The 72,089-nt window shown below is 36.9% G+C and overlaps 2 protein-coding genes and 2 long non-coding RNA genes across 8 annotated transcripts; 2 read left to right on the top strand and 2 right to left on the bottom strand.

Moving 5' to 3' along the window:
- Window positions 1-25,889: 25,889 nt before the first annotated feature.
- On the bottom strand, window positions 25,890-27,976 carry LOC120595011 (uncharacterized). The gene is made up of 2 exons (XR_005650757.1): window positions 27,822-27,976; window positions 25,890-27,670 (listed from the first exon to the last, which is right to left on the bottom strand). It is a non-coding gene; the product is annotated as an uncharacterized LOC120595011 (long non-coding RNA).
- Window positions 27,977-28,121: 145 nt separating this feature from the next.
- PNRC1 (proline rich nuclear receptor coactivator 1) lies at window positions 28,122-31,979 on the top strand. The gene is made up of 2 exons (XM_039853298.1): window positions 28,122-28,808; window positions 30,887-31,979. The coding sequence occupies exons 1-2, from the start codon at window positions 28,269-28,271 to the stop codon at window positions 31,328-31,330; spliced, it is 984 nt and encodes a 327-aa protein (XP_039709232.1). The 5' UTR covers window positions 28,122-28,268; the 3' UTR covers window positions 31,331-31,979.
- Window positions 31,980-39,749: 7,770 nt separating this feature from the next.
- SRSF12 (serine and arginine rich splicing factor 12) lies at window positions 39,750-55,425 on the bottom strand. Of its 5 annotated transcripts, none has more exons than XM_039853300.1 (5): window positions 55,244-55,415; window positions 48,324-48,428; window positions 46,989-47,092; window positions 46,690-46,831; window positions 39,750-42,025 (listed from the first exon to the last, which is right to left on the bottom strand). In XM_039853300.1, the coding sequence occupies exons 1-5, from the start codon at window positions 55,306-55,308 to the stop codon at window positions 41,656-41,658; spliced, it is 786 nt and encodes a 261-aa protein (XP_039709234.1). In that variant the 5' UTR covers window positions 55,309-55,415; the 3' UTR covers window positions 39,750-41,655. The 5 variants fall into 5 exon arrangements, with proteins under 5 accessions (XP_039709234.1, XP_039709235.1, XP_039709236.1 ...); XM_039853301.1 differs by lacking the exon at window positions 48,324-48,428 and adding an exon at window positions 47,855-48,201 and having other exon boundaries at window positions 46,989-47,112; window positions 55,244-55,398; XM_039853303.1 differs by lacking the exon at window positions 39,750-42,025 and adding an exon at window positions 45,991-46,046 and having other exon boundaries at window positions 55,244-55,425.
- Window positions 55,426-55,746: 321 nt separating this feature from the next.
- LOC120594869 (uncharacterized) lies at window positions 55,747-65,766 on the top strand. The gene is made up of 3 exons (XR_005650728.1): window positions 55,747-55,952; window positions 58,922-58,953; window positions 63,864-65,766. It is a non-coding gene; the product is annotated as an uncharacterized LOC120594869 (long non-coding RNA).
- Window positions 65,767-72,089: the final 6,323 nt, after the last annotated feature.

The raw sequence follows: 72,089 nt of genomic DNA, 5'->3' as shown, positions 1-72,089 counted from the left end.
ATGAGAGGCAATAGTTGTTTCCCTTCATTTAAACTACCTTCAAAAAAAGGTTTATTTATATATACATATATATATATATATACACACACACACATGTATATGTATGTATATATATAATTTATAGTAAATTTATGTATATATATATAAAATTTATAGTAAAGAGCAAAACCCTAGGTAAGTACCATGTTGGAAAGTCCCCTGGGTTTAGGAGGGGAAGATAACAGCTAGATTATGGCAGACTCATTGCCTAGAATAGTCCGAAAGGGCAAGGGGGATTACCTAAAACAATGCTAGTCTAAGACAACTCCAGCAAGACTCTATCTGCAAGATGGAGGAGGCACTTGGAGCCAGGAAACCTGTTTGTCTGCTTTGTTTGGGACTCCACAAAGTAATGAATTAGGAGAGCCTGAGGCATAGGAAGATTATTAGAAACAGGGTCCCACTGAGAATCTGAACCAGGTGCAAGGGTTGGTGGAGCCAGTTTTAACAGCCTGTGAGCCAGAGTTCAAAGCCAGGCTCTAGTCCCTGCATCCCAGGCTACAGAATATCAGGCATAGGACACATGTCTTTATAGGGAGTCAGTCACAATGGGAACTGGGTGGCTCTCAGGAACCATTTCCTGACTGCCTAGTGAGATAGGTCACTTTAATAGACCAGGCCACAGCTTTTCTGTGACGTAGACAATATGGCAATATCATAATCAGCACAGCAGGTAGGAGGACTGCAGGGGAGGGGCTGATATCATATAGCATAGCAATAACAAGTTTTAAGGAACTCTCTCCACACAGTCTAGCTCATTTATTTATAACCTGATGGACTCGCTTGCCTAAGGATTGTTATTATCCCTGAATATCTAGAAAACATTTCTAAATTGACATTTATAACTTGTTATGAATTTTCGCAGCTCTTTCCTAAGCCCACAGTTAGGATATAATTGAGCACATCAGCTCCCCAGAATGGAAGCTCCTCAAAATAATATTCTTTAAATGGTTCAACATTTCTAAATGAAAAATATATTAAATGATATTTTCTCAATAAAAATCATTTACTTAAGATCAATTTGGTTTTTCATTTCCACTAGCCAACGTAAAGTTAAATGTCTTGGGGAAAAATCTGCACAATAATATCCATTTTTCTATGGGTTTTAATCTCTCTGTAGTCTCCCTTTGTAATTTTTTTTGAACTGGATAATTTCATGTAAGGCATATTAAAGAGATTAAAATGTAAAAAGAAAATAAATCATTTGCTTCTGGTTAACTAAGGCCATCCCTTCTATTCAGTCCAGAAGTTCAGTTGATGAAGCTGCTTATATATGCAATTCCAAAGCATTCCAAAGACAAGTCCAAATAGTGAGGAGATTTTTGTTATTCTTCTCTTTAAATTCCACACAAGGAGACTGTTTACTTTAACAAAGCCAGGCAGATTTTACAGATGTAAAATTGTGAGAAGCTGTATGTGGAAAACTTGAGTTCACAGACATCATATTCTAATGTATTTATTCAGCAATGATTTGCACCTCTTAGAGGCACTTCTGGGCAGCTGCCTGGCTGGTTTGACCCTTAATCCAAATCGGCCTGCAGTTTTTACATTTTCGGTAGACACAGCTTCTTGGAATAATAGATTCAATGTTTTAATGCATGCTATATAGAGAGGTATTTTTTTTTGCAGGAGGGGGCGGGGTTGGGGAGAAATACTGTCAGGTTTCAAGGAATGTTACCTATTTCTATTTTTTCAGGATTTGAGAAAATAATCTATGATTATTCTTCATTAGTTTAAGACTTGAACATTTTTTTACAAATGGAATCTTTTTTATTTTTACCACCCTACATAATTCTCCCTGCCCTTGATCATTTTTAATGTCCTTCTCCAGATCTTTTCTAGCTCTATTATATCTTTGAGATGCAAGTACTAGAATCCTATGAAATATTCATCATTTAAAATATTCCAGGGCCAGGCACTCCTTCAATTACAATCACTTCTCTTTTTCTACAACAATTCTCAGACCTGTTTTCAGTCATTTTCCTTGATACATCTCCCAGACCAGTGCTTGCCAGAGGCTGAACATTATTTGAGAATTCATGGCTGGTCCCTCCATTTCACCATGAGCTAAATCCAACCAAAACAAAAATCACACCTGAAACCACAATCTTTCCTTCATCAGATACTTTTTAGAGCTTAAGAATGTGCCAGGCATTGTGCTAGGTAGGTATGCAGAGGTAGGAACAGGGGATGGTCTCAAATATTTATAAGAAGCAGCAGCCCCTAAGAAACATACAATCTAATGGGAGAAACATGTGAATTAAAAAAATGATATGGCTATGTGTAAATGCTATGGGATTCAGCCAATTTTTAAGAAGTTGTATTTGTTTCCTCTTACTGCTCTAACAAATTACCACACACTTAGTGGCTTAATTCAATACAAATGTATTCTCTTATAGTTCTGAAAGTCAGAAGTCAGAAATGACTTAAGGGTTAAAATCACAGTGTTGATAGGGCTGATGGGTCTTTCTGGAGGTTCCAGAGGAGAATCCACTTCTTCCCCTTTCCTGCTTTTAGAGGTTGCCAGCATTCTTTGGCTCATGGCTACATCACTCCACTCTCTGCTTCCATCATCACATTGCCTTCTCCTCCTCCCTCGGACTGCCCTACCTTCCTCTTATGAAGATCCTTATGATTATTTTGGACCCACCTGGATAATTCAGGATACTCTCCCATCTCAAGATCCTTAATTTAATCACATCTGCAAAGTCCTTTTACTATGTAAATGACATATTCATAGGTTCCAGGGATTAGGGTAGACATCTTTGGGGAGCCATCTCTGAACCTACCACAGAAGTCAAGAGAGCAATGACTTAAAAATGACACTTGAATTTTAAATGGTAGCAATAGCTAATATTTATTGGCCCTTTGCTCTGTGCCAGGCACCCTGCTAAGTATGCTATGTATACTTCCTCATTCAAGCTTTATACTAACCCTTGGAGGTGTTATTATTTCCATTTTACAGATGATAAAAGTGAAGCTCAAGAGGTTAAATAGCTTGCCCACCATCCTAGCTAACAAGCAGAAAAATCAGGATTCAAATAAAGGTCTCCGATCTAGAGCCTTTGCTCCAAAGCACAATGTTGTACTGATAAAAGGCGAAATGGAAGAGAAGGGCATTTCAGGACAAGAAAACAGTATATTAAAAGGCCCAGCAGCCTGAAAGAGCACAGAGCCTGCACATTATAACTGGGATGTGTGTGTGAGGGGAAGAACGATGGAAGATAAAGATAGGAAAGGAGATATGGATTTGATGGTGATGGACTCCATGGAAGGGGGTGGGGGGATTTCTGGAAATAATGGTGAATCATTAAAAGATTTTAGAAAGGAGAATAACCTATTCAGATGGTTGTTTGATCAGAAAGACAACTGGCTGGAGGCAGCATTTCAGAAGTAAATTAGAAGCAACTAAGAGACCTGCTGTAAAGTTATTTTAAAGATCCGGTTAAGAGATGATGGAAGCTTGAACTAAAGCCTGGAGTGGAGAGGAGAGCCACATTGAAGAGTCATGGAAGAGGAAGAATCAACTGGACCTTGCTGACAATATCAATATGGGTGCGAGGGAAGTAAAGAGGGAAGAGTTAAGGATGTTGCAAGCTTCTAGCATGGCTATTAGGCGTCAGTAACTGAGATGAGTAATAGAAATTTCACAAATCAGACTGTATGGAAAGCCCTCTGTTTTGATTGATAAAGTAATCAAGGGCTTTCCATTCTTTGAGAAACTGAACTCTGATGATACACAGAGACAATCCCCACAGTGGTCAACCTCCGTTACTCAAGTCCAACAGCCCAGTCATAATATCCTTACATCCTCGTCACCTTGTTACCACAACCTGATGGAACTAAAAACAGTGGAGTCAACAGACTGAACGACCCACAAACTGTAACATATTTAAAACCTTTCTCCATGACCAAACAGACATTTAAGAGGACTTCAAAAAAGAATAAAGCCTTTTCTCTCTCCCCAGGAAGGGTTTAGGCTAACTGAGGATATAGACAAACACTATATAAAATAAAGAGCAAAAATACAAGAGAGTTTATAAGTAAGTGCCAAATTATGAAATACATTCCATTCAGAGGAAAGCGATATAACTTTTCTTCTCCTAGAATAGCCAGGAAAGATATTAATTTTTATTGAGCATCTGCTGCCAAACCACCACCCTGAGAAGTATTGTTTCATTTTCCGGAAAAGTAAAGGAACTCCCCTAAGTCACGCAGTTGCTTAAGAGGCAGAGCCAGGGCATGAACTCAGAAGATTCTGTCTCAGAGCTGGTGCTCAGGAAGGCACAGCAGAAGCCAAGACTGAAAGGCCCATGGGGTCCGGACAGGGCCATGGATGCAGCAGGAAGTGGGAAGAATCATGTGAGGAAAAGCAGGGAGGTCGGACTTGGCTCAAGTTGTTAACTATTCCAAAAGAGAGACATTCTGACTTGAGACTTTCAGTTTGCCTACCACTGCTGGGTGTTTTAAACATTTGTTTGGCAATAAACATAAAAAGTTTAGTAACACAGTTGTAAGCCCAGAATACTCAGTGACTGCTCACTATCGTGAATACTTATTACAAAACAACAGCTGTGAGAGGATCATGAGGCAGTAGGCCCCACCTTAGTACACTTGTGTTCCACCTAAGGGTTTTCCAAAGTCCATAGAAACCAGGCCAGCTGAGCACTCGAATCGCTGCTTCAGTAACACTCCAGATATGTAGTTTTATTGGTGAGAACGATGACTAACTAGCAGGCTGATTTACATGCAAGTTCCTACTTGGCTTCTTTCCTGTCAGCAAAATGTACAATTATCTTCTAGCTATCTTCCTACTTCAGTATTAAAAATTGTTACACTCCTGGCAGTAAAGCACATCCAGCCAAGTGACAAACAAAGAAAGGTTAAAAAGAAGCATACAGGGGAGCAAGAAGCTGATTATGTGGTAGGCGAAAGAGAGGAAGAAGGGCAGAAGGAAGTGGCTTAGGTTTCTCAGCAGAGAAAAAGAAATTCCAAGGGTTAGTGAAGGTTGTATTTTCTGAGGGCCTTCTGTAGATAAGGCTCTAGTTGGGATGCCGTAAGTGCCAGTCCAGCAGGGAGTCTGGGTTTCAGCCTTACATGAGGTTGCTTTGACCCTCTCTGCATTTTGCTGACATTCTGTTTAAGATATAAAAATTTCTCACAGTTGATGTAAAGTACCAACTACTTTACCCTGACTTCTTCCCTTTCAGATAAGTTCTTCCTGAGTTTTTGGAGTCTTGTGTAAGTTGGGCCCCATTAGCTATTTCCCTGTCAAAACCAGATCTTGAGGAAGGCAATAGAGATGAAGATGCAGCTGAGGTAGCTACGGGGCAATTGGGCAGCTGAAGATGATGGGGATAACAATGTTGACACCAAGAAGCAGAGAAGACTGATAAGGACAACTAGACAGAAAAAAAAACTGTGAAAAAGAAAAAAAAGGCCGCTGTGACCTATTCACCCTTCCCTTTCCGTCTCCTTTCGAGTGGAGTCCAGCCAGCCTGCCCACCGCAGGCAGGGCCAGCTGCAGATGACATGCACTCTCCACCATCCAACCGAAACCACCTGTGAATTTGCAACAGAGGAAGAAAAAAGAACAAAAACTTTCAAGGCTCTGATTTTTTTTCTTAAAAATGCCTTAAAGGGGGAAGTTTTGTTGTATTTGTTGCTTACATTTTACATTTTTGTACATATTGTTAGGGGTCAGTTATTTTTAATGATCGCACATGACCAAACCAACCTTCGGAGACTTCTCTGTCCTATTTCTGACTACTTGTGTGACCATGTTCATTATAATCACAAAGGAGAAAAAGAAACATTAAAAAAAAAAAAAAAGTAAAAACAAAACAAAACCAAAAAAACCTTATTCCAAGTATTTCAGTAACTTTTTTGTGTATGTTTTCAGTAGTACTATAAGTAGTTGGTTTATAAGATGGCTTAAAAGGCCAGAAATAAAAGGAGTCTTTCCCCGCCCTTTTTTTTGTCTGTGAAGTTGCTGTTTATTTATTTATTTATCTTTGGCCTATTTGATGTATGCGTGAAACAATGTTGCCCAAAAATAAACCAAAATTTTGTTTTGCTGAGTTGTTCTAATGAGAAATACAGACAGAGAGAGAGAGAACAGGAAAGAGGGAGGGAGGTACGTAGATAATATGGGCTGGGCTTTAAGAGGAAAAACAAGAGCACATACTGGCCAAGAAGTGTTGCAAGGAAGGAATTTTCTAGAGCCTTACACAAACTCCAGTTATTATCTTGGGCAATGTTGCAGTTTAACTTCTGGTTTATATTAACTAGTACTAGAAACACATGAGTGACCTAACTCTTTTCTAGTGGATTTTCCTTTTATTAGAGCTGTGTCCTGGCAGGCTGCTTAATTTAATAATTTAAAAAATCAACACTGAGCTCAACCTGGACTTAAATATGGCATTATAATATTTAATAAATATGAATTCAGTTTTTAAGTTTTTTGAGGTGTCATTTTACATTCTATGAAGTTCACTGATTTGAAGTGTACAATAACTTTTAGTATATTTATGGAGTTGTGAAAACATCACCACACTAAGAATTCATTTGGAGCATTTAAAAAATTTTTTCAGTAGATGATAATTTCAACAGTAAATGATAAGTCACAAAAAGGTCTGAAATCTAAGTTATTAACTAAACTTTTTTGAGTTTTACTTGAGTAGCCAGAGGTCTCCCACACTGCTCTTTAAGATGCCTGTGTTTGCAGAAATAGTGTGTCCAAATAATTTGGACTATGCAGGAAAAAGAGGGATAATTTCTGAAGCAATTATTTTGAGTAGGCAAGAGAGTATTGTATCTATTACCCAAGTAGAGACAATGAACTTGTATAAGAGCTTGTATAGTTTAAGACAACATGTGGGAAGGCAGAGGAGACCGTAGATGTGCTGATAATAAAAAGTGGTTTATTGTTCCAGCTCATCCTGTAGTTTGACCGTTACTTAATGTCCCCTGAAATGAATGTCTGCTGAGTAGGGAGAGAACTATGTCACATAGCAGGCAGTGAGCAAACAACTCCTAATGTTACTAATAAGTGCTTTCGGGCAGCCATAAAATCAGCTATTTTTTATGATTCTTGTTAGCACCCATGGGAAGTTCCCTCATGGATCAACAATGTCAGATATTTCTATTTTAAATTTTCAACCTTGATTCTAGTTCCCTTCACCCACCTATGTCAGACGCTATGATCTCGAGGTGTGAAACAAATCTCTTTCCAGTTTTTCCTGTTCCTACATGGACCTCTGTGGCCTTGATTTCAATTTTCTTTATTTAGTTTGCTTTCCCATTATGCTTGCTATAATTATTAATCCACTTCCTTCTGTCAAAGGCATCTTCATTACTGTTTCTTTTCTCCCCTCTCTTCACAAACTATCGCTTCAGCACATATCTAAGTTTTACATATACTCAGAAATATCAAGCTTAGTCTGAGGACCTTCGGAACTCTAAGGTTCTATAGTTAGCTCCTTCAGGAATTGCACTCAAAATCACAGTCTTAAACATCTCACTTTCTGACCACCACCTCACGGCTTTCCAGCTCTGACTTCAAAAATTTTTCCTGTGTCTGGGACCTACAATCCATTTACCCTAGAACAATTTCACTGTCCATCACATCCTCATGTCTGTCCTTAACCTGCTTCTATCCATGATTCATTACTACCTACTTCTCTCCCTTCATCAAACTTGCCTGGCAACACTCCAATCCATGGCAAAATCAATGTCTACCAGCTCCACCTTTGCCCCAGTGCACGTGAACATGGCTCAAGGAAAATCACCAACCATACAGAGTAGCTCCATTAAATTTTGACCACTAATCTCAAGTGTGTTCTTGGTGCTGCCTAACATTCCTACTACATTGCCTAACATTCCTACTAAATTGTTCACTCCTCCATTCTCCAAGTCAACTGTTTCACACCTTCTCTCCTCAAACCTCACAGAGCTAATGTCCCTACTTCCCATTTCCTTAAGAAAAGAGAAGCAACTCCATCAAAAAAAAAGTCTATGGACTCCCATCACCACATCTACCAAATCCTCTGCCTTCTCACATGTTGTCTTAGATAAACTATCCAAGCTCTTGTACAAGTTCATTATCTCCACTTGGGAAATAGGTCCAATATTCTCTCATCTACTCAAAGTAATTGCTTCAGAAATTATCCCTCTTTTTCCTGCATTGTCAAATTATCTTCTCTACTAGATCATTCCCATTAGCCTATCAACATGTTCTAAAATATCCTCATCTTAATACACAACTGCATTTACTTTGTAACACTGTGTTTTCTAGTGAAAGTCCTTGAGCATTATCTCCTTCCATAGCTTCAGGGCCTTCTCCCCAGCCTTTGCTAAGAGGGATTGGCCCACCAATCGAAGGTAGATTTGCCTTTCAAAACCACCTCAGGGTTCAGAGGCTGTGCTTTATTTTTAAGGAACATCTCTCTTTCCCATAGACCAGGAGGTAAGCTACCCCAAACTAGGAAGGGAGTTTCCATTAACAAGAGAGATCTAAAAACCACGGTTTTAGAAATGTATACTTTTGAGCACAAATATGTACTTTTGTTCGAGAATGTATACTTTTGAGCAAAAATACTAATCTTTCTCCTTCTGCTGTTTCTGAACATCTTTCTTCCTTGTCTAAAACCCTTTCACGGCTTGGCATCACTTTCTCTTTAGAGCCACCCTCTCAGATAGGGTGGTTTTAGATGTGGGAAATCAGATATGCAAGGGTAGACTCCCTGAGTACAGCCTTGCACAGTTCCATAGTGTGGTGGGAAGTGCACCGGCCTGGACACCAAGTGATCCATCTTCTAATTCCAGCCTCACTAGACTGGACCTTCAAAGGGTCCTGTCAGCATGTAATGCGTTCATCTAGGGTTTTAGTGTCCCTGTTTCAAAATCATAGACCAGGAGTGCTGTCAAGTTCTTGCTGTCCCTGGGGATACTAAGGCATGGAAATGGGAAAAGTATAATGATGGCGAATTCCTTTGAGGCTGTGTCAGAGGAGAAAAGCGTAGATCTTGAGAATAATTCACTATTTGATTTCTCTTGGCAAAAAAAAAAAAAAAATTATGCATGGTGACAAAAAATCTACCTACTCATTGTGAGCAAAAAAGGGGCTATGTAATAAATCTGACAAGCCCAGTGAACGAAAGTAACCTCATAGCATGATCTAGTCATAAATTACTAACAGGGCAGGTCATGGTGTGTAGTCATGCCCCAGGTAATAAAAAAGTTTATCTTTGCCTTAAACCAGCCCTGTCCTTTGTTCTTGTGCATCTAGGTTAACACACCTTTGAAATGCCAGAAATAATCCTCTTTTCCAGACCCCCTGAGAGGCATAACCACCCTTAAGGGAGCATCTGAGATCTTGTTTCACTAGCATGTTACCAATTTGGCTGAAATAAACTCATAAAAATTCTTTACAGGTTTGAACATTTCTTACATCAACACCATGTACAAATTAGTACTAAACAGTCTAAGGAAAAGAAATAGCACTTTGATACAAATGAAGTATTTCTTCCTATAAAACCTTTTTTTTAATTCCCATCCCCCCGCCCACCCCTTTGGCAACCATTGGCTTGTTCTCTATATCTATGGGTATTTCTATTTTGTTTCATTTTTTTCAGATTCTACTATAAGTGAAATCATATGTATTTGTCTTTGTCTTATTTTACTTAGCATAATACCCTCTAGGTATATATATATATGCCACATCTTCTTTATTCATTCATCTATCGATGGACATCTAGGTTGCTTTCATATCTTGGCTATTACTAGTAATGCTGCAACAAACATAGGGGGTGCATGTAGCTTTTCAAATTAGTGTTTTTATTTCTTCTGATAAATACCCAAAAGTGGAATTACTGGATCATATGGCAGCTCTATTTTTAACTTTTTGAGGAATCTCCATACTGTTTTCTACCTTGGCTGCACAAATTTACAATCCCACCAAAAGTATACAGCAGTCCACATCCTCTCCAGCACTTATTTTTTGATTTTGATAATAGGCATTCTGACAGGCATGAGGTGACATCTCATTGCCATTTTAATTTGCATTTCCCTGATGATTAGCGATATTGAGCATCTTTTCATATGTCTGTTGGTCACCTGTATGTCCTCTTTAGAGAAATGTCTATTTAGGTTCTCTGCCCATTTTTTAATTTGGTTTTTTGGTGTGTGGTTGGGAGTTCCTTCTACATTTTGGATATTAATCTCTTATCAGATGTATCATTTGTGCATATATTCTCCCATTCACTTGGTTGTCTTCATTTTGTTGATGGTTTCCTTTACTATGTAGACCCATTTATTTTTTCTTTTGTTTCTCTTGTCCTAGGAGACATATTCAAAAAGATAGCACTAAGAGCAATGTCAAAGAGCTTATTGCTATGTTTTCTTCTAGGAGTTTTGTTTCGGGCCTTACATTCATGTCTTTAATCCATTTTGAATTTATTTTTGTACGTAGTGTAAGAAAGCAGTCCAATTTTTGCATCTATCTGTCAGTTTTCCCCACACCATTTATTTAAGAGACTGTCTTTACCCTATTGTATATCTTTACCTCCTTTGTCACACATTAATTGACCATATAGGCCTCCTGACTCCATATGACCAGCTACTAGTAACAGTTGGGTTTAGGCTTGAGGAGAAGGAAGGATCTAACTGAGTCATTCTTTCCAAAGTTCCCTGCCTCAGAGTTTCATATACAAGCCCAGCAACACTAAAATGTTAATGCAAGCAGATTGAAATTTTATCATACTACATCACAGATGTGCAAAGAAAATACTGGAGATAGAACTTAAAACAACCAATTAAAGTATCTCACTATCTTAACTTAAGATACTCTCATTCTAGGTAATAACTCCCTATTAGAGCTGTTTCTCTCCCTTTTTCTTTTCCTCCTCAAGATGGTGTTGGGAGAGTGGTGCTTAAGTGACCTCATGGTGGCTCAGCGCCCATGCTCTTTTTCTCTGGATCATCATCAACCTACACTGCAAGGATGCTAGTCTAGTCTTGTCCTTGAGCTGCCAATCCCAGGGTGTGCTCTCCTGGCTCTCCTCCTCCCCCACTCCCATGGCTGGCAGGAACTTTTCTTGCATCATATCTGCCTCCTTACCAGGACAAAATTTGTAAACACTTCCAAGGCCTACTAGCAAAATGGCTACTGGGGAACATAATTTACAGGCTAGAGAAAAACACATGCATACACCCACACACAATCTTTATCACATTATTTTCCTTTCCTTTATCATTGTCCATTGTCTGAATATCACCTTTGGGAACCTTGTGGGAAAAGGAATCTAGAATTGGAGGTTATTCCAAATACTTCCTAAAGTCAAACTCTTACAGATAACTTCTTGTATTACATCTACATATGGCTTTATTTCTCATTATATTATTTTATAATCTCTCAATACACTCCAGAGAATGTTCAGGGATTTTCTTTTTTGTTGCTGCAATAACCCCAGTGTCAAAAATAGTACATGGCACAGGGCAGGTATTCAATCAATATTTGTCGAATGAGTGAATGGCTGATCACATGTGCTATACATGGATTTATCCAGTTTGATTCTCAGAGGCAATCTTATTTCTCTCATCTCCAGGTCCTCGGAGAGCAGCACACAGAAGCTCATGTGCTGCCCATAGCAATCACCAACAAGCTTGGAGGTGATAGTTGGAGAAATGGATCTTGGTGAGGTGCCTCAGCAAGAACAAGAAAGAGAACAAATGGGGGGCAAGAGCAGACCTAGAGAGGCAGTTCTCAAGCTTTTAAATCTCAGCACCTCTTTACACTTTAAAAACTGTTGAGGATTTCAAGGAGCTCTCTTAAATGAGTTATGTTGTATTTATTGCTTTAAAATTAAAACACAACTTTAAAAGTATGTATTAATTTACTTAAAATTAACAACAAAAATTAATGAGAGGAGTGGCATTTATTTTTTTTTTTGCAAATCTCTTGTGTCTGACTCAATAGAAGACAGTTGAATTCTCATGTCTGCTTCTGCACTCAATCTGTTGTGATATGTTTTGGTTGAAATCCAGTCTCACACAGACATGTAGTTGGAAAAAGGAGGATCGTGTGGACTCAAAAGGTTCTCTGACCACATTCTGAAAACTACTGCCCTACAGTGATCGTTTCTACAGAAATAAAAATGATCTTCTCTGTTACAGAGCCCCCAGCCCCTGATATTAGAACAGGATCCTCGTTTCTCACCCTTTCTACTTCTAGCCTCTTTGCTTAAGATTTCACAACTTTTCAATAATGTATAAAACAGCTGGCAGCCCTGAGCAGGAAAATTAGGTAAGATGTAAGCTCCTGAGGGAGTGTGCTGGTCTTGTATAGAAGGGACTGGACTAGACATCCTAGAAAGAGGATGAGGGGAAAAAAAAAACTCATCATGCATTTTCAGTAGGGAGAAGAGGTTATGAAGTTCAGACACATTTCTTAATAAATATGTCTCAGTGCTTAGGTTGCAAAAAAAGGAAACGAACAACACTACTCAACCTGCTGTGTGTGTTTGTGTGTGTGTGTGTGTGTGTGTGTCAAAGGAGCTGGTTCTCGGAGCAGGAGGAGCTGGTGGTGTACATAATTATATTTCTACCTCTGTGTCTTCTTGGGCCTAGCTGGCAGGGACACAGTTTCATCCCCATTAATTGGCGAACTAATGGAAAGACAGCAGAATCTACCAGTTGCAGCTTTAAGACTAGTAAATTTTTAGCATTTTTGAGTGGCCTTGCTACCATAGTGGGAAGTCTTCAGGTAGCAATGCCATTGCAACATGCTGAAAATTTACACCAGCTTCTTCTTCTCTAAGAATCAGCTCCTTCAACACACACCCTTCCCCATGGGCCAGAGCCACTATTAACACCTTCACTGTTTGTCTTGCTTATCTGCTTTATAGAGGGAAGGTATAGGTGGCAGCTGTCAGTATCCCTGGCCTGGCCCCAGATACCACTTACCTTCCATCACAAGTAGCCCAGTTCTACCTGGAAGTGTGTATGTGTAGACATGAGTGACTGTATGGGCATGAATAATTGTGTGCTGCTGCAACTAGAGGCAAGAGCAATACCCTAGAGTATTTCAATAAACAGATAATGAGCCCAAATGTTGTACCTGGAACTTTCCAAGGTTTTTTCTTACATGCTAAGGAATGACCTTACCATTTCTACAGTACTTAGTCCTCTACTGACTAGTGACATCTTTTGCATTATTGCTGTGCATTGCTAATTAGGTTGCCGCAGACCATGATTATCTTGTTTAGCACAGTAATTTCCAAGTCTCAAATAGTGTTTGGTACTTAGAAAACAGTTAAAAAGTTTTAGTGAATGAAAGTTAAGTGAATGAATTCTGCTGGTCTTATTTAATGTGTACCAAAAGCATGTACTTTTCATACTAATTACACCATTTAATTAAACTGTTTATATGATGCTTACTTTTCCAAGAAGGTATATAAGCTCTTTGACAGCAGTAAATGTATATTCGTGGTTGTTTCAGATGTTCTACACAGCACCCTATATCCAACTATCTTATGGGAGTGCTCCTCAAATCCTTTTAAAGGACACATATTTTATAGTATTAAAAGCTATATCTATAATATTGCTACAGGGTGGGACATGCTTATTTTTTATTTTAGTGTCACTAATAATTTTAGAGTAGAGAAAGTTATTAGTTTAGGGTCTAATAATGGTCCCTAGTATTCAGAAAAGGTCCTAGCTAAAATGTTTGTTTACTATTTATTACATAACAAAATTGGACTACATATGAAAGAATATGTTTAACGGACCAGGTCCTCACCCCCACCCCCTCCCCCGCCACACACACACCTTATCATTTCCAACCAGAGATGCTTCACTTTTATCTGTTTAAATTCAAAGGGTTCCACAGATTTTCAACTAAATCAGGGCAGCAATGCCTGGGGAAGGAAGATGTGGTATTTCAATGAAAAACTTGGTAGACATTAAAGTAACAGGTGAATTAATAGATCCAGACAGAGGACTTTTCCACTTGGGAACAGATGTTTTCTATGTCTCTGCGAGAACTCATTTTACCTATGAGCTCAATGCATAAGTATCAGACAGAACTGGGTTTTTGTTTTTTAATATAACAACTTTATCGAGATTAAGTCGCACAATACAAAATTCATACTTTTAAAGTCTACAATTCAGTGAGTTTTACTATATTTATAGAATTACATAAGTATCACCATTAGCTAATTTTAAAACATTTTTATCAAAACAAAAACTTTGTTTTTATCCCAAAAAGAAACCTCATGCTCATTAGTAGTCACTCTCTATTCCCTCTCCTCCCCCACCCCCAGCCTTTGGCAACTACTGATCTACTTTCTGTCTCTATAAATTTGCCTTTTCTGGACATTTAATATAAATGGAACTGTACAATATGTGGTCTTTTATATGTGGCTTCTTTCACTGAGCATAATGTTTTCAAGGTTCATCCATTTGTAGCATATATCAGTATATCATTCTCTTCTATGGCCAAATACTATTTCATCGTATGGATATGCCAAGCCTTGTTTATCCATGCATTAATTGATGGACATTTTGGTTGTTTTCACCTTTTGGCTATTATAAATATGCTATGAACATTTATGTACAAGTTTGTGTGTATACATGTTTTCAGTTCTCTTGGCTATATACTTAGGAGTGGAATTGTTGGGTCATAAATAACTCTATATTTAACTTTTTGAGGAATTGACAAACTGTTTTCTAAAGCAGCTACACCATTTTATAATCCCACCGGCAGCACAAGAATTCTAATTTCTCCACATCCTCACCAAGACCTGTCATCTTCTTCCCTATTCTAGCCTAGTGGATGTGAAATGGTATCTCATTGTAGTTTTTTATTTGCATTTCACTAATAACCAATGATGTTGAACATCTTTTCATGTGCTTATTGGCCATTTAGATATCTTCTTTGGAGAAGTGTCTATTCAAATTCTTTGCCCATATTTTAAATTGAGTTATTTGTCTTTTTATTGTTGAGTTGTAAGAGTTCTTCATCTATTCTGTCCCTTAATAGATATATGATTCACAAATAATTCCTCCCATTCTGTGCATTGTATTCTATTCTTAACTCTAAACCTTGGCAAATTATTTCACTTTCATCATCTGGAAAATTAGTGGGTTCAAAAGACTCCAGGATTTACAAATTAGGATGCATACCCTGGGAGCAGACATCAGTAACCCAGGAGTAGAAGACAACAAAGATAAATGTAATTCATCTTCTGAAATGCTAATGTTATTTAAAGATTTTAAGGTAAGCAGAATCTTGTTTTTCTAAGTGTGAAAGTCTAGAGAGGAGAAATATTGTATGTGCCGAGCAAACAGAAATTTTGACACTTTTGAAAACCTGTTGGCAATGATATTGCAGTTGTGTCAAAGTAAGCTGGGAGAATGGACTTTAAAGAGATAAATTATGCCTAACTATTGGGACCTGTGAGCTGAGCATGTGAGTTCACAGCAAGCCTTAAATTTTTAAATGTATTTATTTTATGGCTTTTAACTTTTGATTACTTAAAAATCATTAACTCACGCAAATGAGCCCAATTTCCTACTGCCATTATTCTATTTTGTTCTCTTCTGTCTGATCTATTCTATTCTATCCTATCCTATCCTATCCTATCCTATCCTATCCTATCCTATCCTATCCTATCCTATCCTATTCATTAGATTGTGTTTAGTTCCACTTTCTACCATGGTCAGTCCCCTGAAAACGCAAATATATCCAAGACCCTGGTTTTCTTGATTGCTAGTGTCATCTTTTAATTTACTTCTTAGAATACAATAATTTTGAAAAACTAAATATTCTACACCAAACAGGGATATGTGGTTAAAAACAGAAAGTGTGAGTACAATTTCAGTACAAAAAGAGTTAAAAGGAAAAACCAGACAAAATAATAAAGGAATTTCAGAAAACTGGAAATCACTGAAGATTGGAATAAACATGGCATTGATTGTCCCTGCAGCACTCCAAGATGAATCTGAGAGGACATAAGGTGGTAAATACCACTTCCACAGCCACAACTACTGAATCATTAGGAAGGAGTATAAGATATTTTTAGATGCTTATTTAAAACATGGGTTTTAACCTACGGTTAATGTGCACAAATTAGAACCTTATTTTTTTCTGTTTGAGAATAGAAAATGGCAAGAGATTTTGCTTCTGTGGCTATATTTAAAAAAACAATAATATATATCTGATAAGGGCCTAGTATCCAGAATACATGAAGAAGAAGATATACAAATGGCCGATAAGCCTATGAAAAGATGCTCAACATCATCGGTTACTAGACAAATACAAATAAAAACCACAATGATAAACCACTTCACACCCACTAGGATGGCTATAATCACAAAACAAAAACAAAAACAAAAACAAAAACAAAAAAAACCACAATGAGTGTTGGCAAGAATGTACAGAAATTGGAAGCCTCATACAATTACTGGTGGGAACATAAAATGGTGGATCCACTGTGGAAATGGTTTGATGGTTCTCCAATAAACAAACAATTGCCATATGACTCAGCAATTTCTTAGGTACATGCCCCCACAAATTGAAAACAGATGGTCAACAAAAACTTGTAAACAAATGTTCATAGCTGCATTATTCATAATAGCCAAAAGGTAGGCACAGCTCAAATATCTGTCCATTAGTGGATGAATAAACAAGATGTGGCATCTTCGTTCAGTAGAATAGTATTTGACTATAAAAAGGAATGAAATACTGATATATGCTACAATATGATTAAACCTTGAAAAACATGCTCAGTGAAAAGCCAGAAGCAAAAAGCCATATATTGTACTATTGCATTTATATGAAATGTCCAGAAAAGGCAAGTCCACAGAGACAGAAAGCAGATCAGTGGTTACCAGGAACTATAGGAGGGGGGAAAGGAGAGTGACTGCTGGGCGGGTAAGGAGTTTTCTTTTAAAGTGGTAAAAGCATTCTGGAACTAGGTAGCAACTGATAGTTGCACAACATTGTGAATGTACTAAATATCACTGAATTGTAAACTTTAAAATGGTTAAATGGTAAATTTTATGTTATACATATTGCACCACAATTAAAAAAATAATCCAAACTTTCAAGATAAAAGTACATTAATTTCTTGAAACTTAGAAGAAAAGCCTTAGCAGAGAGCTATTTAGTAGAAAGCACAAACAAGAAAATTACAAATTGGTTGAAGCTCCCTAATGATTGGGCCAAGAGTGGATATCAAATATAAGCTGGGCCACTCACAGCCTTTTCTTGGGAATTTGGAAGAGAGACACCAATGGTTGGCTTGGTCATGGGACAGGAAAAAAGTAGTACCCTGAGAGTTACTAGATTGTGTTTATGCCCAGGGGCTCCTGCTCTGGGTTTGGTTAGTTTTCCATGGATTCCTTGGGCTTGGCATTCTTACAATAAATCCCATTTTGCTTGAGTTAGTTTGTATAATTTCTTTTCCATGAAACCAAACATCTAATCTCCATATGTAAGACATTTGGGTTAATAGGTATTTTAGGACATTTAAATAATGTAATATTACCAATTGTAATAGGTTCCTATTGCTGTCGTAACAAATGACTATAAATTCGGTGGCTTAAAACAACAGATACTTATTTTCTCATAGTTCTGGAGTCCAGAAGTCCAAGAGGCAGATCATACTCTCTTTACAAACTCTCCTAGAGAATCAGTTCCTTGTCTCTTCCAGCTTCTGGTGTTTTCAGGTGTCCTTTGGCTTGTGGCAACATCACTCTAATCTCTGCCTCTGAAGTCACATTGCCTCCTCCTCTTCTGAGTGTCTCATAAAGACACCTGTCATTGGATTTAAGACCCACCCAGAAAATCCAGGATGTTGTGCTCATCTCTGGGTCTGTAACTTAACATCTGTAAAGGCCTTTTTTCCAAATAAGGTAACATTCACAGGTTCTAAGGATTAGGACACTGGCATATCTTTGGGGGGTGGGGGATGTCACCATTCAACCCACTATACCAGGATGTAATGTAATGTAATGTAATATAATGTAATGTAATGTAATGTAATGTAATGTAATGTATGTTGCAGTGAAAGATATGCCCATTTTGAAGCCTACTGATACATACTGGCAATTTGTATCAGTGTTCAATGTTGCTGACATTGCTCAAAACATTTTTTGAAACTTTTCATTTGGCATATCCCATAGAACTTGAGTCACATTCTTTAGTAAAATAAACAACAATGGCCATGATAGAATTTCCTATATTTACACAGAGTAACCAGCACTTTCACATCCTTGAGACTTCGTAATGACTCTGAATTAATGTAGGTAGATCCAACTGGTGGAAGGGTTTTGTTTTCTTCTGGCCAAACTCAGTGCCTTTATTTTCTTAAAGAACAAATGTCATTTGGAGAAAACTCTGGAAAATGAGGAAGACCATCAAAATTAGGCAAACTAAATTTTTGCATCAGAATCCCCCAGATAGCATGGTTGGAAAAGTCCAAGTAATTCTCAACTCTCTCTTCTCCCTCACTCCATATCATATCAGTAAATCAAATTCTGTAACTCCACCTGGGATATTTCTCATACATCTAATCTTTTCCATTCGATTGTGCCTTAGTTCCCTCAAACCTTTCAATTAAAATATTTTCTAACTAGTCTTTCAGCTTTCAGTGTCTTGCCCTTCTTTCTACCCCTTTCAAAATATACTCACTTCTATGTGGCGTCCCTACTCATCCACTTTCTAGTATGACCTGTCCAGTTTTCCAACACCTCTGCATTATTTTCTGTTTCCCACCCATGCCTATTTAACGCACTTATGCCTCTGTGCCTTTGCTTTGACCTTGAAATCCTGTTTTTTTTTCTTTTTAATTATATATATATACATATATATATATATATTTTTTAAGTAAAATAAGTATTACAAGGCCCAAAAGAAAACTAGAGGTCTCCTGGACTCCCTCTGTACCCATTTCCTTCCTTTTCACTCCCTCCTTTCCCAGGCAACCTCTTTCAACCTTCTTACCTATTCTTTTAGTATTAACCTTCATATTTTCAAATATAATGCTAATAGTGTTGTACTTATTTTTTTGGTTTAAGGCATAAACTAATGGCTTTCTCTTATAAAAAATGAGGTTTCAGTTCTATTATTACCTAGATCCCATCTACATACATATACTTACACATATACATATATATGTAAATTTTCTTTATCCTCCTAATGTAGTTATATTTGGATTCTATTGATATTTGCTATTTACATGTAATCAGTTGTACTATGAACATATTTTTTCTTGTACCTTTTCTCTTCTTACAAATTAAAATTTTCCTTGCTCTTTCCTTGATTTAATTTTCCTTGCTTCATTTCCCATTTACCTAGCATTTATCCCCAAGCTCTCTGCTAGAAATGTATCTCTCTTCTCAATTCCTTCCAACATATTTCAGATTCTATCAATTTCATCTTATTTTTGGAAATCCTCTCTTCCCTCCCAGAATCATTCATCCTCCCGCTGCAGTCTGGGATCTAGGCCACAAGTACAGATATCATCTAGAGCTCACCTCTCACCTTTATCCTAGAAATTCTTTTCACTCTTCTCTTGTATGAGATCTCAATGTTTCCTAGATCCCATGTCTTATTCTTTCTTGATTTACTCACTTTAATGAAGTGCCTCTTCTTCTAGTAGCTTCCTGATAAAAATTGCATGGGGAGTAAATTTCTTGAGCTGTTACATATTTGCAAGAACTTTATCCTTATGATTGATTGACACTTGGGGAGTTACCTTAGTCAGTTCAGGCTGCTATAACAAAGTACCATAGACTGTGTGGCTTATAAACAATGGGAATTTATTTTTAATAGTTCTGGAGGCTGGAAGTCTGAGGTCAGGGTGCCAACCTGGCAAGAGTCCTCTTCTGAGTTACACTTGTTATTGTATCCTCACATGGTAGCGTTTTTCAAACTCATTATCTTTACATTTTACTTTCTGGGATATTACCTTAAATTTATCTTTATTTTTTCATCTTTATTATTTTATTTTATCTTTATTATTTCTGCCATGGTATTGTAAATTTTCAATAACTGTTTTTGTATTCTCTTTCTTTTATACAGCATCTTGTTTTTGTTTCACAGTTGTACTATACTCCTAATACCCTGAGGCTATTAATTAGAGGGTCTTTTTAAAGCATTCTTCCATTCTATGTCTCTGTGTCTTACAAATTCTTTTTATACCTGTTTGTTTGATCCTCAAAAATCTGGTGATCCTTGCCTGACTGCTTACACTTTAAGGTATAAGAATAAGAAGCTGATTGTAAGCTCTGTGTGCATGGCATATGTTATTGGCTAGTGGACAACAATATTGGATGATCTGGCTGGGATGTATCGAAAAAAAAACCCTGATGTCAGTATTAAACCTAAACATATTATGTGTACTTGTTGTACATGTGAATAACTGTAATATGTTAACTCGCTAGTTAGGCCAAAATATCACCCTTTTCTCTCCCTTGAAACTCAAAAAACTAATGACATTATTTTAGATACAGCATTTATAGCAATGAGTCATATTTGGCGGCAAGTCATAATCAATATCTCAGAGAAACTTGGCAAAATATCAACATCACAGCTTCGTTTTGATCTTCTCTGTGAAGGTGGATGTGGTTGTTCTTTGGCTGTGCAATCCATTCTTTTGGTTTTTCTCTCTGTGTTCAAGAATATTTAAAAAACGATATAACTCAAGGAATGTCAGTTTTTTTCTTGTAAAAATCTTAAATTTTTAAGCATAAAATAAGGTCATGGTAAAGATAACTCAGACAAGGTTGATTTGATTGTTTTGCACAAATCATAAATCTGGATATCATAAGGACATGGAAACCATCTTTCTTAAGAAGAATTAACAGAAAATCATTAGCCAATTCTCATTTTTCTTTTTATGTTTTGGGGCTACAAGCTACAAAAAAAAAAAAAAAAACCACAAACATACAAACAAACCAAAAAAAAAACTCTACACAATCTCACTTACGCTTGAAAATCATAAGCATTTCTCTAAAACAAGTAACCTGTCACCATCACATAGTTGAAAGAGCCTTAGTGTCTGAAATTCTACTTTATATTACCCTAAGGTCAAATACTGTAAAAATTAGGGCACTGTAGTATTTTGTAAAAATGAAATATGTTGTTTTCCTCATGGAATTTTAACTGACGAGAAGGATAGGATTAAACTGACTGTTCTGGGACCTGAAAAATAAAGGAGATTTGATAGGGTGTGTTTCAATTCATTTTCTTTAATTAATTTTAAGTTTCTTAGAAGTAGATTAACTCCTATTTTCTGGAAATGTCAAATGAAATAGGCAAAGATAACCAAACTGATTAAAGTAATGGATTTCCACATTTTTGTACTGAACAAGAGTAAGAACATTTTTTCTATCAGGGGTTCAGAAGCAAGAAAAAATAGCTTAATTGTTGTGGGGCTCTTTTTTTTTTAAAGACAAAACAAAACTTTCAATTAATTTGTCTTTAAAATAAAGAACATCCAAAATAAAACCTTACTAAACCACGGAAATCATATTTTCTCTTTAAATTAACCCTTTGGATTTTCACATTCCTGTCAAGGCTATCATTTTTCTCCAGATCAACCAGATTGAAAGTCTGGGAGCCATCTTTTACTTTTACTTTCCCTTCTCCTTACCTTTCCTCATCCTCATACTTCCCACCCTGTCTGGTCTCTTCACTAGACTCCTGTTGTCAGTCACCATGTCTTAGGCTTTTATTCCCATGTTCACTTTTCCATTTCTTCTGAACTATCTTAGCCCAAATCCTCAGGTCCCTCACAGCTAAATTATTGCCATTTGTCTCACTGCCTCCAATCTATGTTTAGAAGAGTTTCAAGTTTATTTGCTTAAAGAGTCAGATAAGTAAAGGAGTGAATGTGCTGGATGAGCACATGCCTTGTTTTAAAAAGGCAGTCTCTACTATGCTCCAGTCAATTGTTGCTGTACCAGAGATGATGGGACACTGTTGCTAGAAATCCAATTTTTCAAGTCAGAGATCCCCACAGTTTCCATAGGTTGTCTCACTTCCCTTGGATTCCTGGGAATTGCAGGTAGAAGAAGGCTGCTTTGCGCCTAGAAAGAAGGTTATACAATGTACTGGGCTGGCCACACTTCTCAATGCTAGTAATGTCCGCAGTCCCTGAAGCGATCCTCAGTGGCTCCTTATATATAGGTGCCTCGCCATTCTGGCTCATCTTCCTAGCCAGAAGCCACCCAGAGGAGGTCTAGTAAGAAAGTTCTGCTGAACCAGGATTATGGTGATGAATCATCTAATCATCCAATCTGGACCAATCAATTCCTCTCTCTCTGGAATTTGAACTTTGAATAAATACTGAATTAATTGGTAGTGACAGTATAAGTGGAAATACATGAAAAGCACAGATAGTGGGTGAGTCATTGCAATGACAGAGCATTGGAGTAAGGATCAACAAATGTCTGCTAAGGAGTGACAAAATAATTGAGTACTAGGGTTGCTCCAGATTCTGAATTAATTTTGAGTTTCCAAACTTCATTCCAGATCTTTTAGGCACTGTATTATAATTCCTATTCCTCCCATGAGTTCTTGATATAAAGTTTTTCCTGGGATGCTATGAGGCCTGCTATGTGGTTGATCTTCACGTCTTCCTTATGTCCACGTGTGTATATCCTTAAAATAAACACCCCATTACTTTAGGTAACCTGAGTGAATTCTTGTGATGAAAAAAAAACTAACAATATATACAATGCTCTTTTTTTTATTAATAAATAATTTTACTAAAACCTTGATAAATTATAAAATGCTGTCCCAGTTGCTTCTCTTCTGTGCTCCTCGGCCCCTATCTGTACTGACGCAGAAAATTGTTCTGGAATATTTGTTAAAAACACTAGTTACTAAGTAAAAGTAAATAAAAATGTGCCAATATTCTATAGAGTGTGTTCTGTCACACACACACACACACACACACACACACACAGCATTAAATTTCTGATAACTTGATCTAGAAAAGTTGCAAGCAGGGACAAACATAGATGTCCTCAAGTTTTACAAGGAGCTTAAATCATGAGAAAGACAATAGCTCTCCACAGAACACTGTGAAGCAGGAATTACGTTTCAATTTCATGCTTTGAATATTTAAGGGAGGTGAGATGAAATAAGGACAATGAGAACAGTAGGAAAAATAAAAAGAGAAAAAGGAAAGACATGAGAGACAAAGTAGAGGAATCAGATGTCAAGGACAATGAAGTGATTACAGAAATGACAAATGATAAGTCATATAAGGATTATACATGAGGGCATAAATTGTAGTTAAAAATTTAAGATAATGTTGGGAAGAAAACTAATTTTTTTTACAATAGAATAAATGTTTAAAATGATTTCATAGTGTTAAAATTAAATTAGAATTTTAAAAAGCCAACAGACTCATACTTTAAATGTCTTCCAATTTTGTTCAAAATTGGTCCTACCAGTGATATTATCCTAATCCCATGTACTCATGCAGAATAATCTCATCTTCATCATTGATGCTTAGATTTTGCCACTAATATTTTTCTTCATTTAAAGGAACAAGGGTTCCTGATATAACAGCTCATTCCATGTTTTGGGTCAGAGGAAGATAAAGATAATCTGGAACATCTTGTTGTTTATATAAAAAAGGAATGTTTCAAAAATGTCTGGGAGAAGCGCTAAAGAGGTCATAGGACCATTTTAAAAGGCCTTTCATGGCCAAGCTCTAAAGGTTTGAGCAAAAAAGAGAAAATGATTATAGATAACTGAAACTATGCCAACCTGTGAATGTCCATAATGATTTCCCAAAGGAAAAAGTTTACAATTTAGTAATAGGTAGTTTGGCTATAAAGATGGTGAATGTGGTAATATAAATATGTTAATTTTTTTTAAAGTTGAATAAATATGGAATTATATATACTTTTTTATCTAAAGCATATATTAATTTATAAAGCATAGATAGGCCATTTCTCTAATTGTGAAAGTACGGAGGGATGAATACAGGGAACCGGGAATCAGCAAAGCAGTCCTCAACAAAAAATAGTAACTATACCAACAATAGAAAGAACTGCCCCACATCATTTGTCATACATAAAAACCTAGGTAGAAAAAAGATCCAACATTTAATCAGCACTGAGATCATAAAATGACCAAGTAGAAAATTCAATAGTGTTTCAAGATGATGATTTGTCAAATGTTGTGAAGATGACAGCTGATTGTGTAGATGCCTTCCCTGTCTCATAAAAGATGAGACCTTTCAATGGTCTCAAAATCAGCTGCAAAAAATTAATAGTCTAGGTCAGTATACGATAGGAAACTGAGTTCTGTAAGGTGGCCAAATGAAACTTTAAAAATACACCATTTCAGGAAAGACATTGGGTTCCATTCTGTGAACGGTGAAGAATTTAAAAGTTTCATCATTGTATAAAAGGAGAGCCAGCCAGAAGGTACAATCAGGCCTGTGACCCAACTAAAGTTCCATTGGTTGAAACCTCAGCTGGTCTAAACATGCTTTTTCTTTTGGTTTTACATCTAGAATGAAAATAGAATCAAGTATCCATAATATTATCATACCCCAAAGCTGCTACTAGCCCTTTTATTTTTATTTTTTCCTTCTTTTCTTTCTTTTTCTCTTTTTCTTTCTTTTTTTTTCTTTCTTTTTCTTTCTCTCTCTCTCTTTCCTTCTTTCTTCTCTCATTCTCTCTCTTTCTTTTTTTATTATTTGTTAACACCTACAGCACCCGGTATTCCTAGGTGATCTCCATGCTACAAGCCCTTTTAGACATCTTTGTACCAATTAGGAAAAGATATCTACCCCTTCCTCCAGGTGGCCCAGCGCCTGGAAGATGACTTTAAGAGCAGAGAGTGAGAGCCGTCTTTCAGTTTCCCCTCTGCCTTTTCAGTCACCCTTGTGCAAAGCACAACCTGCACAGGCCTGATGTCCCCCTTAGGGAGGTTTAAGAAATAAACATGTGGTAAAATTACTGCAACCCCAGAAAGGTTTAAGTATAGGGATAATGAAGACATTAATTACAACCTATAGGAATAATAGGTTAGTGTAAATTTTTCATTATTGTGAAAATTTGTGCATATTTTGTTTGCTTTTAAATATAAACCTTATAATTTTAATTAAACTTTTTAGAGTATGTTGTTGAAATAAGGTTTGTGATCAATGCTTAAATGTCAGGGAAATTTTTATTTGTTAAATTAAACATCTTGATTTCCTGGTTGTCTTCAATGCTTAGAAAAATATTATTTCATAGATTTGAAAGATTAATCATTTGAGTATTAAGGAAAGTGCAAATTGGAATAAGTGTTCCCTTTTTCAAACATACAGGTGTCATTTAGAGCTTAGACATTTACAGTCTAAGCAACAATAGGTAGAGGAAATGGAAATAAAGTCACAGTAATGTGGGAAGAAAGACATTTAGAACAGAAGACAAAGATGATATTCAAGGTAGAGAAAGGGAAAGGAGGACAGAAATAAAAATGGGAGAGGGATAAAGATAGGAGACGACACAGGAATTCAGAGGGCTTTTAAATATTAATGCAGGTAAACTGCTTATTTCACACATGGCCTTTATCTTTTTCCCTGCTCTTAACAGCTGGTTTACTTTTCAATTGTTTTATTTTTTTTAGTAAGAAACCTCCTTTAAAGAAACTGTTGATTGAACAAAAATAAAACCAAGGCATGCAATGGAACAAAAATCTTCGAGAACCCTGAGAGACCTCCCAAGATTTACTTTACCCTTGGAATATCTTGCTACTTCCATATTGGCTTTTTGAACCCAGACAAGAGCATCTGATCTTTTCCTTTATATCATACGGCACAGATGAAACCAGATTTGAATATTAAAATTAGACTTTACTAAAGACTAAGAGTTTATAGGAACTATATACAAAGAGTAACATGAAATCCAACAATCTGATTTATAAACCCTGATTGCTCTCTTCTGCTGGTCCATTCCAGTTCTCAGTCTCTTAAGTGGTGGCCACCATTTTAGCACCATTCACCAGGTGGCCACAGCTGCAAGGTTATCTTTCATAAAATACAGAATCCAGGAGGCCTACCCTTCAGGCCTCAAAAGGATAAACTAAATACCACACAATAACTCCTTCATCCAAGAGATACAGACAATAATAGGTGTGTCCTTGATCAAGGGCCCCATTGAACTGTCAATTAGCAGCCCTCCTCCCTTCTCCTCTCCCCCAAGGTATATTATTCCCCAGGACAATGTGATATTATTCCCCTCCCCCACACTCATAAAGTTAAACTTTAGGTCCTGGGATATAGTGAAAAGTGTACTGGACTAAGCATTAGTAATTCAAATGATTTTAGTCCCTGACTCATTATGTGCCCGTAGGCAAGTCACTTTATTTTTAGAGGCTTTTTAAACATCCCATGTAAAATAGAACCTATTTCAACCTATTCTAAAGGATTGGAGTAATTCTTTACAGAATCAGAATGAGATAACATGAAAATGTGCTTTGAAAAAGTAGAAACGCTTGTAAAAAAGAATTATCTCATTCCATAGGTTCCTTAATATTTGCCTGCTCTTCTCCACCAACTCTTGTGAGGCCATTCTCACAAGATCCTAAACCCAGCTTCAATCTGCAGACCTGAGGAGTTGAATTAAAGGCTCTCTATCATCTCTTACAGCTCTGTAAGTATGTGATTCCCATTTATCCAATGAACAGGAGCACTTACTATATATTAAGTAGTGGAAACAAAAAAAAAATGAGTAAAATGCAGCAAATATAAAATCCAGCAATCAATAACGATGAAATATAGTATTAAAAGTTCATATAGTTATTGAGAAGCATTATTCTGCATATTCCCTATGTCCAACTTTGTTATCAATCATAAAACACCAAGAACTACAAAGCTGAACAATATGGCTTAGAGGTTGTAAGGATACAGAGAAGTGTAAAATTATTGTGGTATTCTAAAAACCTACAACGTAGTGTGGCAGGTGGTACAATGACGTTAAAACTTTATTCTTGCCAAGTGTGGACTGGAGCTCAAAATCTGATATTAACTTCCTGTATAACGTTTGACAAGTACTTTTTGCCTAAGTCTGTTTCCTCTCCTGTAAAATGAGGATACAGTACCTATTCCTTAGGGTTGTTGTGAAGTTCAAGAAAGTTACGTAAAGAACAGTTCTTGGCACATAAATGGTTGATAAATAGCCACAATTCCTTTTAAGCGTGAGCGCAGTGCGGGGATACGAAGAGAGTCAGATTTCTATCAACAATCAGCTAGCAAAATACACTATGTTGCAGAACTGTTTCACTTTCTCTTAAAGACGCAAGCTTCCTCCATTGCTTCCTACTCAGTATCAGGCACCGTTTTGCGATCCCAAAGTCTTACTTACAGTCCTTCAAGTATGAAGATAGTAAAATTTCCAAAGCCCAGTTACGGATTTATGGAAAACTTTTTATATATTAAGGGGCCAATTTCGGTTAGTCACTCCCTTAAGTCTTACTCCGATTACCTTGGCTACTGCGCAGCGTTGCTCAGCCAAGTAAATGAAAAAAGCGTGAGCTGCTCCTCACCGAATATAAATGTGGACTGATTTTCTTCACGATTGCTAGGAGAGAAATCTCCATAATGTACTTTGAAATCTTAAAAGAAAACGAATAATAATGCTATTATGTTAGGCTTGAAATAGATTACTTCCCCAAGGTCAGTGGCGTCGAAGCTTACAAATTCTCCCTCCCGCCCGCCCGCCCCCAAAACCCATTAACAAATTCTGCCTAGATCTAGCAGTCTGACCTCTGCCTTCAGGGTAGGGTGCGGGGGCGGTGAGAAAGAAGAAAGGTGGGGGAGGTGGGGCCGAAACGGAACTTCATTGTTCGCGGGACCGACTCTTCCCGAAAGGGCCCGTTGGCGGCGCCTGCGCTGTGCGCGTTCTTTGTGCCCGGCTGCAGCAAGCTGGTTGTTTGTGTGTGTCTCTCAGAGGAGGTGGAGGCGAAGCCGGAGGGGCGTGGCCTGCCCTGTCGAATTCTGATTGGGCTTTCGTAGGGAGATGGGCGGGCGTGGGGGCGGAGCCTCTGATAACAACACTCGGGCTGGAGCTGAGGCTATTTGTTGCTGCGCCGCCACCCCCGAACCATAGTCCGCGCTCCTCTCGGGCTCTGCTTAGCAGCAGCCGTCACCGGCTTTCATCTCTGGCTTTACTTGCTCCTTCTCTTCCTGCTGAGCCACTTTCCTCCCAGCACTATGACCGTCGTCTCCGTCCCACAGCGGGAGCCGCTTGTCCTGGGCGGCCGCCTTGCGCCCCTTGGCTTTTCCGCCCGCGGTTACTTCGGCGCCTTCCCGATGGTGACCACGGCTCCGCCGCCTTTATCCCGGATTCCGGACCCCCGGGGACTGCCCTCCACCCTCTTTCTCCCTCAGTTCTTAGCGGGAGACGGTCCCTGTCTGACCTCTCAACCTCGCGCTCCAGCACCTCTGCCCAACTGCAGCCTCGCCTCGGCGGGGATCACTCCTCGGGCCGCGCCAAAGAAGCGGCGAAAGAAGAAGGTGAGGGCCAGCCCGGCGGGGCAGCTGCCTAGCCGCTTCCACAAATACCAGCAGCACCGGCCGAGCCTGGAGAGCGGGCCGAGCCCCTCAACGGGCCAGAGCGGAGCGCAGGAAGTCCCGGGCCAGGCCGCCGCCTCGGTCCCGGATCCTGCAACCGCAACCCGAACTGAGGAAGCGAGTCCTTTTTCTGGTCCGCTGCTGCCCGCGGCTCCGGGCCAACCCTCGTTCAGAAGAGAGGTAAATGCCGCGAGGGGACATGGAGACCGTTGGGGAGTTCCGGCACTTAAAGCACGGGTCGGGTTTGGGGCCCTGCACTAAGGCGATCGGGAAGGGGGGCCGAGGTGAGGGGCGGCTGTTTACTCGGGAGGGAAGTTTCCGTGACGCCTGCTCTGTTCTTGCTGAGGGGCAGAAAGGGGAGGGGGAGGTATGCGGTAGCGCTGCTGATTGGCTCCCGGGACCCAGCCAATGAGAGCAGCGGCTGCGCCCCAGCAACAGCCCCGATTTAGAAGGCTGGCGGCGTTCCAGGGGGTTTCGGCGTTCGGGGCGCCGGGTGAGGTGGGAGGAAGGGGGCCCGCGGGATGGTGACGTCAGCGCGCGCTACGTGCGGAATCTGGCGCCCATGAAGAAGGCGCGGCCGGTCAGGGTTGTAGGGGAAGGGGTGGGGGCCTGTCTTCAGCTTCCTGACCTTGGGGAGCTCCAAGACTAGTCCGCAACGCGCGTGTACACACTCAGCACCTCTCTGGTGAGGGATTTGGAGTGGGCTGCATCGGCCTTATTCTGAACGGCTTACTTTTGGCTGAGCTGTGAGGGAGCCAATCCAACTGGGGCTTTGCTCCTCGCCAGGCCAACCTACTTAGCAGTAATTTTTAACTTTCAAAGTTGGCAGGACCGGCGGCAGAGTTCTTCCCTCTTTGAAGCGATATATTTTGTGTGCTAATCAGTCTGTCGGATGGCTGGAATTTATTAACAATTCCCACTGTGTACTGTAACGGACTTTCTTAATGGAAGTTAAGTTTTATTTTTGGGGTTCAGACTGGTGAAATTTTCGAAAGAAAAGATGATGTCCAATTGCCGTGCTGTTGGACTAGGATAAAATTGATAAACGGGATCAAATTACTAAAAGGACCTGAAATTAAAGTAAGCTTTATACCAAAAGATTTTTTTCTTTATTTTAAGCTTTTTTATAATCGAAAATAAGTTACTGCCCTTTGTTGAAAGGATATTGCCCCGAGAGTGGCAGCTTATGTAGCTGTGCTTTGGAAAAATTAAATTTGTCCGCTGTAATTTCTTAAATTATCTTAGATTTCTTTCAAGTTTTACAATTCTATGGCCCTTATGAAATATTAGTGATAATCAAAAGGGGTTTTTTATGTTTTTTGCTTCCTGGTCAGTAAGATTCCTTTCTCTTCTAGAATGGTATTAAAACCAGGGAGCTCTGTTGGCAATTGCCCTTTTAACATGGAATGTTTCTTTTCTATTTTTAAGTCCTGCTTCCCTACCATATTACAAGTGTTGGAAGGGCAATATTTAATATTTTCCATCCAGTCATGCCTTCCTATAAGGATCACTTGAGTTAGGAAAGTGATTAGAATTAGTGCAGCAACGTTCTTGAAGCCGTTGTGAAACCAGAAAGTTGTAAGCGGGCAGGAAACATTTTTCTGATTTGTTAAAAGTGTGTCTAACTGGAAAAGATGATAAAGAGTGATAAGTATTTTAGTAATTGTGTTTTTATTTTAGTATTTAAATTTCTGAAAATTTTTGTTTTCAGAGGCTAGGAAATAATTTTTCTGTGTGTACTTAGTAACTTATCAAAATACTTCACTTAAAATCTAGCTCCTAATAAAATTTTTATTCTGTCTTAAAGGTAAATAGTATGTTTATTAATATAGTTTTTAACCAGATTCTGAACCAACCAAAATGAAAGCATTAGAAAATGTTCTTGGCAACATCCTATTGTAAAAACACCTTTGTCAGAAACAGGGTTGGCATGTGTATTTGGAAGATAGCTCATTACTCTTCCTTACATTTATGGAAAGATGGACTTGGGGTTACTTTGGGTGTTTTACTTTGACATTTTACAACTTGCTTATTTATTACATACTAGTAACTGGTGATTATTTTTAGTGGTAAACCAAATTAGGTATATGCATATTTGAACATCCAATGATAAATAAGTGCAGGGAGCATGTATGTTTTTAACCAAGACGGTGAACTAAAGTCCAGGGTAACTTAAATACATTGGATATATGGTGTGAAGTTCATGACTGATTTTTATCATGAGACTATACTCACATTTATGTTCCTTGTCTTTGTAGGTTTTAAAATCAAACATGGGAAAATCAGAGAAAATCATCATTCCCCACGGGCAGCTTGTTCATGGTATGCACTTGTTTGAACAACCAAAGATAAACAGACAGAAAAGCAAATATAATTTACCACTAAGCAAGATCACCTCTGCAAAAAGAAATGAGAATAACTTCTGGCAGGATTCTGTTTCATCTGATATAATTCAGAAGCAGGAAAAAAAGCCTTTTAAAAATACTGAGAACATTAAAAAAAAGCATTTGAAGAAATCAGCATTTCTAACTGAAGTGAGCCAAAAGGAAAATTATGCTGGGGCAAAGTTTAGTGATCCACCTTCTCCTAGTGTTCTTCCAAAGCCACCTAGTCACTGGATGGGAAGCACTATTGAAAATTCCAACCAAAATAGGGAATTGATGGCAGTACACTTAAAAACTCTTCTAAAAGTACAAACTTAGATCTCAGATTTCAGTATATATGTAAAACAGTTTTTCCAAAATCTCTGGACGCTTGAAAAGAAAATTGGTACAGAAGTGGAAATTTGCCTTGTTGCAACCTACAAGTGCAAAAAATGAGTTTAAAAAATTACAGCTTGTATTATATTTTATATTTTGTAAATAATGTATACCATGTTATTATGTGTATATTGTTCATACTTGAGAGGTACATTATAGTTTTGTTATGAAAGTATGTATTTTGCCCTGCCCAAATGGTAGGTGTTTTGTATATATACAATGAAGAAATTTTAAGTGTGCTGAGGCACATGGAAGACCAATCTATTTGCACAAGGTACTGAGAGATTTTTCTCAAGAAACAACTGTCAAATCTCAAGGTGAAGATCTAAATGTGAACAGTTTACTAATGCACTACTGAAGTTTAAATCTGTGGCACAATCATTGTAAACATGGGTTTGTCTATTCTCAAAATTGATTTCTGCCTTCTAATCTGTAATTACTGGAAAACTATTCCCATTCTTACCAAACTTAATTTCTGGTTTTTGGATTATATTCATATTCAAATTTAAAATACTGCTAATTTTAATGCCAACAAAATTGGTTGTAATCAAATTTTTAAATAATAATAATTTGGCCCCCCCCCTTTAAACTAGTCTTGACTCTTTGTGTGTGACTGTTTTTCATCTTTGAACGTGTAACTAGGAGATGGATTTTAACTATTTTACTGGCTAAATGTCTTTAACTATTTCTTTGCTCTGAAATTTAGAGGGTACAATAATTTAACACTACTACCTCTAAGGGGAGGAATTCCCCATGTTACAAGTAGAAATGGTTGTGGTTAAAAGTAAAGCCAGAATATCTTTTTATATATGAGCTGTTTTATAAAGTACTATTTGACTTAAACCACACCATACATTTTCAGTGAAAGAAACTTGAATGGTAATACTTGAATGAAAACAAGCATAATGGATATTAAAATAGATGAAAGTTTGGATTCTGAAGCTTGCCTGAAGGTAAATATGGCAGCTTATATATTTTCGTTAAAATTCAAACTTTGATTTTTACACAATAGTACATAAGGTCTATCTCAGTAAGAAATTCTGAAACAATTTAACCTATGTAGTTTTTAGTTATACACAGCTAAAGTTTATTTCAAATAACAAAAAAAAAGTTCTTCTGATTAATTGGGCAATATTTAGATGTGAAAAGGACAAGAGTGTTAAGAGAGTATATGTAATTTTATAGGGTAGACTGAATAAGAAAGGTGCTACCATCCTTACTAGAAAAAAATAAATGGAAGAGTCTCAGGTGTTATTTCCTGTACCATTTGGTTCATACAGGAGAGAAGGAAGACACTGAACTTTCTGGATGTACGAAGGTGAGTAGTATGGGCACCTTAGAATCATTATCGACTTGATGAGCAGTGCGAAAAGGGTATGATAACTTGTATTATAGCTGCCACAGAATCTGAGGATTAGTAATAGATGTGCTCTCATATAGATGTAGCTCATAATGTAACCCAGCCAACCATTATTCTTTGGCACTGGCTAGAACATGCTTTGTTATATGTAGAGAGCTATGCTTACTACACATTGATGTATGTATATATATACACACATACCCTCCCCCCCACACACACACTTTAAAAAATGCAGTTAGAAAAACTAGAAAGGTGAAGTTTCAGCCTCATAAAAGACTTTCTGAGTGATAACACTTGTAAAGAGGATGGATAGAACTTTTAAAGGCATGACAGGAAATAGATATGAGAGTCATAGGTTTTATAGTTTGAAGTGTGAACAAAATTGGTTGAATTAGACGATAATATTTAGGGAGAAGGAATTAACAAATTTGAAAAAAGTTTTGATGTTACAGTAAAATTCTATTTAGCACCCTTAGTCTCTTCAGGCTGCTATACAAAATACCAGAGACTGGGTAGCTTATAAACAGAAATTTCTCGGTTCTGTAGGCTAAGAAGTCCAGCAGATTTGGTATCAATTGAAACCTTGATAGTTGGTGTCTTCATTGTGTCCTCACATGGCAGAAGGGTGAGGGAGCTTTTTTAGGGGCCCATTTTCTAAGGGCACTAATCACATTCATGAGGATCTGCCCTCATGACCTAATCACTTCCCAAAAGCTTTGCTTCCTAATACTATCATCTCAGGGTTAGGTTTCAATGTGAATTCAGACCATAGTGCAACCCAATTATTCTGCCACCTTTTTCTCCCATTGGAGTCCCTTGTAATATTTCATCCAATGTTCCTGTAGTTAGCTTCAGACTTAAATTTTAACTAGAGGCCTGAAAGGGGTCTTGTAGAGCTGTGGAAAGTTTATAGTATATGAATGGAAAAAATTGTTACATGCGATGGTACTTCACTACAGGATACCAATATATGCTTGGTATTTTGAAGCTGCTTTTAGATAGGTCTGTACAATGATAGCAAGTTTATTCAACTCATACCGTTGACGAAGTGACATACAAATACAGCTGCTTATATTTGCACTAATCTTAGTGCTAAGTCTTAGTGTCCTCGTAGGCAAATAAAGGAAAAAGGTAATGACCAAACTACATTATTAAAAGGTTGACAAGGGCCATTTTTTTTCCAACTTAAAGGTAGTTTATATGTTAAAATGTAACTTTTAGGGTGGTTTATATGGTTTATATGTTAAAAGACTGGAATGTAATCTACATTTTATCAGGACCAGCATTTAGGTTTTTAAGCATCGTACTATGTATGTAATCAATCACCCCTTCACAATTTTTAATATAAAGTACTATGCTGTACAAATACAGGATTTGATTGACCTGAAATTTAACAGTATAGGTGGGTGGGCAAGAAATGACAAATATAAGTAAAATACAAGCTGGAACTCCTTAACCAAAATGAATGCCTGAAGAAGTAAAAACTAAAGTCCTTGGCCCTCCCAGAAGGTAGTGACTAATTCTGGTAAGGATTGTCTGGTTGGGAATCTGACAGAAGTAGCATTGAGTTGAGGCTTCAAATAATAGTATTTGACAGGCAAAGAAGAAAATTGTCAGGTAAAAATCTAAGCAGATGGTGGATAAAAATGGAATACCCACCCAGTGGCTCAGGAGAATTGCAAGGAAGATTCAGTGTATTGAACGTTATTAGAGTAACAATATGAAGGGCCTTGAGTATCATGCTGAAGAGTTTCAACTTTGTTAAGCATTGCAGAGCAATAGGTTTATGAGCAAGGGAATGAGATTCCTGCTTCAAAAAAATGTGAAGATAAAAATGTGTAAAGGGAAAGCTTAAGATGGCCACGTTAAGAGCCTAAAGGACATTAACAGAGGGAACATAGAAGCATGGACTTATTTGAGACATGTTTTGGATGTAGATTTAAGAATTGAGCAACTGAGTGGAAAGTAAGAAAAGTGTTTTGAAATTGAGCAGTTAGGAAGATAAAATTAGCAATTAGGGAATTCTGGAGGGGGATCATTTTACAGAGGAAGATAATCTTGATTTGCTTTGAGAGGTGTATGTAGGATATCCACGTGGAAATACACAGCAAGTAGACTGATGTACAACTAGAGGTACAACTTTGGGTAATTGTGCATGGAAGCACAAATTACAAAATAAAAATGGAACCGAAATACTTTTGTCTTCCTGTAGCCTCTCCTTTTTCCCTCATGAGGCTTAACACATTTACCAGTGCTCTTGACCTCATCCTTTCTGCCTCCTATGGACTCAACAATTGTTGAATTAAATATTTTCTCGCAGAGTATTATATGGTGGCTGGTCCTCTACGTACCTGTAAACATCTGCCTACGTAAGCAGACAGTTCTAATTTAAGTTCTGAATTCTGATAGCATGAACTCATTTGGTGTAGGAATAAAACTTCCTTCCCTTTTCTTAGTCCAAGATTTGAAACTGGGTAAAACTGACCTTTTATAATTGTCTTTTTGTACATCTCTCTTCTCCTAATGACCCTCTTATTAGATTGAATACATTATTCTTCAGAGAGTGGAAGGCCTTCCAACTCCCATGCCAGGAGTCCCCAACTCCTGGGCAGTGGGACTGTTAGGAACCGGGCTGCACAGTGGGAGGTGAGTGAGGAGGCAAAGCTTCATCTGTATTTGCAGTGCTCACCACCACCTCAGTTCCACCTGAGATCATCAGACTTTAGATTCTTATATAATCACTGGTCTCTGGTGCCAAAAATGCGGACCACTGGTCTACGCAATTGACAGCTGCTTCAAGTTGAAGGACTAAAACATACATACACTTGGGCATGAAAGGTTGATAGTTTCATCATCTTGTATACTCTTAAATTTTTGAATGACATAGCTGAATTAAAATATATTTTAAAATCACAGGCCTACCTTGCCTAACATCTGATCCCTGAGCCAACTCCTCCAAGCTTTTTGCACTTTGTTCCTCTCTCTTGAATCCATCTTTCAAAAAGTCCCAAATACAACTGTTTTCAAACAGAAAGAGTATGTCTGAGGCAGAACTGTGTAAGCACAAATCACATAATTCAGGAACTACTTGTTTTTAAATCAAAGGAAATTCGAGAGTACATTTTATAGAATGGTATTTATAAACAACTTAATCTTTGAAAGAAACTTGAAACTTTTAGATAGGATTTTCTGAAGGTATGGGTGGATGGAGTTTAAGAGTTTAGGGACAACCTATTTTATATTGAACTAAACCTTTTCTTTAAATCTCTTGGATTAGATTGTTTTCAATTAATCTGGCAGTTTTCAGATTACTTTTCATATCCTTTGCAATTCTCTTGGAGTTCTAAATTAAATATGCTAAAATATATGATGTTTTTACTCCTGGAATTACATTTGCCAAACTTAAACTTATAAAAAAAAATTGAATTACAATTTAAGATTTATAAAAGGTACTGCATTTGCTGATTTCTCGGTGAAAAATTAGAATTCATTTTCTAAGCAATTTATAGTAATATTTCCTTAGTGTAGAACTGGAGACACAAATTTAAAGTTCACTGTTAGAGAAATAGCTTACAGTGGCATTAGTCTCTGAATTAATGATCTGAAGGGACAAATTGTGAGGACTGGCAAAAGCAAGCTTCCGCAATAATAATGGAAAATCCGATGTATATTTGTCAAAGGAGGCTAAATATTCTACCCAAGCTCCATTTAATTAGAAGAGATCATGTATCTTGAAGGTATAATAGCTTAAAAGACAAAATCACTCTTAAAAATGAAAATACTTCATTTCTCTAGTCAGACACACAATAACTTTTATGTGTAAGAAAAGATTCAGGAAAGCTAAGTAATTTTTCCAAGTGGCAGGAAAATGTGCTAGATTTATCAAGTTGTAAAGATACTAATCAAAGCAGGTCACATATACATAGCTATATCATCTGATGCTTGAGACCAGATCCTGAATTTCAAAATAGACTTATGTTTATGAAAGATATTCGACCAAAGTTGTCTGAAAGGAAACATGTTAATATGATTCTCAAAAGAGTAGAAAGGGGTAAGGGCTGGTTAGCATTGAAGTGATTAGGGAGTAGAAGGGCAAAGCAGTGTGCAATTCTTAAAACTTGGTTGGTTCCTACTTTAAAGACTTTAATGTTGAATTAATACCAGTGGAGCTAACAGAAAGCTAAAAGCATTTAAAATTATTCCTTAAGTGATATAGTTCCACTTTCCATAACATACAAAAACCACAACCTTTTAGTCAAAACTGGTAAAAGAGTGGACAGTGTGGTAACCAAAACCTTTCAGAGTATCAGAGTATATTTGATTACTGACAGGCAGCTCAGAGCACTGTATAAAATGCTTTTCATACGAAATATTTTAGAATAAAGCTTTTTCACCCATCATGTTAAGTGGTATTTTTAAAAATCCCATTTCATCGATTACATGGTTGAGGAGGAAATTATAATGTATAAAATACAAAAAATGGTTAGACTTCATATATACATTAAAAATACTGTAATGAATGTCCTACAAAACTAGAACATTAGTATTTCTAATTCAGCTACATTTAACATTTTAAGGTCAAAATTGTATGGTTTACTAACAATGCTAAACTCTTCCAAGATTTTTACGAAGTTATATACTTCACAATGTGTTAAATAACATTCCTTCTCATTAAAATATGATTGCCCCGAAGAATCTGACCAGTTATATAGCTTATGGCAATTTTGAAAAGGTCTTCGATTGAGTACTTTTTCTCAAGAAGTATTATCATCACAAAGCAAATACTGCCTCACAACTGTAATAGGAATGATTAACCCCACCCCACCCAAAACCCATTAAATTTTTTTTACCAAAAGAAAAAATAAGCTATCACTTGGGCTTGGAAGACTTATATCGATTTTTGTTGAAATTAAAAGTCAATTTAACAACATTTTAAGTCTATACTATTAGGAGTAAGCTAAGAAAACTAGAATGTAGTTTTTTCTTTAGGAAACAGGTGGTTGTAGTAAAGAATCCAAGTTTCCTTCTCTACCTTTAGAAGTCTTTCTAAAAAGCATATTAATACTTAAGCATTTACTTCATAGACTTATACTCCTAGAGCAGTAGTAATTTTGTTACTTTTTCGGAGGAACTAATTCTACACAAGCTATCACACACACAACCAATCCATTTCTAGGACTAAATACAGATTACTGGCATGGCATTCTTTCACCTGAAGAGACTGACCCTTTAAATTTTTTACAAGCATTCTGAACCTGAAATCTGACATTCTTGATTTTGATTTTTGTAATCTAGTTTATAAACTGGAGATGTAGGTTTTGAATTATGTGAACCAAGCATATACTTAAAACTCACACTTTTAAAAAATGGTAACTGTCAACCCACTGAGCATCCACCCACCTCCACAAATTGTTATTTCTTTTCTAAGTTCAGAGTTGTGGTATATTCCTAGAACATAAGATTCAGGAAAGACTATTCATATAACTCTTTCCCCAAGATAGACTCAAAACATTTTAATACCAATTTTTAGGGAAAATACTTTCTTTGCATGATTCTTTTAAAGAAACAGTAGTTATCATTATTGTACTGTTTTGAGAGAAGTTGAATCAACCTGGAATACGAGGGAATATTATACTTCTAAAAAGGTTTTGACTCAATTATCTTTGTACTCAGATCCTCTGCACCAGACTGTGCTGCACGAATAGCATGTATTTACCAACTCAAGTATCCAAATACTCTACCACTCTAATTACAATTTCAATGTAGTTCAGAAGAATAGAAGTATTTCTAAATACTTCTTTTAAACTTTGACTAATTTTGCCCCTTGCAATGGGATTGGAATAAAAGCAGAAATTCTTATTTGTAATACAAGTCTTAGTTGTATCTCATGTAAACGCTACAATATATAGTCCTGAAATTAGTTAATAGTTTACATTTAAAAGTAAATTGGCCCGGTGACATGATTAACTCCTATGCTCCAACTAAAATATTCAGCATATCCATTATGTTTGCAGCTGAAAACTATTGGCTACTATAAAGAAATTATGTGTGTATTCATATAGAGAAAGAAAACAGGTAGTTTTAGTGGCCGACTTTATTTTCTTTGACGTTAACTGTCCTCTACGATTCTGAACAAATGGAGGTAGGTTGTGCCCTAAACTTGGAGAGTACCTGAGTAAATATATCATCTTTAAAAGAAATGACCATAGCTGTGTAAAATACTTGCTTTATTTATTAACAGTCTTGCCCTACATATCCTCTCTTAAATGGTCCAAGAAATAACTGTAGCAAAAATGAACCCTGGAATAGATATGTCCAGAACACAATTTTCCTGGGTACTAGCACAGTTGCCAATCGATTTCCAGGCATGGAACCCATTTTTGTTGAAGCCTATAATCATTTCTTTTCCTAATTCTATTTTCTTTTCTCTTTAAACATTATCTTAGTTTAGCATGTATCTGTCAAAGACTATTCTCTTCCAAAAAGACACAGCATGGTTGTCATGGAGAGGCACTCTGGAGCCCAGCCACCCTCCCAGTTCCAAAGTGTAATGGCTGTGTGACCTGGACAATTCATTTAACCTCTCTGCATTTCACTTGCCATATCTGTAGTGGCATTTACCTCATAAAGCTGTTGTGATGAGCAAATAATGTAAAACTTACAGAGCAGTGCCAAGCACACACTTATAAGCTCAAATGAGTTTGAACTATTATCATTCCAGTTTTTTCATCAAACTAGTATCCTTCTAAGCGGCCTACGGAGTACAGTGTAAAACCAAACCAGAGGTAAGTCAAAAGATTAAGCATGTTTAGAAACAATGCCTTATGGACTTATTACTAAGACAATGATTAAATGAAGAGTAAAGACACTATTAATTCCTAGTTAGTATTTGGAATGACTGCATATGTGTGTGTAAGCCCAAACATTTAGAAAGTATAAAAAATTACTATTAATATTTGTCGTTTTCTTCAAACTATCTTTTAAATTTTCAATAGTACCACGTAATTTTATAATTAAGTTTTATTACAGCGGAACAATTCAAAGAGTTGTAGTTTTGAAATAAATTTTGCTGTGATTAGAGAAACTATTCAGAAAGTACAGTGTATGTGAACTTATGGACTTGCCCCAATATTACCAGTATATAAATTATTTTGTAAAGTTGTTTCTTACACATATGATCTAAAATGCAAAGAAAACTGGAATTTGTATTCAAAAGAAATAGAAGCAACACTGGCTCCTATATGCTAAAAATATAAGACAGATTTTTTTCTTAAGCACTCTAGATACAAATATTAACTGTATGGGCTGAAAACTTTAATTTTCAATATAATTCAACAAGATACACAAGTAGGACTCTATAAATATATCCCCTGTAATAATATTTATCACAAATACTACCAAAACCCTCTGAAAAACAAACTACAAACACATTTTAAAGAAACTCAGGTTTAACAACTACAAAAGCAAATAGCAATAAAGTTATTTGGTTTAAAAAATGAAGGGCAGTGTAATTAAGTCCAAATACTGCACGAAGCTGTTTTTTGAGAATGCAGTCTTGAGTTTCTTAATACAAGGTACTAAACACTTTCAAAAGTGATGACTTATTCTATACAATCTAAAGTCTTAAGCTAGAGCTCTAAAAAGAAAAAAAGCAGATGAAAGCTAGGCATGTAGAAATAATGGTATAAAATGATTTTTTTTATACAAAATGTACCACTCTTCAAATGTATAAGGCTTAATATGAATATTTTTGGACTATGAGTGTTGCACACAATTTTTATAATCTCAAACCATTCAAAATTCAGTATTTTTAAAAACGTTTTGATGTTTTAAGTGAATGAACATAGTACAGGATACAATTTAATGTCGGCGTTATCTGTACTGTTCCACCCAATAAAAATAAAACTTTTAAGCTCAAGAGAGAATCTATCTTTTGAATGCTTTATCTCTCTATAAATTCAACTTTGGGGAATGTCAGAATTTTGTAATATGAACTAACATCCACCAAGAATTGGCCCAAGTTTAAACAGAAGACACAAAAAGAGACATAAGGTGTCAAATAGTTTAAATCTGCCCTATCCAATTATACAGTCATAATTACTTTTTACATAAAAGTGCTTTAAGGTAAAAAATATTTTTGTAAAAGGTATTATTACCACCAATACAGTATTCCCCTCTTTTCCATGGTTTCACTTTCCAGTTTGTTACCCACAGTCAACTGTAGTCCAAAAATATCAAGTGGAAGTTTCCAGAAATAAACAATTCATAAGTTTTAAATTGCATACAGTTCTGATTACCTCACTTCATCTCATCATGTAAGCATTGTAATCATTTCACTTTTTCACAAGGGTGAGTAGTTTGATATTTTGAGACCACATTCAGATAACTTTTATTGTAGTATATTCAGATAACTTTTATTATAGTATAACTGTTCTATTTTATTATTGTCATTGTTAATCTCTTACTGTGCCTAATTTATAAATGTTATCATAGGATATGTATAGAAAAAAACAGTATATATACAGTTCATTACAATCTGCAGTTTCAGGCATCCACTGGAGGTCTTGGACAATATCCCCATGGATAAGAGGGGAACTACTATACTATCAACCAGAATTTTCTAAGTTAGTTCCATTTTACCCACTTTCTTTGAAAAGTACCCTTCTGCCACAATGTAAACAAAAATGGTCCATAAAATGGTGACATCAAACACATAATTTGTGGTGTGGGCCCTTAAATTAAGACCAAATCTTTATTAACCCAAAGCTAGAGATTTTATTTTTTTGCACATGCCCAAAATAACTAATATCAACTCACATTTTCTGTAAGCCTTGAAGAATTTTTATTTAACATAATGAGAGATTTAATAACTTATATGAAAGACTACCTAACACTCTTCTGTTGTTGTTCACCAACTGTTTTTATGACGATAACTCCGAGATCTGGAATACGATCGAAAATGAGAGTGTTTTGCTGTTTGGGCTTTAGTTTCAGAATTAGCATACCCTTTGGGAGATTTACATGGGGATCTTGCTATGGAGTCAGAATGTCTTCCATGTGATCTTGATTTTGTTCCTGAGCTAGTTTGCTTTTGAGGTGAACTTGATTGTGATTTTCCTATTGACTTGGACCTTTTTTGTAAGGACTTGGACCTGGACCGTCCTCTAGAACCAGAATTCCTCCTTGGAGTTCTTGACTGCCTTGCTGAGGTAGACCGCCTTGGTAGTGATTTGGAGCGAGATTTAGACTGGCTATAAGAAAATCGCCTGTGTCGAGACCTGCAAACATCCACAATGTTAGAGTATGTATTTCATACAAAAATAGTTAGTAGATTAGGAAACAACACTTGCAGGAAATTATATACTTTACATAATATTGGTTATGTTTTTATTGGATAAGTTAAAAGAAACAATTCTGATTTTATTATGCATGCTTTTGATTCAGCCATAACAAGTTTGTAATATTTGTTATATTAGAATATATAACCAAAAGATTTTTACTTTACTAGATATATCTTATGACATGGATCAGTTCTAAAAAATGCTCTGCATACTGAGTCTAAGTTACACAACTCCTAAGAGGTATGCGAATCTGAAGGAAAAAAAAAAGAAAATAATTATTTGAAGTTTATCAAATAATGCTTATAAAAACAAAAGAAAACCTAGATGCAGGACTTCTGAGTTCTGCCATGACAGAGCAGTTTGTACTAATCTTCCCACAGAAAACAGCCATATAAAAAGCTAGACAACATTTGTAAGACAACTGTTTGAAGGCACTGGAGAATAACCAACACAAGCAAAACTTGAGAAGTTAGAATCTGTGGCTCTTTTACTCAGACAATTTTCCTAATGCCAGCATGGGGAAATTGAGACCAACCAGAAAATGGCTATTTGACTAAGTTGAAGAGACAGAGGTGAGAATTCAGGGCTACCAAAATGGCTGAGACTTGAGAGGTAAAATCCCAGAGACAGAGATTTCCAGACAAAAAACAAAACAAAACAAACAAAAAAACTCCAGAAACCTAAAATCTGTCTACAAATTTTCAAGCCATTATCTTCTAAGCTGTGCATGCAGAAGATAAGACCCCTCCCAAGGGGTCAGCAAAAAGCAGCAACTGGAAGATTCAATAACTTGAGCTGAAATATGATCAGACACATAATGCTGGGTACAGAAGCTGAAGTTCAAGCCCCCAAAAGGTCAGGAGCTTGAGTAACAACTCAGGCTTTTAATTAAGAACCCAGAGAGACCATGTCCTACAGGTAAGGGCCATGCCCCAAGAATAAGTGTAAACCTTTAACAGATTAGCCTTAACAATGCCTCAAACCAAGCCTTGACAGCATCAAGGTGATCTGCCAATACTTTGCCTGCTAGAAGAAAACAACTTTCTTTGGAGGACGACTATCATGGAAAGCTTCTACAATTTTCATTAACAATGTCCAATATCCAATAAAGAAAAATTTTAGGTATGTGAAAAACAGGTTAAAATGATTAAAAACGAAGACAAATAAAAGAAAGATGCAAAGCAATCTGGATATTGGTATTATTCAGACAGGAATTTAAAAAATTACTATGACTAATATGTTAAAAAACATAAGAGAAAAAGACAAAGCAGATGAAAAAGATGGAGAATTTCAAAAGAATTTTGGAATTTATAAAAAGAAATAAATGGACATTTCAGAATTGAAAATATATGATATCTGACATTAAAGTCACTGGATAGCTTTAACAGCAGTCTAGCTACAACAAAAGAAATAGTGAACTGAACTGAAAAATTATTAGAAAAACGTTATACTGAAACACAGTAAGAGAAAAGGAATTTTCGGAAATCCAGAACAGAGCATACAAGGTATGTGAAATAGTCACATGGCCAAAAGGAAAAACTGAATATCTAGGTGAAAGCAATATTTGAAGAGATAATGTCCTAGAATTTTCCAAAAGTACTGAAAGGCATCAATTCGCAATTTCAAGAAGGTCACTAAACCCCAGATAGTGGCATATCACAATGAAATTGTTGAAAAGCAAAGTCAAAGAGAAAAATCTGAAAATCTGCTAGGGAATAAAAAACACATTACCTTCAAAGGAGCAACATGAGGGATGCCATCTGACTATGGACATCAGAAAAAAAAATGGAATGATATTATTAAAGAAAGAAAAAGGGGAAAAGTCCCCGCCAATCTGGAAATCTATCCCAAGCAAAATTATCCTTCAAAAATGAATATAAAATGAAGATGTTTCAGACAAGCAGAAGCTAAGGAATTCATTGCCAACAGACCTGTACTATAAGAAATACTAAAAAAATTTTAGGCTGAAAGAAAATAACCCCAGATAGAAGCATGGAAGGACAGAAAGGAATAAAGAGCACTGGAAAGTATAAATATATTGATCAAGAATATATTCTGAAATAAAAGCAATCTTTTAGAAATTATTAAATTTCAGGTCTGTAGTACATAGCTGTAGAAATAAATGAAAAAACTGTCTTTGAAAAATATCTAACATGGAAAAAAAAATGGATGCTATTTTAACATTCTTCAGGAATATTTAGAAATATATACACATTCATTGACATATAAATTCTACAAAGATTTATGGAATACCTATTATGAGCTGGGGGCTATTACTATGTACAGGGGATATAAGCACAAATAAGACAAAAGTCCTTGCTCCTCAAAGAGCTCATAGTCTAGTGATAACAATGAACTAGTTCTTTTTTCCACATCCACTGAAGGCAAAAAAAAGAGACCTCTTTTTAGTCCAAAGTAATACCATATATACTGTATATACTTATAGCGTTAAGTTCATATATAGTCATTCTCTCTCACACACACACACACACACAGTCTGATCTTCAAAAATACCTTGAGAACTAGATAAGGTTTACATTCTCTATAATACAATTTTACACACAAAAAAAACTAAGGTCAGGGAAGTTAAGCAATGATCTTATAACTAATACAAAGCACAAAAGCGTTGTCTTGCAAGATATGGTTCTTTCTATTCCTAATTCCATGATGATCTGGGACAATTAGCAGACATTTTGTTGTTTTTTTTTCCTCCAGCCAAGTATTATACTTTATCTCCAGTAAAAGGCAGAAAATGATATGAGTATCACCTTTTTTAGATCCATCAGGAGAAAAATTGGTTAACTAAGGGTCTAATGCAACTGGAAACAACTTATATTTTTAATGAATCAAATGGGCAATTTTTTTTTTTTCAAACTACATCTTTCTATCAAGAGCAGTGGATATTATTCAGTAAGGTTAAGACAGTGCTGCTTTAGGCACAATATTACATCTACTTTGATCTTTGATATATAGACCTTTCGTTTTATATGTCCATCCACAGCACACTAAACTTATGGTAAACTACACATGTATAGTTTACAGTCTACATATGTATAGTATACATGACAGTATATAAATATAAAATTCAAGTAACGTCAGTAAGTATCGGTATGATTTTCCCACACACAAGGCATGTAAAATTTTTTTAAATCTTAATTTGTTCTACATTTTAAGTTCTATAAATACAATTTCGTATTTGAGTACAGAAACTGTATTCCAGAGTCTAAATCTCAAATAACCAAAGGGAAAATCCCTTGGCCATGGGACAAGCTGGACTATTCTCCACAGATGCACGGAAGGTTTATATTCTTACACTATCAGAGAAAGTATGATAGAAAGGATGAAGTTCCAGAATATGACTGTTTCTAAGTATTTCTTCACCAATCTTGGTAATGGTTCAATCCTGACCTGGGTTCTTCTGGCTTTTAAAGGAGCTTAAGGCTTTCTCCCACCTTCATGCCTTCCTAAAGATGGGCCAAAAATCAAAGCATACCCAGTAAGAGGTACTGATCTGACATGTGAGATTCTGACATGTAGGGCTCTAAGATATTTTGTGGCAATCAGGATTCTTAGATATTAAATAATCATAGAATGTGGATGTGGTTCTCTCCTACCTTTTCCTTCCACTTGGCTGGAGGGATTGGAGCCAGGCCACTTCGGAGTCTTGTTTCTAGAACAAAGGACTTGGAGCAAAGACTCTCTCTCTCCAGTTCTGGTACATATATCCTGTTTTGAGCTTTTTCTTGTCTAGGCTCTTAGAGTTAAGGAATGGAGGGATTGGAGTGAAAGTGAGCAGCCCTGGTGATCATTTTGGATTTGAAGCTAATGGACCTATATAGCTTAGGTATACTACATGTGGGCCAGGGGAACTAACTCTTTTGTTACTCACAGAAAGAGGATACTACCGTAAATGCTGATAATTCTTTAAGAACAGAATTCACCTTAAAATTCGACATGCCTATGAAAAAATTACAGCATTAAAACTTAAGATAAATAGTACAAGTGTTTAAGAATTCAGGATGCTAATACAATTTCAGTATTGTTTAAATAACTTCAAGTAATTAATTTCCATTGTAATTTACTATTATTCTAACACAAACAACTCCTGGCTAGCAAAATAGATAACTCAGAAATATTTTCTTCTGAAAAAATTTACTATTTTTATGTCTTCTTCCTACAATACTACATACTTGGAATTTACTCTGGAAGATAACTTACCTTTTATAAAGATATTGATTTACATCAAATTTAGTCATCCATTCACAAGTGATTATATTTCTTATGAGTTTTTAATTACCAAAACTCTACATTCTTAATGTTGGGTTCATTTAGGAAAATTTTATTTATTTAAAGTTTCTCCTTTGTCAAGTATATTTTTAATTTTTTGCTTTTACTTCAGTATATATTATATTTCTATTAAAAAGTTTAAATAAAAACAATGGAAGATACCCAATAAACCCAAATTAATCTTTCTACAAAAGATGATTCTTTATGTATACTAAACAAAATGATTCTGGTGGCATGTTTTTGAAAACTCTTTAAAATGCTTTCCAGAAAAAGTAGAAAATTAAGTTTTCAATTTTCTTGTATTTTGTACTCACTCTTTAAGGCTATCAGACCTCCTCCTATTTCTTCCCCATGAAGAACTTCTACTTCGAGTTCTCCTTTGGCTAGGGCTTCTTGATCTCCTATGATCACTTGGAGAGCAAGGGTGACGTTCTTTTGATTTCATTTGGCCTGGTGCTAGAATATGAAGTGCAAGACTTATAAATTCATCACTTGAAAACTTCAATAACAGCTGCTCAAATAGTACTACTGTCAGAATTTTAAACAAACAAAAAAATCTACCATTGCTGAAACTCTGCTGAATAAACAAGCTCTAATGTTTAGTGACACTTACTTTTGCGATCACCTTGTGCAAACTGTATTTCAATTTGACGGCCACATACCCACTTTCTATTGAGGTTATAAAGAGCATCTTCAGCATCACGAACATCTTCAAATATGACTAGCTGTTAAGGACACTTTGAACATCAGATATCAAGCAAAAATATTATTTTAAAAGAATTATTTATGTGACATGAAATTAATAGGAAAAACAAGTTCAAGTAACTAAGCTCATATCTCCAATATGAATAACCAGGAAAAAAAACCCACTTTCGTTATGAAAACAAATGTCCCATTATGACTTAGAAGAGTGAATCTAAAAATAAAAAGAACAGAAACAAACATGAAACTATTTTTTTTTTTTGCAACTATACTTTTAATGTATACATCAGTGTAGTTGCAGTATACCTATATAATTTCAAACATGTTATGAGAAAAAAGTAAGTCCAACATTGGCTAGTATTATAAAAGAAACTGTTTAGGACTCACTCCCTTCTTTCACGTAAAAGATTAAAATTACTCTTTAATTAAAAGTTTTTAATTATGACATTTAGGAAAAATTATTATAAACAAAACACACATGAGTGAGCTAAAACATTTTTAAAACTGATTTAGTTCTTTAAAAATGATATTTACCTTTTAACCTTCACAAAAGAAACACAAAAGCAATCTGCAAATATCTGTAATTACATATATTGGTTTGTAGTACCCTTACTAAACTCCCTTATCTATATAAATTATATATTAAACCTAACTAAAATGAAAATAAGCTATATAAAATGACTGAATAGCTGTATTTCAGGAGATTGTTCACTGTTTTTTTTTAATTGAAAACAGAAAAAGCTGAAGAAATGCAATACAAAATGAGACTGCAATTACCTCAATGTCACTTGATCTTGAACCTTGAACTTTACTCTTTAAGGCTTGCAAGATGGACTTTATAAGAGACGCAGAACCAACAAAATCAGACTTGGCTTTGACTCTGGAACTCTGAGTAAATGTAGGAAAGCCGAAGTCTCAACCTGGTGTTGGCTTTGTCTTTTGCTTGATAAAGACTTCCCCTCTTCCAGGTCTTTATATCTGTGTCCACCCTCCCTCTTTACTCCTTGATGCTTGAACTTTAGGTGCCTTTTGTCTTGCCTGCTCGGTTTATGCTTGGATTCTAGCTAACAGGTTGGTTCAAACTGGGGGGCGCTTGCCAGCTACTGTGGACTGCTTTAGATTTTCTGAGATAAAGAAATAAACACATTTAATTAGGCAATATTAATCTCATAACATATGCTCCTGTATACATATATGTATATGCACGTATATGTAGTATATTCACACACAGTAAAATAAAGGATATTGAACATAAGCAAATCCTCTTGGGCGACGGGTGTAGAAGTCAAGTGGAATGTAAACGTCTACTATAGGGCCATATCGACCAAACTCACGGCGCAAGTCCTCAGGCCTGAAGTGTTTTAGAAATAAGGCAAAGAAATATGAATAGCTGGATTAAAATAATTTGCCTACAGAAATCCAGTTGAAATCTCAAAAGAAAGTACATTATCTAAACTAGCTTTATCTAAAACTGTCTCTCATAAGACTCGTCCAGGGTTTAGAAAAGAAGGAAAAAAAATACCCAAATATCAGGCCTCACTTCTGGAGAGTCTGATTCAAGAAGTCCGGATTAGGGGATGGAAATCTGTATTTTCACAAGGACTTCAGGTGGCTGTTATGCTTAGTCAGGTTGGGGAACACTGACCCAGCACATCCGCCTTTGAAAGTTATTCCTATCATAAGATTTTTTAACTGTCAATGTGAAGACTTCTATTAACTACTTTATCAGGAACACATTTTTCTGCTCCACTATAATTTCATGTTTATATTAATTTTGTTCTTAGATGGCAAGAATCGGATTCTAAAGAAATCCTAAAATTATTTCTCAGGTTTCAAAGAAAAATATTATTAAACGTAAAGCAAAATAACTACCATATTCTCAAAACTGACAAGTATTTTTGAGCCTCCTATAGGACTTCTAGTGTAACAAGTATTAAAGAGGATTACCAAAGAAATACATAGTATGTTTGTTTTCATGGAGCTACAATTTAACTGAGGAGACAAAATACTTAGCATTAACATCTGACAGTTATAGTGCATTTACATGCTAGCCACTGTTCACCTTAAGACCACTTAATTCTCACAATAACCCTATGGTTGTTTACAGAAGAGGGCACAGATGAACTCACCTAAGGTCACTGAGCCAGCAAGTGACAGTGCTGCAATTCAACTCCCAGTCTGATACTAGTCTGTATTATGAACCACTACACTGTACTGCCTCATGGAGATCTTAAGAGATGCAGCATCAAGGTATGAGCAGAAAACATGGCTCAGAAGAAATGAGTACTTCAAAACATTGTACAGGAAAAAAAAAGCCTCAAAGAAGACTGCAAAGCCTCTAGTTTAGAACAAATAGAAGAAAAATGGTTGTCAATGACAAAAATTAGACAGCTGAAAAAGAGAGTTAAAGAGAGAAGAGACAGACAAAAGAAGCTTTCAGGTTTAGAAATGCCAAATTTGAGGTAATGGGAGAACATCAATAAGAATTCTGTAAGCAACTAAAAATTGTGATTATACAAATTATATTAATTTTACTTTCCTCTCAAGATTAGAAATCAGTGACTAACACTAGAGATGTGGATTTAGGAATGATTACATAAAGATTCAACTAAGTACCACTATACACCAGGCAGTAATTATTTTTAAGTCATTTAATACTCACTATAACATGTTTGTCTACATTCCCCAAGGGACTATTACCTTTAGAGGGCAGTGACAATGTCTTTTTCTTATTTATTCATTCAACAAATGGTTATCGAGCACCTATAATGGGCCAGGCTCTAAGGACATGGCAGAGAACAAGAAAAACACAATAGCTGCTCCCATAAAACAGACTATGGGGATAAAGATGCTAAACCATTTCTGAATATTAGAATCATTTGTGAAAGGAATGTTATAGAAATAGGCACTCCAGTCTGATGCGTTAGCCCCGGACCTAATTAGTATTTCTCATGACAAGTCCCAGTTATTACTAATTTTTTAAAGGGCTTTATAGGCAATTCTGTGAGTCAGGATTGAGAATCACTTCTGAAGCAGGTGTATTCACCAGTGTAATACTGCAGTACCTATCATAGTTGCATGGCACACAGTAGTGACTCAATATGTTTGCTGTATTAATGAGTGAAAAACACATTATTGTTACCATTTAACAGTTAAGACGACTGACAGTAAGAGAAGTTACCTTCCAGAGGTACATACAACCAGTAGCAAAGCTAGAATTCAAATGAGTGTTATCTGAGGCAATCAACCCTACCAACCAAATGTGCGTGGCTGATAGGAAAAGGATCCTAGATCTTATAAAGAAGGCTGGAGCAATATGTGTCACAGAGGCTTGGCGTCACAGAAGCCAAGAGGGCACAGGGATCTGAAGGAACTAATCTCAAAAAGCTGGCTCCCATTCATTGTCTCCACTCCCTCACCTGTTGGCTGTTGTTTTATTTTTGTATTGGTTGTGATCTATTCTGATCTATTCAGAAAAGTACAGAGAATAAAACAAACATCCATGTATCCACCAAGATTTATTATGTCTCAATACTTGTCCTATTTGCCATAATTTTTAATTTTTTTAATTTTTTGGAAATTTAGACATTATATCTTTCTACTTTAGAAACAATCATTTGTGTTCACCAATTTTCTGCATAACTTTATATTTTTACTGCAAATGCATATATCCATAAATGTTTTTATATATCAAATTTTATATAAATAGTATAAGACTATTTGTATAATTTTGCACTTTGCCTTTTCCTTCTTTGAGATTTCTCTATGTAGCTCTAGTTCACTCATTTTAACTCTGTATTGGTGTGGTTATGAAAAAGCCACAATTTACCCATCTTTCTGTGGATGAACATGCTACACTGTACATTACAATACAAGTGCTTCCTAGATCTCTGCTAGAGTTCTCTGGGATGTACCACTAACAATGCAATTGGTGAGACAGAGTATGCACATCTTCAGCTTCACTACACATTCTCCAAAGCAGCCAAGTCAGCTTACACTCCTCCAAACAAGCATAGGAATCCCTAAACTCTACCTCATCAATTAACAACTTTTAATCCTTGCCATTCTAAAGGATAAAAAGTGAATGGGTACCTAATTGTTTTAATTTACCTAATGACTAGTGAGGTGCAACGTCTTTTCATGCTGATGAGTCATTTATTTTTTGTTAATACCTAGGAGTAGAATGTCTGGGTTAAAGAGGATGTATATATATTTAACTTTTATGAAACTGCCAAAGAGTTCTGCCAAGTGGTTGTACCATTTTATACCCCACCAATGAAGAGTTTCAATTGTGCTAAACTTTGTCAGCACTTGGTGTTGTCAATCTTTTTAATTTTAACCATTCAGGTGGTTGTTAAGAGGAATCTCATCATAGTTTTACAATGATTTTAATTTGCATTTCCCTAATGACAAATGATGCCGAACATGTTTGTTAACTGGGCTTTTGTATACTCTTTTTTGTGAAGTGTCTGAGTTTTTCTGCCCATTTTTAATGTTTATTATAGAATTGTAAAAGTTCTTTATATAGTCTTTAAAAAGTCCTTTGTCAGATTTATACTTTGTGACTACTTTTTCTGAGTCTTTCGCTTGCCTATTTACTTTCTTAATGGTATTTTTTAATGAAAAGAAAGTTTAATTTTGGTGGAATCTAATTTAACAATATTTCTTTTTCTTTTATGGTAACTGCTCTCTTGGGTCCTATAAGAAATTTTTGCCTATCCCCAGGTCATAAAGATATTCTGTTTTCTTCTAAAAAAATTACAGTCTTATCTTTTATATTTCAACTGATGATCCAGCTCAAATCATATGAGGTAGAGCTTATAGTTCATTTTTTTCCCTAAATAGATATCCATTTGTTCAGCATCATTCAAAACGACTTTCCTTTTTCCACTAGATTGCTTTGGTGCCTTTGTCAAAATCAACTAACTCTATATAGTGTAGATTTATAGACTCTCTATTCTGTTCTATTGATCTATTTGTCCATCCTTAGGCCAATATCACACTGTTTCAATTATTGTATCTTTACAGTAAGTCTTTAAGTCAGGTACTAAAGTCTTCTAGCTTCCATAACATTTTTTAAGGTAATTTTGGCTATTATCTTGCCTTTCATTAGTAGAATTAACTTGTCAGTTTCTATTTTTTAGAAAGCCTTTGATCAGGAATGGCTTGAATCTGTAATATAATCAATTTGGGAGAGAACTGAAAACAATATTTTGTCTTCCAATCCAAGAACATGGTATATCTATCAATTTATGTTGGTCTTCTTTAATTTCTCTTGGTAATACATTGTGGTTTTCAGGACAAAGGTTCTTACATTTTTTTTGTTAAACTATTCCTAAGTATGTCTTTTGATACAAAGGGAAATTAAAGAAAAATTTTATTATTTTCAATTGTTTGCTGTTAATATATATAAATAAGATTTCCCCACCAATGAAGAGTTTCAGTTGTGCTAAACTAATAATGAAAACTCATTATTAGTTACTACGGGTTTATGTAAACAAACATGTCACCTATGAATAAGGATAGGTTTTACTTCTATCTTTACAATTTTACGTCTTTTACTTTTCTTGCCTTGCCGCACTGGTCAGGACCTACAATAAAACAGTGAATGGAGGTTATGAGAGTGGGCATCCTTGTTTTGTTGTGATCTTAGGACTGGAAAGCATTCAGTTTTAACCATTAAGAATGTTAGCTATAGCTTTTTCATAGGCTGAGGATGTTCCCTTCTAGTCCTAGTTTGCTGAAACTTTTTATCATGAATCTTGCTGAATTTCGTTTAATGCTTTTTCTACATCACCATTCATGTTAAAATCAATATACACTGTGAAGAATGCTACTAGGTATGTCCAAGGGAGGTAGTTGATCTTTGCTCCCCAATCAAACATGAGATCATGCTTCAAAATGGGAATGTTATATTTGGGATTTGGACATACTCTGTTCCATTAGAAAATAAAATTTGAAAACAGGAAAAAGAAAACCACTTAAATGGATTTCTTTCCAGGCTCATTTTCTACGTATAGTTTTTCCTTCATTTCTTTATATAGCTGAAATCATACTGTACACATAATCTTATACTCTGTTTAACATTTATCCCAATGATCTTCTTTATAAGCATCCTAAATGTTAAAGCTAGTTCAAAATGTCTGGGTGTCATATTGCTAGTTAACCTACACTGTATGCCAACATGTACCAAAAACCTTATTAATATAGGTTATATGAGTGATTCTACTTTCATAACACTACTTGGCAGCTGTGCAATCTTAAGCAAGATACTTAATCTCTCTGAAGCCTGGGTTTCTTATCTGTAAAATGAGATTAATAAAGAACATATATTATAGGATTATTGTAAAAATTTAATAAGATATGTGTAACGTTTTTAGTACAGTGCCTGGCACATAATAAGTACTCAACAAACTGTTAGCAATTATTATTTCATTAATACAAGCCTCCTAGATTTTGACTGCCCCCTAGTAGTGGTGTTAGGAAGTGATGTAAAAATGGAAAAGGAGATCAATAAATCTCAATTATTAGTCATAATTACTCAGTGGTGGATTATCTAGATTAGAGGTCATGTGCCACCTGTAGGTCATGTTTCACCTGTGTCATGTTTAATTTGGCCTGCAATGTTTAAATAATTTTTTTAAAGTGTTGAAACATGAAACTGCCAATATTTTACAGCTCTTAAATCTTCAAGAATTGGATTTCATGATTCAACTTAATGCTAATATTTTGAAACTGAGTTTACACACACAAAATACAAGTTTCTGACTTCTTTTCAAAATCAAGAAGACACCACAAGTCCAAATGTCTACATGGTAGGTATCAGCTGGAAATTAGTAGCAGTAGCTGTCTCTATTAGATGGCACATGTTCTTTTCCATTTGCTACAGTCTACATCATCCAGTTGTGCCTGATAACCTGGCTGGCCCCTGTGGCCATTAGGATTGGAAACTTCTCACTTTTTTTGTAGACCAACTGGAGAGATGTGATGCTTATTCAGAATTCAAGTGCTCTGTTTAACTGAGGGGATTTCTTTTTACCTTACCCAAATTTTAAATTTTGTTTTCTATGTAATGTATTGTTAAACAGGTTGAGAGAAGAAATGGATATTAATTAAGGTATATTAACTCGGTCTGTGGTTGTGACATATATAAAAGCAGGGATCAAATAAAACCTTAACATTTACTCCTCAAAGGTAAATTATGATGATTACAACAGATAGCTCTGGAGTCAAAGACGCCAATATATCTGTAGCTGCGAACCACCAGGTAAGTCATTAAAACTCTGAGGTTCAGCTTTCCCTTATGGATAGCAAGAAAGATAATACTGCACACTTATAAAGGTTGAGGGAGATGTAAATTAAGTTGGCCCAGTGAAATGAAAATGTCTATTAATGTCCCCATTCCCCAGTCATTTCCTCTGGCTCCTAGTAAGGGAGAAAGTGCTATAAGAAGTTATTCCTATGTTTAGGTACTATGTAGACAGAATTCTCAAAGTGAGAGAAAATGGACTGAGAACAGAAAAGACGAGGGAAGTCCATGCAAACAGTTAAGATGGGCGTTTATACTGTATTCAGAACTTTAAAGAAAAACATGTCATTCACTGAAGTTATCCTTTGTATACAGTGTAAACCGCGTTACAAATGAATTTAACCAGCACAACCTGTAAGTAGGCCAGACTAAGGTAAAGTAAACAGTAAGGCCCCAGGTACGCATTATCTTGTAATACATTATCACCATCCCCAATTCTTCATCTAGCAGGTAAGACGCGAGGCTTTATCGGCGCCCGACGACAAAGCGGCTGTCACGGAAACACTCACGGCCCGAGGCGGGAAGGACCGCGGCTGCTGGGACGCGGCGGCGCGCTCCGCGGGCCCCCGGAGGGGCGGTGCGGGGGCCGCGGCAAGGCCGGCCCGGCGCCGCCGCGCTCTGCTCTGCTGTGCGCCGCGCCTGGCGGAACGCCGGCCGGGAGGGCGGGGGCGCGAGTCTCGCCCAGGCCCCGGGCAGCCAAGGGGCTCACGCCAGCCCCGGGGAAGGCGCCCCGCGGAAAGCCCCGCGCCCGGCCGCCGGGCAGGCGCCGGGCGGACCCCGGGCCGCGGCCGGGCTGCGCGCTGCGGCCGTTACCCCGCCCCTCCCCCGCGCCGCGACCTGCGGCGGCCGCGCCTCACCTGGTGGCGTCCGCGACGTTCCTGACGAACAGGGAGGTGTTGGGGGGCCTCGTGTAGCGAGACATGTCCGCTGCCTCCGTCCCCTCCGGGCCTGCCCGCGGCCGCCGGGCTCACTCCGTCTCCGGCTGCAGCCACCGCCGCCGCCGCAGCTCCGCCGCCCCCGGCGCGACCCCCTCCCCTCGGCCTCGGCCCCGCCAGCGCGCAGCCGCAGAGGCGGGCGTGGGGGGCGGGGGGCGCCGAGCGGACCGCGCGGGGGCAGGGCTGGCGCGGCGCCGACGCCGAGGGGACCCCGGGAGGGGGCGGCGAGGGAGGCCCGGGGCCGAGGCGATGGGGCGGGGGCGGCACGCGCTCCGGGGGTGCAAGGGGGTCCGGGGCCGAGGGGTGGGGCCGCGTAAACCTGGCTTCGAGGGCTTCTGGAGAAGAGGGCGGTGCTTGAGTCCCGGGGCCGGGTCCAAGTGGGGATGCAGAGGGGGGGGTGGTGCTGGAGGTCCAGGTCAGGGAGGCGGGGGGGTGGGGGAAAGAGGAGAGGGCGGTGCGCAGTTCCGGGGAAGGGGAGGTGCTGAAGGCCGGGTGCGGGGAGGAGGCGTTGGTGTGGTCCCCAGGATTCCCTAGAGGGGCGGCGCTGGAGGCCAAGTCTTGAGTCTGGGCACGGGGCTGGCTGAATGTGCCAGAAGGGCGGAGGCCAGAGATGTCCTAGGGGCTGTGGCTGGTAAGTCAAAGGAGTTAGCGTCAGGAGTGGGGATGGGTAGAGGCGAAGGAGGCCTTCAACCGCGCAAGAGTCCCGTGGCCACTAAGGCGGTCATCCCTGCATCCTCAGCCCTAGACCTTGTCAGTTATTCTTCCTCATGCACCTTTAGTCTTGAGCCTTATTAGACTTTCAAACTGTGAGGATTTTTTTTCTTAATGTTTTTAAATATTCGTTCATTACAGGAATTCCCCCTTATGAAGGTGGGAGGACTACTTCTAAAACACCCAGTGGATACCCAAAACCTGGGGTAGTACCAAGCCCTATATGTACTATGTTTTTTCTTATGTATATATACCTATGATAATATTTAATTTATAAATTAGGAACAGTAAGAGGTTAACAATAGCTAATAATAAAATAGACTGTAATATATTGTAAAAAGTTACATGAATGGTCTCTAAAAATATTCTCTTGTACTTTACTCATCTTTCTCGTGATGCTGTGAGATGATAAAATGCCCACATCGTGAAGTGAGGTGAATGATGCAGGCTTTGTGACTAAGTGCAAGGCTACTATTGACCTAACTGTATATCAGAAGGAGGGTCATCTGGATCCTGGATCATCCAGCCGTGATGATGTCATGGTTGGATATCAGCAGCAGACGATGTGGATGATTGGGGAAAATTTAGTGTTTTCAGACTGCAGTTAACTATTAGTAACTGAAATTGTGGAAATCCAAACTGTATAAAGGGATTACTGTATTCCCTTAGGGCATGCTGTTTAGCTGTGAGTACCTCTCATTCAGATGTTTATTGAGCATCTACTATGCACCAGTTGCTGTTCCAGGTGTGGGATATAGTAAGGAACAAAACAGGCCAAGTCCCAGCCCTTGAAGAAGGATGGACAATAAACAAATGAATTAATGAGTACATGATGTAGAAGAAAGTAATGAAAATGCAGTGGCAATAAGCAAATTTAAAGTATCCTTTCCCCTTTGCTCTAAAATGTCATAGCCCACCCCTTTCTAATTATCCTCCTGCCTTCTCATTTGCTCCTGTGGTGGTCAGAGCCTGTTACCCAGAACTGTAATCAGGTAACATTATTAATGTTATTAATAGTGCCCCCACTCATTCTCAGAAGCGATCAATTTAGAAGATAAGTAATATGGTCACCTACCTAGCCCACAGCCAACTCAAAGGCTGTGAGAGTCCCAAGGTCTGCAAACTTCTGGAACAGTGGTCATTCATTCAAAAAAAGAACTGCTATGGCACAGCAGGTGTAGGGCTAGATAGAATATAATGGGCAGTGGGCAGGGTTCTTATGGAATTTACAATTTGGTAGGAAGGCAGAATCTAATCACACTAATAAAATATGAACTATGAGGGCTATGAAAAAGAGGGGACGTTATGGGGCTTGGCAAATATAGCTAGATGGTCACTGAACTTTTCCCTGAAGAAGTCCTGGAGAGATATTCAAAGAATGAACAATCCATGCATTGGAACAGCATGTGCAAAGGCTTTGAGGCATGTAGGAAGTGAAAGGAGGCAAACAGGAGCATAAATCTGGAGAACAGGAAAATGTTCTCCAGAGCAGGCTGTGTTTATTGTAGGAAAGTTTGGAACACTATTAGTTTGCTAGGGCCGCCATAATAAGTCACTACAAAATCAATGGTTTAAAATGATGAAATTTATTCTCTCATTTCTCAATGCCAGAAGTCTGAATTCAAGGTGTTAGCAGGGTGGCATTCCCCCTGAAGTCACTAAGGGAGAATCTTTCCTTGTTTCATTCAGTCTCTGGTGCCTTCAGGCATTCTTGGGCTTGGGGTTGCACAGCTCCAATCTGCACATAGACCTCACAAGAACTTCTCTCTGTGTCTTATAAGGACACTTGCCATTGGACTTAGGGCCCACCCAGGTAATCCAGGATGATCTCATCTCAAGATCCTTAATTTTATCTGTAAAGATCCCTTTTCCATGTAAGGTCATACAGGAGGAGTTGGAACTTGGTCACATCTTTCTGTGGCCACCATTCAATGCACTACACTGACCTTGTAGGGAAAAGAGACTCAGTGGAAGGTGAGATTTATTAATAAACCTATTCCCTAGAACAAACTAATCAAAAACAGACTCACAAGTATAGAGGACAATCTGGTGACCGCCAGAGGGGAGAGGGGTTGGGGGGCTGTGAGAATGGGGTGAAGGGTTAAAGAAATACAAATTATTTGCTAGATGGTCACAGGAATGGGCAGCACGGCATAGAGAATGCAGTTAGTATTAATGTAATGGCTAAGTGGAGAGCCAGAGGAGAGAAAGAGCAATTAGGGGGATCGTTTTATAAACTATATAAATGTCTAACCAATGTACTGTATACTTGAAACTAATAATAAAATAAAATTTAAATAAATAAATAAACCTATTCCCCGACATATTAAGTGAGATAAAAATTCACTAGACTCTATGTAAGGTATGAATCATTTAGTTTAAAATATATGTATCTATATGTTCATGTACAGATTTTTTTTCCATGTGGAGCCATTATCCTCCGATATTTTCTTCTTACCTTTGGTACTGTCATATTATTTAAAAATTGTTTTTTACAATTAGAAAAAAGCCCTACAAAGCCCTTTACAGTTTGAAAAAAAAAAAAAGCTTTTGGAGGAGTATGTAAAAAACAGTGTGGATGAGGACTGGGTTTTTTTTCTGTTCCTATTGATGGAAGTATCTGAGGAATGGGTCTTAAACTCTGAAAAGAGGCTCTTTTAGAAACTTGAACATTAAGGGTAGCTGGAATTAATTTAAAATAAGTTGCGGAGATAGTAATGATATGAGGAGATGTATGTGTTTGTGGTAATCATTTCACTATGTATGTGTATCACTATCATGTTGTTTGTGCACCTTAAATGTATACAATCTTTATTTAAAATAATAAAATATGTTGTGGAGTCATAATTATGTATCTTGCATTAAAAGGTATGCTCTTTCTATTTCCAGGTATGATTTGGGGCAGCCAGGTGTAAAGAAGTGTAAGTAAACTGCTTTCTAGCTGGAAGACCTGAGGCAGGACCACATCAGGCATGGGCAACTATAGAATGTTATACAAAACTAGCTGGCCAGGTCTTTAAAACAGTTGACATGAGTAACTGATGAAGCTGTACTTTGCCTTTCCCTTGGCATTTTGGGGGTACTCTTTTTTGGGGGGTCATTAAGTGGAATGTTTATTTAGAGTAAGAAAAAATATTGCAAGAAATTACAAATTTTTAAAAGCTGATGACAACACTAATGTGAAATCTGGACTGTAGTTAATATACCAGTATCTGTCCATCAACTGTAACAGCCATACCACACTAATGTAAGGTATTAATATGGGAAACTGTACGTGCATGCGAGGGGGCATATGAGAACTGTGTGCTATCTGCTCATTTTTCTGTAAACCTAAAATTGGGGTACTCTTAAAGAGGCAGGGAAAAGGTTGAGGTCAAAACTACCTTTTCCTGTAGCCAGACTCACAAACATAGTTCTACTTACCCTAAGTTCTAGAATTTAGCTATGTACCATTTAGTAAAACTATCACTTTAATGAATCATTGCTTTAAGGTACCAAATTGTACCCTACAGGCTTGAGAGAGTTAATGGTCTCTTTAAATTGCCAGAGAACTCCAAGGAGTATACCACTGACAGAATCTGACAATTGTTTAATAACTGTAGCTCCTTTTTTTTTTTTTTACAGCAGAGTTTAATGTGTCATTCTTTGCAGCAACTTCTACTTCCTTTCCATTTAATACATTTTAAAAATTATAGTCTATTCCTCACTACAAAAAAAGAAATAATAATTATGTAAAGTCATAGAGGTGTTAGCAAATACTACAGTGGTAATCATGTTGCGGTATATAAATGTATCAAATCAAAGTCATACATTTTAAACTTACACAAGGTTATATGTCAGTTATAGCTCAATAAATAAATAAAAACGTTACGATCTAACGCTTCTTGATTTTTCTCTATAAGAGATAGACTTAGATTGGAAAATATTTTAGGAAAATGGATAAGACTCTCATTTAGAGACTGTGATTCTTTCATCTTTTCAAAAGTAAACAGACTTCAAACATTTCATTGAAATCACAGTTATATAAAGACTATAGTAAGAAAAATTCAGAATCTTTTTTCAACTTGTTAAAACTTGTCTCAGAAGACAAATCTTTAAAATCAGTAGTCTTTAAGTTATGTTTAAAATAGAGGCACATATGGATTTGTTTCTAATATTTTAACCTTTTCTTAAATGGATCAAATTAGGCTAATTACCAAAGTCTGTAAATAAGGAGTCAAATCATGAAAGATTAGTATATTTTAATCAGATTAATTAGTTTTGTTTTTGACTGTCATAGTAGAGAACTGGAATTGATTTGAAATTAAATTGGTCTATGGCCATGCTACCCTGAACAAGCCCAATCCCTTCTGATCTCAGAAGCTAAGGCCTGGTTAGTACTTGGATAGGAGACCACCTAGGAAGACCAGGTGCTGTAGGTGTAAAAAAATAAAATAAAAAATAAGAGATTGTAAGCTGACAAGGTCCTTGCAATCTATGAGGTCGACCAAAGGTTGCCCCACCTAAAAAAATAAAAATTAAAGTTAAATTAAATTAAATTGTATCTGGGTATGTACGAGTATCTTGAAATTTGTCTGATGAAAAGTATTTTGAAGAAACAAATTCAGGATTATTAAGTCACTTGATAGTAAATATCATCTTATGTTGTGAACTCACTCCCCAACAGATGGTGCTAGTGCTCTTTTGGTAAGAGCTGGTCTAGTTTCCCTTTCTTAAAACGTAAATGACCTCGAAGGTGAAGAGTGATGTGATTTGTATAGAATGTATTGTAAACATTCTTGTGTTGCCCCCAACTTTGGTTATAAGACATCATTTCACATAATTCAGTTGGAGAATCTGTGATTGTATCCTCTTATGAATTTGATTTCTTCCACTATAGCTATAGGAAATAATTTTAAAAGTCATTTATATAATAATGGATATTATTTAACTTTTTCAGAAAAGTCAGCTTAGAAAAGGCCTGTCACTCTACCTTATATGTTTCTAAAAGTGACACTGGGTCTTGAAAATGTTGGAGGTGGCTGTTTCTTCTTACGTTAATTATTTTGGCATATGTTTAGTGATGATCAACTGTATATTAAGCATAACACTAGGAACTGGGGATGAAAATAGAAATTATGTCTCCTAACTCTGAAGGACCTAGTCCAATATTTCCTAGACGTAAGTCATTTTCATATATCCTATGAGATTTTTGCGATAATGATGTACTTCTTTGTCATAATATGCTTACTATTTTTCTTTAAATTAGCTCACTTTTATTTTAAAAGAGAATTTTATCACCAATATTAATTTCACCAAAATTAATATCACAATATTAACTTTTAAAGCCTCATAGATGGAAGGTAATCATTATAAAATATCACAAAAACTATAACATGTAAAAACATGTAAAAACAAAACATTCTAGCCCATTACTTTTATCTACCGGGGTTCCAAGCCTGAGGCATGCTCTCTTTAAAAAAGGAAAATTAATCACACAACAGAGAGCTGTTAAGCCATATTAGCGCCAAACTAAAACTTTCTCCCTAGCAAAAACTGTTAAAAGGGAAATAACTCTCCCACTATGCAACTCAATATTTAGTGCTGCATCAGTGTATCACATAAAATCATGGATAGAGCCACCAATGGTAAGTGTCCTACATTTTGGGAGACAGTCTAGCTAGAGAGAGACACACATATAAGCAAATCATTATTATACAGTTTCATTAATACTACATAAAGATATCTCAGAGTACTGTGTAGGACATGATGGAAACAGATTAGTTCTCTACAGAAAAGGAAGACTGCAAATTATTTTATGGAAAATTGATATTCGAGCTACTTATTGAAGGATGAATATAAATACTGAGAAAAAAAGAAAAACGGCATTTCAGGGCAAGTGAATCAGAGGAGCAAAGACAAAGTGTAGCAGGAGTAACATGGTGTGCTGCATTATGGGGGAAGGAAGAATGAGTGCTAGCAAGGTGGACTAAAGATTAGGAGCCAAGTTTGGACACTCTGTATGTATACCATGCCAAGGAGCTTTGGCTTAATTCTTTTGATAATGGGACCTATCAAAGTTTTTAAGCAGGGCATTAAAAAGATCAGATCTGTGTTATATAAGGATGATCCTGACAGAAACACCAAAGATATATTGGAAGAAGTATGGTACAAGTAGAGACTGGTACAAGCAGTTCAGTTAAAAGGTTCTTGCATGTGATGTATTTTCTCTTTGGAAAAAAAAAAAATTCTTAAGTCAGACAGAGAAAGACAAATACTGTATGATCTCACTTATGTCTGGAATCTTAAAAAGAGTTCATAAATACAGAAAACAGATTGGTGGTTGCCAGAGGTGGAGGGTGGAGTGGGGGGGCACAAAAATGGGTGAAGGTGGTCAAAAGGTACAAACTTCCATCTATAAGAAAATAAATCCTGGGAACATAATATACATCAGGTGACTATAGTTAACAATACTGTATTGTGTGATTGAAAGTTGCTAAGAGAGTAGGTCTTAAAAGTTCTCATCACAAGAAAACAAAAATTTTGTAACGATATGGTGATGGATGTGAACTATACTTTTGTGGAAATCATTTCCCAATAGGTATATATATCAATTTATTATGTTACACAGTATGTCCTCACTTGACATCATCAAGTTCCGCGACTAAGCGAAACAACCAGTTTTCACCATAGGCTAATTGATATAAGTAAGAGTTCAGTTCCTATGGCATCTCATCAACATTATAACAAAATGTAAACAAGGAAACAATGTTATTCTAGGACCTGCTGTACACCTTAAATTAATACAATGATATATGTCAATTATGTTTCAATTTGAAAAAAAATTTCTTATCTTTGTCCACCGAAAAGGCTTAGAAACACTGACCAGTCCAGTAACATTCAGCAACACTAGAGCCCAGGCTGTAGTCTCTGAATATCATTTTCTCCTAAAAGGAATCATGCCTTTGGAAGAGTGGCTAATGTCAAGTCTGGGGCAGGAAATGTACAAGATAAGCCTGAAATATCTTGTCACATCAGAAAGAAAGAAACTATCAAAGGATTCTAGGGCCATGTCAAAAGATTCAAAAGATAACACTGGCTAAAGAGAAGATAATTTGAGTATTGATAAGAATAATAAGTTCAATGAATCAAAACATCAAATATTTTTAAATGTACACATTCATAATTATACTAAAAAACAAGCTTAACTGGTTACCTTTTGATCCTAATCAAACCTCAGGGTAACCCAAATGGTTGATGAGAAAAAATTTTTTTCTAAAAGTATTTCAGTCAATAAAGAATGATAGAATTAGAATATCACAATTTTGCAACCTCTAATGAAATAATGTATTTATGTAATGACTATAAATGGCTCTAAATTAATACAGAGAAACAATGAGACATTATGTGCCCTCTTGAAGGAAGTTTACATCAGTATACTCTTGCGAAACCATTCAGTCTGATCCAGCTTCTAACTCAGACCTATCTGACATGACTTTCTGTGATAATGGAAATATTCTATTTATGCATTGTCCAATACTGTAGCCACTAACTACATGTGATTATTTAAATTTAAAGTAAAATTTTAAAATCCATTATTTGGTCACACTAGCCACATTTCAAGTTCTCAGTAGCCACATGCTCTAGTTTTATCAGGTTTGTTTTTAAATTAAGTTTATTGGGGTAAAATTGGTTAATACATTTGTATAATTTTCAGATGTACATTATCATTTGACATTTGTATATTCTATTGTGTGTTTACCACCCAGAGTCCAGTTTCCTTCAGCTACCATATATTTGATCCCCTTTAACCACTTCACCCTCCCCCTATCCCCCTATTTTTGACCTCTAGCTTTATCAGTTTTAAAGAAGTACAGGAGAGAGAAGAACACATTAACGACATCACAAGGAAGCAATCAACAATATCCACTATGTGGAAATTTATAGGACAAACTAACCAGTTTCTTTAAAAAATAAATTCCGAGGAAAAATAAAAAGGAGAGAAGCTGGCGTGAGCTAACCTGGAGAATTTGGTGGCCTCTTGTTTTATGGTCAAGACCTCTTGACACTCATTGAGCTAGGGGGCTGCTTCTTAATGTGAGGAGAATTGAGAGGGAAAGACAGGTGGAGAGAGGTCAGGGGAAGTGGAGTAAATGGGGAGCAAGAGAGATGGACTGATGTCCAATCATGTTTACTTGTACTCATTCTACTCTGAATGAAAAAGGGGGTAGACCAACGTGGACGAATCCTACATTATGTGGACCAAAAGAAGCCAAATACAGAAGAATGCATTTTGTCTGACTCCATTTATATGAAGTTCAAGAAGAGTCCAAGTTAATATAAAGAGTACAAGTTAAAGAGTCCAAGTCGATAGAAATCAAAGCAGTGATTGCCTTTGGGGGACTGGAGATTACTGGAAGGGAGAATGAGGGAATTTTCCTGAGGGTGATGAAACTGTTCTATATCTAGATTGGAGTGTTGGTTACGCAGGTGTATATATTTGTCAAAAGTCATCAAATTTTACATTTAAGATATTTGTATTTCACAGAATATGTATTTTACCTTAATAAAAATGTTTCATAATTTTTTTTAAATTAGGAAGAGAAGGGGGATCACTGGACAGTATGCAAAAAGCTCTTTTTGAATGAATCTCTCCTTCCCCTCCTGGTGGCCTGTTTAGGTTGCCAGTGTGGGATGTGTGCAGGTGTAACTAGAGGGATATCAGAAGTTTGTTGTGGGCTAGTGGAAGCATGCTTACTTGGCAGAACTCTCTAGTGGGCTTTGGTGCCATGGAGGGGCTTCAAACCCCTGTAGAACTTGCCTTCAGGCATCCACAAGAAGCCACAAGCGGGGATGGAGCTGTGGCTGGATGATGGGAATCCGGACCCTGCCCTCTGCAGTCTCCAGCCAGAGTCAATGGTGCGTGCATCTGTCATTGGTCTTTGGTGCATCTCATATTCGTTCAGACTTGTCCTGTTGGCTAGAAGCTGACTTTATATGAAATGGGAACTGCTGCTTTCACAAACACTGACTGAAATTTTCACAAACACCAGCTGCACTAATTCAAGAGAAGTGTCCATTCCTTGACAAGTTTGGCTAGGTTCCAAAGGAGGATGTGGGGATTGAGTCATCTTGGAGGATACTAGCCAAGATAAAGAGTCATCAAAATTTCAGAGTCTGGTGGATACCTACGGAAATATGAAAAGAACCAACTCTATCCTGAAGGGGGAAATAATTTTCCTAATAAAAGAACTGAATGAAGAGAGATCCAGACGCTCAAGACAAGAAGAGATGATGGCTGAAGTTACAAGAATAATGTGGTCACTGACCTAAAGTTCACCACATCTCAATAAGCTTTTCCAAATAATAGCTCCCTCATTGTCCCTCCAAAGAGTGTGCCTTGGTCTGAAAGAGAGTAGCTCTTTTCCTTCTGCTCAGGCCTCCTATGCTGCCAGGCCACATTTATTCATATACCCTACAATATGGGGTTCATCATTGCCCCCGATCCAAGGGAACAGTTCCTGTAGAGACCTCCTTTTCCTTCCCATCTCCTAGGAAGCACTTATGAAGGCCCCTTCTTAGGCTGGAGTTTCTCTTCCACCTTTGAATCCTACAAACAGAAGTGAGTTCCTCTGAAGTTAATCCAAACGTTAAACCAACCAATGAGAACCAACATCAAGAAGCTAGAGATTTTTTTAAAAATTATTTTTCAATTACAGTTGACATTTCGATATTGTATTAGTTCAAGTATACAGCATAGCAGTTAAACATTCATATAACTTATGAAGTGATCCCCCCGATAAGTCTAGTACCCACCCGACACCGTACATATTACCACCGTACAGTTACCACAATATTATTGATTATATTCCTTATGCTGTACTTTACATCTCGTGACTATTTTGAAACTGTCAATTTACACTTCTTAATCCCTTCACTTTTTTCACACAGCTCCCTAATCGCCCTCCTATCTGGCAACCATCAGTTTGCTCTCTAAAAAACAAAATAAATGAAGAAAACAGAAACAAACTCATACAAAGAAGAATGTAGAGACTTTTAAAATCATGTTTCTTCAAATCTCATTTGTTAGTATTTTAAAAACTAATGCCACATAAAGAACTGTACTTGTGCTCAAAGTAGCATTCAGTAGAACTTTATTTCTTAGAATAGTGTTTTATAAATATTTTTATATAAACTATATTTATTTTTACTTATTTATATTATTTATTTTTCTCTATACATAGTATAGATATTGTGTTTTAGTATAGATATGTGCACTTTTTCAATATTGTACACTTCCAAATGGATTGTCTAGAGTTCTTCAGAGGGTCCCAAGCATGACTGAGCCCTAGTCGTGTATGGTGGTAACCAGTTCAATTACACACATTTTATCGACATTTTTCTTGCCTGTATCACTCTCCTGTTATCTGGGATTATCTTTCAAATAAGTCACCTGCACCTAAGTGTATGTCTCTGGCTCTGCTTTTAGGGGCAAGCCATACCGTATATAACTAGGCCCTCTGGGCTGCCTTTCCTTGGCTTTCTACTCCAAGGGTTATGGTTAATGTGGACATTTCCATCAATAAACAAAGCTTAGTTACATCTTCTGAACTTCAGTCCTTGTTCTCAGAGAGAGACAGCATGTAATAGGGACGATGTCATCCCTGTGAATTCTCTAGCCCCCTCCCATGCTGCCCCTTTTCACATGTTCCTGAATACATCAATCACATTAAATCAATGAGATTGACTGAATTGCTCCTTTCTTATTCCATTGTTTCTCTGAAGTCACCCAGAAAATTATTGGAATCTTTGGGCTTAGGTGTACCTTAATAGTGGTGCTCTCTCAACCTGTGTCTGGCAGCAAGCTAGTGATTCATTTTCAGCAGGGAAGCCCTGAGCAGCTGCATCAGGTAATTTGAGGGGCTGGGAGCCTGGAGTAGCTGTGCACTTAATGCAATTCTGTTATGTGTCAGAGACCATCTCATTAAAGGTGCACCCCATTAATCTTAAGGTATATAATAAACATCAAGACTGCATCAAGACAGTACAGCACAGAATACCAAGTATGAACAGTCTTTTTTTTTTTTAATCACCTGCAGTCTATCAGGCCAGCATATGCTTTCTCAAACTGAAGCTTTGGAAGTTGAACAATTGTTTGTTACAGACATCTCTGGGACTCATGCTCACAGGGCCTTAGACTGGCGATAGGGTTGGTTCTGCAGAGATGGTTTTCAAAAGTCTAGTAATTCTTGGCTCTCTGTTCTTAAGAGAGAAAAAATGGATTGGAAGCTTGGCCAGAGTGGCTTTACTGTAGAGTTTACTGTGGACTTGTACTTAGGGTTCATTTTGTAGACCCCCCAAATATTAGCGTTTCTAAGTTTTTTTTCTTTTAGGCTAGTTTTTTATTTGTTTTGTTGTTGTTCCATTTTTCGGGAGTGTGATGCCCTCTCTCCTCCTGCAGAGGACAAAAGCCTGACTGCTATTATTCTTGGAGCTGAGTAGGGGCAGGAGACTAAAATTAACCACAGCTCAATATGAAGAATATAACTTAACCTCCCTATTTTACCTTTTGTCCTACTTCCATGGAATATCCCTGAGGCTAAAGCTCCGTTTCCATTTTTCCAGTGAGAGTACCTGTCTTTCTTTGTTGGGATGAGAAAGGTGCCTGGCTATGCAATGTTAGGGCTGGCATCTGGAGATTTAGCCGCTCCTTATATAAACTTTCCTTATATGGATCTTTTCTGTCCACGCCACATTCAAAGTGACAGCTGCTTTCAATTCCACAACCAATCTTGTCTTATTTTTGGCTTTTCTGACTGTAGGTGCTTAAAGTTCAGCTTTCTTTGCTTTGTTAAGTCTCCACTTGCCCACCTGCTTAACATTTTCCAGTTGTATTCTAGCAGCAAATCACCTGTCTGAAAAGAGGACATGTCTCAGCCTCCCTTGCATCTAGTTGTGGCAACATGATCAAGTTCTGGGCAAAGACACATAAGGGGAATGGTCCCTTAAAGGGATTTGATTCAGCTGAGGGGTACACCCTTTTATTCTTCTCGTCTTTTATCCTACCCCTTTAACCTAATTTTTGGTGGTGACAAAAGGCAGAGAGAACAATCAAAGAAGTTGCCAAAACAGTGAGCAACCCAACCTTGCTCCTCAAACCACCTGAAAATGAGATCCCCATCTTCCAGCTCACAGTGTCCTCTGTGCAGTTATATCAGTAAGTAGGGTCAGAAATAAATATAGAATTTGAGGGACTCGATGCTTCTACAATTGGGGGCATTTACCTAAGAAAAAGAATGAAAATTACAAATACAAAATTAGATACTGTCTAGAAGCAGAGCCTGAGATAAGATTCTTAAGGAAGTAATTTATTGAGGGCAGACCCTCAGGAAAATATTGCTGAGTGAGGATGCATAATAGGGCTGGAGAAGCTAGGCAAAGGTATGGTTTCAGAAGATACCTAGTCTCAACCAGATCTCCTGGGGAGCTCTGGTATATGAACCATCCTGCTATGAAGCAAGGGCTTTGATGCCCTAGCATCAATCAGTCATGAGGGTGGTCAAGCCTTCCAGGCATCTCCAGGCAAAGCCATGGGCAATTAGTCTGTGGCAGCAGGGGCCTATGTGAGTCCTTAATAGTCAACACCTGCAGCAGCTAGGAGGTGGGTGCACTTGCTGAAGGGAATCAGAGTAGGAGACCAAAAGCTATTGCTACAGGTACAAAAGTAGAGGAAATAGTCATTTAAAAATTTTGAAGTTGTAAATATTGCAAAATCCAATATATATATATATTTTAATCCAGTATAAAATAGAGGTGCCCGGCACCTCTCTATAATAGTATTTCTATTTTGTTTTACTCCATAGTCTTTGATCTCTTTGTATGACAACGGTTTGTAATATTTTCTAGAAGCAGCCCTTAAAAAGATAATTTAGTCTAGTATGATTGACGGCAATTTGTTTTTAATTATCGATAGTTTGGAAAAGTTTTTTTTAGCTTTGTTATTCATGACTAGGAATGTCATGTGTATATTTAAGATTGTTGTCAAATATCACAAAGCCACTATCAAATTTTTCCACATATGAGCTATAAGATGTAAAGATATTTCAACTTTTCTTGGGCAGTGATGAATATTACATTTTCTTTAAACTGGCCACACTCTTAACGAATTTGTCCTCTTCGTCTTGTCACAGTATTGTACAATGAGTTTTACATTATGTTTATTGATGTTAGTATTTTGTGTTAAATCAAGAGTAAATTAAATCTCCCAATGAGTGACATGTCATCAGACTTCATCAAGATCAGATGCATTAGGTACACTAAGACACTATCTTAAGTGCTTTGCAATGCATATATAACACGCGATTTCATGGACAAATATACTCATTGTGTGTAGTACTGCTAAATTTGTACAAACACAGTAATTCTGATCAATTCTATCATGTACAATCTTAGTTGAAAGAAGGGAAACTATGACATATTGCATTATTGAATATATTGCTGACAAGATAGAATTTCCTTTTGACTAGGAGGATGAAAATAGACTCCTCCCTTCTTAACGATTTTACATATCTGGTGATTGGAAGAATTTCCAAAAAACTGACTTTTATGTCCTTTTATCACAAACTTTGTTTCTTCTCTACTACCTACATACTTTATATGGTGCTATCCACTATAGAAAAAGATCACGTTACAATATGACCTCTGGCCTGTTCTCTTCACATGACAGGATGCCAGATGAGTTGGCACAGCAGGCAGTTAGAATATTCTGGAATATTTCTATACCTGGATGGCTAGCAATACTTACCTCTATACAGAAGTGACTGCAACACACATAATTATATTCCACTAAACCCAAACCAAGTGTATGTTCGGTGCATTTTCCCATTAACTGAATCTCAAAATGCTTATGGACTTTCCAATGTGACATGACCAAGGGGAAGTAAATCAGAAGGAACATCAACATGGAAAGAGATAGTGGTTTTAACTGATTGTGATTGAAATATGTTCTGCAAATTTTACTTAAACATATGAGTTTGAGAGAAACCATTTCTAGACCTTTGCGTGTTGGAAGGAGTCTGTGTAGTTGAGGGGCCCTGAAGCTTAAGTTTCATCAGCTCCACAGTTTATCTGTAGGTTGGACAAGTGGAATAACATTTATCCAGGAAAACTCAGTTTATTTATGTCATTGTAACCACAGCACCAAGAGAAGTAACAGCCACTGTGCCCATTCTTTTGTCCACAAATCCAACACTTCTCTTAAACATTGGCTTCTGCACAAATTCCTCCTAGATTTCATTTCTGTTTCTCCCTTTCTCTGGTTGCAGGAACTTCGAACTGTGAGGGCTCATCTTCTTCGTTAGACATATTTCCAAGTATCTTGTGGACCAAGACACATTCTTACCAAGTGGATAATGTTCACCTAGCTCTGTTAATTCAGTGCAATTTATTTCTAACATATTAATACAAAGTATTTTTTAAAAATATATATCTACACGATGCTTTAATCTTTTATATAATTTCTAACCAGATACATTATACATACTTTTATACTTGGAAAAATTCATGTTTTATCCACTTATTAATCTTACACATTTCCTCAGAATAGATTTCTCTTTTGATCAATTCTACACTCATCATAAGTTTTAAAAAGTGGCAGTGTAGCGAAGAGATGGTGGACAATTTCCCTGGTATGTGTAGCAAAATCTAAAAGTAGAATCTATCACTGCAGTATTTTCACCTTACAGACCAATTCGTATTTTTCATAAGATGTTTTCTTCAAATTGTTCTGTCAGATTTGAATGTTTTTCAACTTTCACAGGCCTGCTGTCTTGTCTGAAGCGTGGGCTGGTTAAGGCGATTCTCTGTAGAGTGATGTAATTTCCTTGCATACATGGGTCTCAGCTCTACTGAAGCTTTACTAACAGTTGCTATTTCAGATACCAAGTCAACCAAAGTTGTCTAACAGGCCCTTGCTGTGTGTCTATATTGATTTAAAAATATACAATAAAGCATGGAAATATTAGTATTCAAAAGTCCAAAAGGAACAAAAGAAGCACTTTACAGAAAGAATTTTGGGTTTGATAATGTAATCTAGATTAAAGTGTGTGGAGTTTGTTTATTTTACAGTCTAGAGTATTTAAAGATCAAATTCTCTTGGATTAAAACCTGTGATGGATGTCTCTGTTGTGTAACTTAGAAACTCAGGTTTAATTTGATCTTGGGTAAAATTTATTTCACCATTAATTGAAACCAGACTACTAGGCTGGTCATGAACTGACAATTTTGGCCTTTCTGCTTATTTATTTTGCTTAGTTTTTCTTAAACCTTAAACTTCAATGTGTAATCCCTGGGCTAAAAATGTGTGCATTTTTGTGTGCATTTTATTATATTTATTGCAGATTTAATTTTTAAAATAAAATATTTAAATAAGACTATAGCAATGTAAAAATCACACAGCTTCATACTGTTTTCTTATTCCCCTTTTTTTGTTCTCTCTTTCCATCATACACATTACATCGTTAGTTTCTTTCGATGATTTCTCTAGTATTCTAAAATTGTGTGGCAGAGGGTCCGTCTCTATTAATGATGAGTGAAATCATTAGACATTTCAATGTAATAACTTTGACTTTAGACCTTTCATTCTCACTTCAAATATAATTTTGATTCACTTCCAGTCAATAGACACACTGTTCCACAATTAACTTTGTTCTGCGCTAGACTCTGATATTGAATGTTATGGTCAAATCTGGCCTTTGAAGCTTTCAAAGCAACATGATAGATCCGTATTACATGTCCTCATGACGGCAGATCTCTACGTGGTCAAGTATCCTGGAGAAAGAAACTGACCTTTTGGCAACAACAACACTTGGAAAATTATAAAGTAATTTTAGACAAGAAAAAATAAGAGTGTCGATTGCTTCTATTTAGTATGAACTAGACAATGAATAAAGTATTTGCTTTTTTGAAATGATAATAGAAATGATATTCTAGATTTTTAAAAAATTGGCCAGCTATCATATATGCCTAAAAAACTTAAAATATTGAATTAAATATCTCTCACAATTCAGCTTGAACAAAC

This window comes from Pteropus medius, unplaced genomic scaffold (genome assembly GCF_902729225.1).
Source record: "Pteropus medius unplaced genomic scaffold, Ma_sr-lr_union100, whole genome shotgun sequence".
Lineage (NCBI taxonomy): Eukaryota > Metazoa > Chordata > Mammalia > Chiroptera > Pteropodidae > Pteropus > Pteropus medius.
This window is presented reverse-complemented; position numbering and strand designations above follow the sequence as displayed.

Bases quoted from the DNA above. Each gene is read 5' to 3' on its own strand.
- PNRC1 (XM_039853298.1), top strand. From the start codon at position 28,269: ATGACCGTCGTCTCCGTCCCACAGCGGGAGCCGCTTGTCCTGGGCGGC. The intron at 28,809-30,886 runs GTAAATGCCGCG...TTGTCTTTGTAG, and splicing joins AACCCTCGTTCAGAAGAGAG to GTTTTAAAATCAAACATGGG.
- SRSF12 (XM_039853300.1), bottom strand. From the start codon at position 55,308: ATGTCTCGCTACACGAGGCCCCCCAACACCTCCCTGTTCGTCAGGAAC. The intron at 48,429-55,243 runs GTGAGGCGCGGC...AAAACACTTCAG, and splicing joins AACGTCGCGGACGCCACCAG to GCCTGAGGACTTGCGCCGTG. The intron at 47,093-48,323 runs ATATCCTTTATT...ACAGCTAGTCAT, and splicing joins AGAGGATTTGCTTATGTTCA to ATTTGAAGATGTTCGTGATG.